The 72,089-nt window shown below is 38.2% G+C and overlaps 1 non-coding gene across 1 annotated transcript; it reads right to left on the bottom strand.

Moving 5' to 3' along the window:
* Nucleotides 1–30,632: 30,632 nt before the first annotated feature.
* LOC131822347 (U6 spliceosomal RNA) lies at nucleotides 30,633–30,739 on the bottom strand. Its single transcript, XR_009350222.1, has one exon. It is a non-coding gene; the product is annotated as a U6 spliceosomal RNA (small nuclear RNA).
* Between the last annotated feature and the right edge of the window lie 41,350 nt (nucleotides 30,740–72,089).

Here is a 72,089-nt window from a genome sequence, read left to right as displayed (position 1 = left end):
GAAAATTTTTCCATTTCTTTGTGTCTTCTTCAATTTCGTTCATGAGTGCTTAGAGTTTTCTGAGTATAGATTCTTTGTCTCTTTGGTTAGGTTTATACCTAGGTATCTTAGGGTTTTGGGTGCAACTGTAAATGGGATTCACTCCTTAATTTCTATTTCTTCTGTATTATTGGTATAAAAAAATGCAACCAATTTCTGTGCATTGATTTTATATCCTGACACTTTACAGAATTCCTATACAAGTTAGAGTAGATTTGGAGTGGAGTCCTTTAAGTTTTCCACATACAGTATCATATCATCTGCAAACAGTGATAGTTTGAATTCTCTTTTGCCAATTTGGCAAAATTTCCATGCCTTTAATTTCTTTTTGTTGTCTGATTGCTGAGGCTAGGACTTCTAGTACGATGTTGAATAGCAGTGTCATGATAACGGACATCCCTGCTATGTTCCTGACCACAGTGGAAAAGTATTCAGTTTTTCTCCATTGAGAATGGTATTTACAGTGGGTTTTTCATAGATGGCTTTGATAATATTAATAATATGTGCCCTCTACCCCTACACTTTGAAGAGTTTTAATCAGGAAGGGATACTGCACTTTGTCAAATGCTTTTTCAGCATCTATGGAGAGTATCAGATGGCTCTTGTTCTTTCTTTTATTAATGTGTTGTATCACATTAATTGATTTGCAGAAGTTGAACCAACCCTGTAGCCCTGGAATAAATCCCACTTGGTCGTGGTGAATAATCCTTTTATTGTACTATTGAATCCGATTGGCTAGTATTTTGGTGAGAATTTTCGCATCTGTGTTCATCAAGGATATTGGTATGTAGTTCTCTTTTTTCATGGGATCCTTGCCTGGTTTTGGGATCAAGGTGATGCTGGCCTCAGAAAAAAAGAGTTTGGAAGTTTTCCTTCCATTTCTATTTTTTGGGAACCGTTTCAGGAGAATAGGAATTAATTCTTCTTTAAATGTTTGGTAGAATTCCCCTGGGAAGCCATCTGGCCCGGGGCTTTTGTTTGTTTGGAGATTTTTGATGACTGTTTCAATCTCCGTACTGGTTATGGGTCTGTTCAGGTTTTCTATTTCTTCCTGGTTCAGTTGTGGTAATTTATATGTCTCTAGGAATGTATCCATTTCTTCCAGATTGTTGAATTTCTTGGTGTAGAGTTGCTCATAGTATGTTCTTATAATTGTTTGTATTTCTTTGATGTTGGTTCTGATCTATTTTTTTTCAATCATGATTTTATTTATTTGAGACCTTTCTCTTTTCTTTTTGATAAGTCTGGAAAGGGGTTTATCAATCTTATTAATTCTTTCAAAGAACCACCTCCTAGTTTCGTTGATTTGTTCTATTGGTTTTTTTTTTTTTTTTGATGGTTATGGGTATTTTTTTGTTTTGTTTCTATTTCATTGATTTCTACCATGATCTTTATTATTCCTCTTCTCCTGCTGGGTTTAGGCTTTCTTTGTTGTTCTTTCTCCAACTCCTTTAGGAGTAGGGTTATGTTGTGTATTTGAGATCTTTCTTGTTTCTTGAGAAAGGCTTGTACAGCTTTATATTTTCCTCTCAGGACTGCCTTTGCTGTATCCCACAGATTTTGAACACTTTTGTTTTCATTATCATTTGTTTCCATGAATTTTTTCAATTCTTCTTTAATTTCCTAGTTGACCAATTCATTTTTTAGAAGGATGCTATTAGTCTCCATGTATTTGTGTTCTTTACAAATTTCCTCTTGTGATTGGGTTCTAGTTTCAGAGCATTGTGGTCTGAGAATATGCAGGGGATGATCCCAATCTTTTGATAATGGTTGAGATCTGATTCATGACCCAGGATGTGGTCTATTCTGGAGAATGTTCCATGTGCACTAGAGAAGAATGTGTATCTGTTATTTTGGGATGAAATGTGTTGAATATACCTGTGATGTCCATCTTGTCCAGTGTGTCATTTATGGCCTTTTTCCTTGTTGATCTGTTGCTTGGATGATCTGTCCATTCAATGAGGGGAGTGTTAAATTACCCTACTATTATTTTATTATTGTCGATGTGTTTCTTTGATTTTGTTATCAATTGATTTATTTAGTTGGCTGCTCCCATGTTAAGGACATAGATATTTAAAATTGTTAGGTCTTCTTGTTGGACAGACCCTTTGAGTATGATATAGTGTCCTTCCTCATCTCTTATTATAGTCTTTGGCTTAAAATCTAATTGATCTGATATAAGGATTGCCACCCCAGCTTTCTTCTGATGTCCATTAGCATGGTACATTGTTTTCTACCTCCTCTCTTTAAATCTGGGGGTGTCTTCGGGTCTATGATGAGTTTCTTGGGCAGCATATTGACGGGTTTTGATTTTTATCCATTCTGATACCCTGTGTCTTTTGATTGGTGCATTTAGGCCATTTACATTCAGGGTAACTATTGAGAGATATGAATTTAGTGGCATTGTATTGCCTATAATGTGACTGTTACTGTATATTGTTTCTGTTCCTTTCTGATCTACTACTTTTAGGCTCTCTCTTTGCTTAGAGGACCCCTTTGAATATTTCCTGGAGAGTTGGTTTGGCGTTTGCAAATTCTTTCAGCTTTTGTTTGTCCTGGTAGCTTTTTAATCTCTCCTTGTATTTTCAATGATAGCCTAGCTGGATATAGTATTCTTGGCTGCATGTTTTTCTCACTTAACACTCTGAATATATCATGCCAGTTCTTTCTGGCCTGCCAGGTCTCTGTGGATAAGTCTGCTGCCAATCAAATGTTTTTACTGTTGTACAATACAGACTTCTTCTCCCAGGCTGCTTTCAGGATTTTCTCTTTGTCGTTAACAGTTGTAAATTTTACTATCAGGTTGTGGGGTGTGGACCTATTTTTATTGATTTTGAGGGTCATTCTTTGCATCTCCTGGATTTTGATGTTTGTTCCCTTTGCCATATTAGGGAAATTCTCTACAAAAATTCTCTCCAATATACCTTCTGCTCCCCTCTCTCTTTCTTCTTCTTCTGGCATCCCAATTATTCTAATGTTTTGTCGTCTTATGGTCTCACTTATCTCTCAAATTCTCTCCTCATGGTCCAGTATTTGTTTGTCTCTCTTTTGCTCAGCTTTTTATTCTCCACCATTTGGTCTTCTGTATCACTAATTCTTTTGCCTCATTTATCCTAGCAGTAAGAACTTCCATTTTTTATTGCACCTCATTAATAGCTCTTTTGATTTCAACTTGGTTAGATTTTAGTTCTTTTATTTCTCTAGGAAGGGCTTTTATCTCTCTGGAGAGGGTTTCTCTAATATCTTCCCTGCCTTTTTCGAGCGCAGCTAGAACCCTGAGAGTTGTCATTCTGAACTCTAGTTCTGTAATATTACCTATGTCTGTTTTGATTAGGTCCCTAGCCTTTGGCCACTTGTCCTTTTTCTTGTGATGAGTTTTTCCACCTTGACATTTTGAGAAGATGAGAATATATAAAGGAGCAAATGAAATGCTAAAAGGGTGGTAAAGACCCCAGGAAAATGTGCTTTAACTAAATCAGAAGAGACCCCAAGTTGTGGGAGAACGAAAGGGGATAAAAAAAAGTTCTAGGGGAAAAAAAAGGTTTAAAAAAAGAAAACAAGGAAAAATTATTACAAAAGAAAAAACATTATATATATACTAGACTTGTGACTAGAACAGGGTCACTCACTTAATTTTGGGAGTATTTTGGTCTCTTAGAAGAAACTACCTCCCAGGATTTTAAAGGATGAAAAACATATAAGGGTAGGCACAATGACGGGATGGAATAACCCTATAAAAATGAGTTAAAAAATTTAATTTCTAAAAAATAAGTTGATAGAGCAAGTTGGTTGGGACAATAAAGAAAAATAAACTGGAGAGAATTTGCTCAGGCTGGACACTGGAACAATCTTGGAGCTAGATTTAGGGTATATTTTGGTCTATTAGGAAATGTTAAACCCCAAATTATTTAGAAGAAAAAACCCTATGTGTAAATAAATATATAGTTAGATACAATGGAGGATAAAATATGACTATAAAAAATTTAAAAAAAAAATATGACTATAATAATGAAGGTTCAAAATAGATTATTATTTTTTGTAAGGTATTTTAAAAATAATCTCATTAAAAAACATTAAAAGATGAATGGTTAAAAGTTAAAAAAATGAGCAGAAGAAAAAAGAAAAAATATATAACTGCAAGACTAAAGAATCATTGGGAGAAAGCCATGAATTTCTTGTTTTGCTTTCTCCTCCTCTGGAATTCCACTGTTCTCTTTAGTAAGTGAAGTTGATCTTGGCTGGGTTTCTTGTTGGTCTTCTGGGGAAGGAGCCTTTTGTATTGATTCTCAAGTGTCTTTGCCCGAGATGGATTTATCCTGCCCTTAACTAGAGTAGGGCAAAGTAATCCGCGAGCTTTTGTTCCCTGAAGGCTTTCCATAGAGTTCTGGATGATGGAATGATAATGGCGGTCTTACAATCCGGCCCAGAGGAGTGGAGAACTCAGGGCCCTGCTCCTCAGTGCACCCTCAGAGAAAAGTGCTTAATCACTCCCATCTTCCCGGCCTCTAGCCGTGCTTGGAGAAAAGCACTCTGTCATTCGCACTTGGAGAAAAGTCCTTGGTCATTCTCATCTCCCTGGCCTCTGGCCGTGCTTGGAGAAAAGAGCTCAATTACTCCTGTCTCCCTGGCCCTTGGCCATGCTCCAAGCTCACCCTGCCTATGCCTGGTTCAATGTAACCCTGGGTTGAGAGCTCACTCCTCAGCTTTGTCTCTGTAGCTGGCTTCCCCACTCTAATACCTGTGAGTTCTGTGACACTCAGATACCCCTGGTCCTTCTGTGACCCTGAGGGACCTGGGGCTATGCTGACCCCACTTGGGCTTCACTCTGATTTAGCCTCTGGGGTGATATCCCTCAGTGGATCAAACATAAAAAGTCCTGATTTTGTGCTCCTTTGATCCACAGCTTGCCGGGAGCTGGCCCCTCCCCCCGTTGTCTACCTTCCCTTTCTTTGGGTTCACTTTTCCGCCGTTCTACCTTTCAGAAAGTGATCAATTTTCTGTTTCTAGAATTGTTGCTCTCCTTCTCTTTGATCTCCCATTGGACTTGTAGGTGTTTGCAATGGTTAGATAAGCTATCTAGCTGATCTCCTGCTACCTGAAGTCGTCTCAGCCTGCTACTTCTCTGCCATCTTGAATCCTTCCACAGAATATGTGGTTTTTATTGTGTTGATGTGTATTCTTTCTGTACCCAGTTTGGTGAGTATTTTTATTATGAAAGGGTGTTGAATTTTGTCAAATGCCTTTTCTGCATATATTGAATTGATCATATGAGATTTTATTGATCATTCTATTAATATAATGCATCACATTTACTCATATGTGCTGGTGAATTCAGTTTTGTAGCATTTTGTAGAGAATTTTTACATTTTTTATTTATCAGGGATATGATCCAGTAGTTCTTTTTGTTGATGATTTGAAATGTGCCTCTGAGTATTTCAACCACTTCAACTTTTGGGGAAGGGTTTTAAAAGTGTTTGTATTATTTCTTCTTAAAATGTTTGGTAGAATTCACTGTGGACATCATCTGAGTCTGGACTTTTATTTGTTAGAAGGTTTTTATTACGGATTCAATCTCCTTACTCCTTATTGGTCTGTTCACATTTTTTATGTCCTTATGATTCAGTCTTGATGGGTTGTATGTGCCTAGGAATTTGTCCATTTCCTCTAGACTTTTGATTTGCTGGCCTTTAACTGTCTGTTATCTTTTATATTTCTGTGGTATCTCTTATAATGTCTCCTTTTACATTTCTGATTTTATTGAGTCTTCTCTCTTTTTTCTGACTTAGTCTAGCTGTCTTTTTTATTTATCATTACCAAGTCCAATTTTATTTACCATTTTAAAAAACTTTCTAATTTTTTAATTCTATATTTCATTTATTTCTGCCCTAATTATTTTTCCTTCCTTTTGCTACTTTTAAGTTTACTTTGTTCTTTCTGTACTTTTTTTGAGCTGTTATATTGTTCTTTATTTGAAATCTTTTTTTATATACATTTATAGCTATAAAATTTCCTTTTATAACTGCTTTGCTGTTTCTCATAATATTTTCGTATATATTTTTTTTATTTTCCTCAAGATGTATTTTTATTCCCACTTTGTCTTCTTTTTTTGATTTTTTGTTTGTTTAAAAATGTGTATGTCTGTGTATTTTTAAATTTTCCAAATTTCCTTCTGTATTGATTTCTCGTTTCATATTATTTTGTCTGGAAATATACTCGATATGCTTTCTATATTATTGATTTTGGGGGGACTCTTGTTTTCTGGTTTAAAATGTGATCTATCCTAGAAAATTTTCCACGTGTGTTTGAGAAGAATATTTATTATGATACTATTGGATGGAATATCCTGTATATATGTTAGGTTCATTTGACATAGTTCTTGTTTGTTTGTTTGTTTGTTTGTTTTGTTTTGTTTGTTTGTTTGAGAGAGAGCAGGGCAGAGAGAATGAGCAAGGGGTAATGGCAGAGACAGAGGGAGAAGATCCCCTCCTGAGCAGGGAGCCCAATGTGGGACTCTATCTCAGGACCCTGGGATCACGACCTGAGCCAAAGGCAAAGGCTTAACTGACTGAGCCACCCAGTTGTCCATGCGTAGTGTTAAATTCACTATTTTCTTATTGATTTTCTGTCTGGATGATCTATCCATATGTAAGAGTGGGGTATTATTGTCCCCAGATACTATTGTATTGCTATTTATTTCTCCTTTTTGTTTTGTTAGTATTTGTTTTATATATTTATGTGGCTCAATATTAGGTACATGATATTTACAGTTACTGTATGGATGAATTGATGACACTTTTCTTATTGTATAATGACTGTGGTGATTTTTAGCTTATATAAACCCTATTTTGTCTGTTATAGTTATTGCTACCCTTGTTTTCGTTTGTTATCATTAGCTTGGAATATCTTTTTCCCTCCCTTTACTCTCTGCCCATGTGTGTCCTTAAAGCTATAGTGATTCTTTTATATGCAACATATTGTTGGATCTTGTGTTTTTTGTTTGTTTTTTAAATCTATTCTAGCCTTTCTATGTCTTCCAACTGGATGATTCCATTCACTTACAGTTAAAGTAATTATTGATAGGTAAAGACTTAACTATTGCCTTTTATTCTTTTTATATTTCCTGATTTATTTAAATTTTAGGTAATATAGAGTGTAATATTAGATTCAGGAGTAGAATTTAGTAATTTGCCATTTACATATAACATTCAATGCTCATCACAAGTGACCTCCTAATAATTATTACTGACTTAGCCCATTCCCCTGCCCATCTCCCCTCCAGAAACAGTTTGTTACTTATAGTTAAGTGTATTATGGCTTGCTTCCCCTCCCTTTTTTTTAAAATTTTTTTCTTTCCCCAGTGTTTATCTGTTTTGTTTCTCTGTTAATTGTTTGCTCTTTTGTAGATGCTCTGCTCTTTATTTCCTGTATTGTTCTCTTTGTAATCTGATGACTTTTTGTGGCAGTATGTTTTAACTTCTTTATCAAAATCTTTTGTGTATGTACTACATATTTTTTTATATTTACCATTAAGGTTATATAAATTATGTTAGTTATAACATTCCATTTTATGTTGAAAACAACTGAACTTCAATAGTGTACAGAAAATTTATACTTCTATAACAAGAGGTTATTGATGTTTTTACATTTCGATCATTTTTATATTGTACTTTTAATAACAAATGATTGCAGTTATAGTTATTTTTAATAAGCTTGTTTTTTAACTTTTAAACTAGACTAGTAAATGATTTATATATCACCATTACAATATTGGAGAATCTGGTTTTACTATACATTTACCTTTAGCAATAAATAAGGAGCCATCCATGCATCCATGTTGCCATCTTGATGACATCACTGTCCCCAAATCTTCAGTAAGTGTTACTTTATATTTATATTTTTTTTAAGATTTTGTTTATTTGACAGAGAGAGAGAGAGCTCAAGTTGGCAGAGTGGCCGGCAGGCTTATTACCCAGCAGTGAGCCCGATGCAGGTCTTAATCCCAGGACCCTGGGATCACGACCTGAGCCAAAGGCAGCTGCTTAACCGATTGAGTCACCCAGGGACCCCTAAATTTTACTTTAGTTAATATATGACCATTTTTTATTTCTACTAATAGACACATCAATTTTATTGCTTTTAATATTAAGGTCTTCTCCTTAACATCATTATCATCTATTTCTTTTTCAATTTTATAAGTGTTGTTTACATTTGTGGTGGTAAGTATGTAATTCATGTATGTGGTGGTATGTAAGTAATTCAAATATAATTTTAAACTCTAGATCATATGCTCCATTGTGGAAGATATTTGTCTTATTCATTCCACCCACAAAAAATTAGTACTCAATAGGTCTTTGTTGATTGACTGAATGAATTAAGTGTTCTGACACTAGCATAGCTAACCAAACCAGAGATCAAGGAGAAAATATAATGATTGTCAAATGGGTGAACCTGAGATAAAAAGACATTTTAGCTTCGTTAGTTTGATATACACTCCTGATAACATTCCAACTTTGCATGGATTTTTGGAAAGCAAACAACTCCTCTCCTAAATAATAAATGTATTAATTGCCTTCCTTATGAGTCCTGACAGCAGTCAGCTTTGTGGGTTTCTGATTCCATTCCAAGAGGTTGAATGTCTGTTTGATTTATGTCATAGGCAACAGTGTCATGAGGAAAGACTTGTAGGATAAAATTTCTTAAAGATGGGAACACAGATGGCTGCCTATGGACTGTGAGGTGGGTGTTAATGAAAATGCATTGAGCAGTAAGGGAAGGGCAGCTCACAACCATAGGAAAGGTGCCCTGTGTCTTTGTTTTGTTTTGTTTTACAAACAGATACCATTTCCCCTCCCCATGGAAATTTTCAAATATACTTTTCTCTAACAACCACAAATACTTGGGACATTATGAACACAATATGGGCATTGAAGGATAAAAATAAACAAAAATTTAAGTAAATGTTAAGTGTTTATCATTATTTCAGCCATGTTTTTCTATGTTTAACTTCTCAAAGAAATTACACAGTCTGGTTTCTAAATATTATACCAGGCTGTATTAAACCAATGCAAAGGGTTTTATGGAATTTTCTATAACGCCATCTAGATTTTCTACATTGGCTGTCACTCCTGAAAATTCTCAGTTTATAAATGTGCATGCATTGAAGCAGCATATATTTACATTATAGTAAATATTCACTGGTTATTTACCTGGTTTATTACTGTATTTTGATCCTTTCTAATTGTTCACTTTCTTCCATGTTTCCCCCTTATTTCTACAAATGTCAATCCATCACATGTTATGTAAAGTGAAACAAAGAGGAACAGCTGTTACTAGAAAGGATTAATAGGTGGTTTGATGTTACTCTGTGAGATATTAAGTAATAGGCAAGGTATTTCCATATCATTTTTTAAATATATTTCAGTAATACAGCATAGTTGTTATGCTTTAATTAAACCTTCCTTAAGTCTTTATATATATATATATATATTTCCTAACTCACAAGTCCGCCCTTCATGTCCCATTCAAAACCCACTCATTTTATGGAATAACTGCTTTATCTTCCCAGTACAATCTTCATTTAACTTATTGCTCTGGTGTGCTCCTTTGGCAGCACAAATATTTACTTATTGTTCTGGGTATACAAAAGGATAGGAATAGAATATTTTGTAATATGATATTTTGTCCTTTCTGCACTACAGAGTCTGTGTAAGCATTCTTAGATCAGAGACCTAGGAGGAGGTCCAAATTGAAGAAAAACAAACAGAAAAAAAGAAAATGTTCTCAGCCCTTTCTTGTAGTTTCATTTGCAGGAACCACAAAAGCAAAGATATTAAAAAATTTTTTTCTTATATTTTAAAATTAAGTTTAAATTTTTTATTGGATTATGCTCCCTTAAACTCATCTGATACCATGAATAGAAAACCCAAGCAATCCACCATTCATTCATGATGTTGCCTTTAAACATGTTGCCTTTAAAATTTTTGCAGAGTAGTCTCATCTGTAGAGTAGATGAGCCTTGACTCAAAAGTGTCATCAAAGACTGTGGAGACAATTGTCTTGCCACCCGCCTGCTGTTCCTGCCATGGCAGGCTCTCCTGCTTCACGACCGTTTCCCGACAGCAAGGCCACGGGCTTCTTCTCTCCTCCCAGGGCGGTGTGCTGTGCCTTCCCCAGATATGCTTCTGGGGAGTGCAGTCACAGACGTGTCCCTTTCCTTAAGGCTGTTTCCACGGGCTTAACCACGCTTCTCTCCCAGGCAGAGGGGATGCCCGGGATAAGAGGATTTCGCTCCATACGGGTTTCTCCCATGACTATGTTCAGGCAAGCAGCATCAGCATCCCACAGAACCGACACTTATTTCCCAGCGAATGCTGTGCTTTCCCAGAGGGGATGCAGGAACAAAGAGGCTTTTGCTGTATGCGGGTTTCTCCCACTGTGCTGTGAATACAAGCTTAAGGCAAGCAGCAACAGCAGCTCGCAGAACCGACTCTCATTTCGCAGAGCCTGCTAATGCAGGCGCCCAGGCTTTGGGCTTGGCGCGAACCGCACTTCGCCGCTGCTTTCTCAGGAAGGCTTTGGGCGTTCGCTCTGTCACATCAGGGAAGAAGAGCTGCGGGAGAGCTGGTGCCTCTTGGGCCTTGCTTTCCCGGGCTCTATGTTCGCGCCCTGGGTTCAACCTGTCAGGCCGAACTAAGCAGACACAGCCACAACCCGCAACAGCGTGTGTGGCCTAGGATGGCACTCTATGCACACTACCATCTCCCGGTGTAGGCAACGCTTGGCCTTTTGCTCTGGTGCTGAGGTGGACTCTGGGACTAGCCAGTGCCTTCCCCACAGGAGAGGAGAGGCGACAGGATCCCTGCACACCGCCAGTGCACTGGGATGGGGAGCTGAGGGGGACTTACCTCACTCTTTCCCCGGATACCCCGTGCCCCCGCGAACGCTTCCACATCCTGGAGGAAGATGGCATCTGAAGGCCCGTTCCTTCAGGGAGCTACTTCTGCGAGTTCAGGGTAGGGGCCTGGTGGCAAGCACATGTCTGAACCAGGGACAGATGGCCAAGGAGCGGCTTGCCCCTTGGGCCCGAGGCTCAGGACAGGCATGCCTTCTGCCCAGACTCCTTCCTCAGAGTGGAGCATGCGCCCCTGCCCTAGTCATCCCCTCCTGTCTCCTTAGCAGCCAGGCTTCTGTCACTCCGCACATGGCGCGGGTGACACTTGTCTTGCCACCGCCCGATGTTCCTGACAGGACCTGCTCTCCTGCCTGGAGACCGTTTCCAAAACAAGGCCAACGTGATGCACCTCCCCAGTCATGCTCCTGGGGAGTGCAGTGACAGACGTGTCCCTTTTCTTAAGGGTCTTTCCACAGGAGCAAGCACGCTTTTCTCTCAGGCAGAGGGGATACCCGGGCAAAGAAGATTTCGCTCCATGCGGGTTTATTACACGGTGCTGTGGAGACTAGTTCAGGCAAGCAGCAGCAGCATCTCACAGACCCGACTCTGATTTCCCAAAGAATGCTGTGCTCAGGAGGACTCACGGACTAGGCCAGTGCTTTCTCCACAGGAGAGGAGAGTCGACAGGATCTGGACACACCGCCCGTGCACTCGGTTGAGGAGCAGTGACGGACTGACCCCACTCCTTCCACGGACACCGCGTGTTCCGTGAATGCTTCCACTTCCTGGAGGAAGACGACATCTGACTGCCCGTTCTTTCAGGGAGCTACTTCTGCGAGTTCAAGGTACGTGCCTGGTGTCAAGCACATGTCTGCACCAGGGACAGGTGGCCAAGGAGCTGCTTTCCCCTTGGGCTCAGGGGCCAAGGACAGGCATGCCTTCTGCCCAGACTTTTGCCTCACAGTGGAGCACGCGCCCCTTCCCTAGTCGTCCCCTCATATCTCCTTAGCAGCCACGTCTCTCTGCACAGGGAGCGGGTGACACTCGTCTTGCCACCGGCTCGCTTTTCTTACCAGGGCAGACTCTCCTGCTTCGCGACTGTTTCCCGACAACAAGGCCAACAGCACCTTCTCTTCTCCCAGGGCGGCGTGCTGCGCCTTCCCCAGAATTGTTCCTGGGGAGCTCAGTGACAGACGTGTCCCTTTCCTTAAGGTCCATTGCAGATGTGCAACCACTCTTCTCTCTCAGGCACATGGGGGATGCTAGGGAAAGGAGAATTTCGCTCCATGTGGGTTTTATCCAACGTGCTGCGGAGACTAGCTCAGGCAAGCCTCAGCAGCATCCCACAAACACGACTCTGATTTCCCAACGAATGCTGTTCTTTCCCTGGGGAGATGCCCAGGCAAAGAGGATTTGGCTGTATGCAGGTTTCTCCCACCGTGAGACTGGGCTCAGGCAAGTAGCAGCAGCAGCCCGCAGAACCGACTCTGATTTCTCAGCAAATGCTGTGCTTTCGCAGAGGCTTTAGGCTTGGAGCGAAACGCACTTCGCCGCTGCTTCCTCAGCAAGAATTCAGTCGCGTCAGGGAAGAAGAGCAGCAGGAGAGCTGGTGCCTCTTAAGCCTTGCTTTCCCGGGCTCCATGTTCACGTCCTGGGTTCACCCTGCCAAGCCGAAATAAGCAGACACAGCCTCGACCCTGCAGCAGCATGTGTGGCCTAGGATGGCACACTGCTCACAATGCCATCTCCTGGTGTAGGCAAGGTCTGCCCTTTTGCTCTGGCGTTCATGTGGACAGGGGACTAGGCCAGTGCCTTCCCCAGCTGAGAAGAGACGCGAGAGGATCAATGTACACCGCCCGCGTCCTGGGATGGTGAGTAATGGGTAACTGTCCCTCCTTCCCGGGACACCTGCTGCCTCCGCCAACGCTGCCACATCCTGAAGGAAGACGGCTTCTGACTCTCCGTTCCTCCAGGAGCTGTTTCTGCGAGTTCAGGACCAGGCGCCTGGTTGCAAGCCCACTTCTGCCTTATGGACAGGTGGCCAATTTGGGCCCAGAGGCACAGGACAGGCCTGCCTTCTGCCAGACTTCTTCCTCAGAGTGGAGCACACACATCTGCTCTAGTCGTTCACTCGTGTCTTCTTAGCAGCCAGGCTTCCTTCTCTCCATACAGGGAGCGGGTGATACCTGTTTTGCCACCCGCCTGCTGATCCTGACAGTGCCGACTCTCTCCTGCTTCGCGATCTTTTCCCGACAATAAGGCCAACGGCTCCTTCTCTTCTCCCGAGGCGTCGTGCTGCACCTTCCACAGACAAGCTCCTGGGGAGTGCAGTGACAGATGTGTCCCTTTCCTTAAGGCTGTTTCCTCAGGCGCGACCAGGCTTCTCTTTCAGGGATGCCCAAGCAAAGAGGATTTCGCTCCATGAGGGTTTATTACAACGTGCTGTGGGAATGCTGTGCTTTTCGCAGCACGGTGGGAGAAACCTGCATAGAGTGAAAGCCTCTTTGCCCGGGCATCCCCTCTGGGAAAGCACAGCATTCTTTGGGAAATCAGAGTCGGGTCTGTGGGATGCTGCTGCGGCTTGCCTGAGCTGGTCTCGACAGCACGGTGTAATAAACCCGCGTGGAGCGAAATCCTCTTTGCCCTAGCATCCCCTCTGCCTGAGAGAGAAGCGTGGTTGCGCCTTTGGAAAGTGTCTTAAGGAAAGGACACGTCTGTCACTGCGCTCCCCAGGAGCATGTCTGAGGAAGGTGCAGAAGGCCGCCCCGGGACAAGAGAAGGAGCCGTTGGTGATATTGTCCGGAAACGGTCGAGAAGCAGGAGAGCCGGACCTGTGAGGAACAGCGTGTCGGTGGAAAGACAAGTTTCACCCACTACCTGTGCGGAGAGATGTGAGCCTGGCTGCTAAGGAGACACGAGAGGACGACTAGGGCAGGAGCGCGTGCTCCACTCTGAAGAAGGAGTCTCAGCAGAAGGCAGGCCTGTCCTGGGCCCCTGGGCCCAAGGGGACAGCAGCTCCTTGGCCACCTGTCCCTGGTGCAGACATGTGCTTGCCACCAGGCGCCTATGCTGAACTCGCAGAGGTAGCTCCCTGAAAGAACGGACCATCAGAAGCCGTTCTCTTCCATGATGTGGAAGCGTTCGTGGAGGCACGGGATGTCCGGAGAAGGAGTGAGGACAGTCCACCACTGCTCCCCATCCCAGGGCACAGCGGTGTGTAGGGATCCTGTGGCTTCTCCTCTCCTGTGAGGAAGGCACTGGACTAGTCCCCGAGTCCGCCTGAGCACCAGAGCAAATTGCCAAGCCTCGCCTACGCCAGGAGATAGTAGTGGGCATAGAGTGCCATGCTAGGCCACGCACGCTGCTGCAGTGTTGTGACTCTGTCTGCTTAGTTCGGCTTGGCAGTTTGAACCGACGACGCAAAAATGGAGCCCTGGAAAGCAAAGCCAAAGAGGAATTAGCTCTCCTGCAGCACTTCTTCCCTGACGCGACAGAGGGAAAACCCAAAGCCTTGCTGAGGAAGCAGCGGCGAAGTGCTGTTGGCTCCAAGCCTAAATCCTCTGCGAAAGCACAGCATTTGCTGAGAAATCAGAGTCGGTTCTGCTGGCTGCTGTTGCTGCTTGCCTTAGCCTAGTATTCGCAGCACGGTGGGAGAAACCCTCGTAGATCGAAAGCCTCTTTGCCCGGGCATCCCTTCTCGGAAAGCACAGCATTCTTTGGGAAATCAGATTCGGGGCTGTGGGATGCGGCTGCTGCTTGCCTGAGCTAGTCTCCACAGCACGCTGTAATAAACCCGCATGGAGCGAAATCCTCGTTGCCCGTGCATTCTCTCTGCCTGAGAGAGATGCTTGGTTGCGCCTGTGGGAAGACCCTTAAGGAAAGGGACACGTCTGTCACTGCGCTCCCCAGGAGCATGACTGGGGAGGAGCAGCACACTGCCCAGGGAGAAGAGAAGGAGCCGTTGGCCTTTTTTACGGAAACGATCTCCAAGCAGGAGAGCCGGTCCTGTCAGGAACAGCGGGCCGTTGGCATGACAAGTGTCACCCGCTCCCTGTGGGGAGAGATGGAAGCCTGGCTGCGAAGGAGACATGAGGGAACGAGTAGGGCAGGGGCGCGTGCTCCACTCTGAAGGAGCCTGGGCAGAAGACATGCCTGTCCTGGGCCCCTGGGCCAAAGGGGACAGCAGTTCTTTGGCCACCTGACGATAGGGCAGACGTGGGCTTGCCACCAGGCGCCCAGCCCGAAACTCGCAGAAACAGCTCCTGGAGGAACGGGCAGTCAGATGCCGTCTTCCTCCAGGATGTAGCAGCATTGGCGGAGGCAGCGAGTGTCCCGGGGAAGGAGGGACAGTTACCCATTACTCCCCATTCCAGGGCGCGTTGGTGTGCAGTGATGGTGTCGCATGTCCTCTCAGCTGGAAAGGCACTGGCCTAGTCCCTGTCCACCTGAACACCACAGCAAAAGGGCTGGCCTTGCCTACGCCGGGAGATGAAATTGTGAGCAGAGTGCCATCCTAGGCCACACACGCTGCTGCAGGGTTGAGGCTGTGTTTGCTTATTTCAGCTTGGCAGGGTGAACCCTGGACGCGAACATGGAGCCCGGAAAAGCAAGGCCCAAGAGGCACCAGCTCTGCTGCAGTTCTTTATCCCTGACGCGACAGAGCGAACGACCAAAGCCTTGCTGAGGAAGCCGCAGAGAAGTGCCATTCTCGCCAAGCTGAAAACCTCTGCAATAGCATAGCAGTCACTGGGAAATCAGAGTCGGTTCTTTGGGCTGCTCTTCCTGGGTGCCTTAGCCTAGTATTGGCATCAAGGTGGGAGAAACCGGCATAGAGCGAAAGCCTCTTTGCCGGGTATCTCCTCAGGGAAAGCACAACATTAGTTGGGAAATCAGAATCGTGTTTGTGGGATGCTGCTGCTGCCTGTCTCCGCAGCTAGTCTCCGCAAAACGGTGGATGAAACCCGCATGGAGCGAAATTCTCCTTGCCCTAGCATCCCCTCTGCCTGAGAGAGAATCATGGTTGCACATCTGGAAAGGACCTTAAGGAACACGTCTGTCACTGCGCTCCCCAAGAGCATGTCTGGGGAAGGTGCAGTATGCTTCCCGGGAGAAGAGAAGGAGCCGTTGGCCTTGTTGTTGGGAAACAGTAGCGAAGCAGGAAAGCCGGCCCTGGCAGGAACAGCGGGCCGGTGGCAAGACAAGTGTCACCCGCTCCCTGTGTGGAGAGACGAAGCCTGGCTGCTGAGGAGACACGAGGGCACGACTAGAGCAGGCGCGCGTACTCCACTCTGAGGAAGGATTCTGGGCAGAAGGCAGGCCTGTCCTGTGCCTTGGTCCCAAGGGGACAGCATCTCCTTGGCCACCTGTCCCTAAGGCAGACTTGGGCTTTCCACCAGGCGCCATACCCCGAACTCGCCAAAACAACTCGCTGGAGAAACGGACAGTCAGATGTCGTCCTCCAAGATGTGGCAGCGTTGTTGGTGGCAAGGGGTGTGCCAGAGAAGGAGTGGGACATTCCCCCACAGCTCCCCATCCCTGTGCATGTTCCGTGTGCAGGGATCCTGTCGCCTCTCCTCACCTATGCGGAAGGCACTGGCCTAGTCTTCAAATCCGACTGTGCGACAGAGCAAAAGACCAAGCCTTGCCTATGCCAGAAGATGGTAGTGTGCATAGAGTGCCATCCAAGGCCACGCACGCTACTGCAGAGTTGTGGCTGTGTCTGCTTAATTCGGCCTGGCAGGGTGAACCCAGGGTGTGAACATAGAGCCCGGGGAAAGCAAGGCCCAAGAGGCACCAGCTCTGCCGCAGCTCTTCATCCCTGACGTGACAGAGTGAACGACCAAAGCCTTGCTAGGGAAGCCGCAGAGAAGTGCCATTCTCGCCAAGCTAAAACCCTCTGTGATAACGTAGCAGTCACTGGGAAATCAGAGACGGTTCTGTGGGCTGCTCTTGCTGGGTGCCTTAGCCTAGTATTGGCAGCAAGGTGGGAGAAACCGGCATAGAGCGAAAGCCTCTTTGCCCCGGCATACCCTCTGGGAAAGCACAGCATTCTTGGGGAAATCAGAGTCGGGTCTGTGGGATGCGGCTGCTCCTTGCCTGAGCTGGTCTCCACAGCACGGTGTAATAAACCCGCATTGAGTGAAATCCTCATTGCCCGGGCATTCCCTTGGCCTGAGAGAGATGCTTGGTTGCGCCTGTGGGAAGAGCCTTAAGGAAAGGGACACGTCTGTCACTATGCTCCCTAGGAGCATGTCTGGGGAAGGTGCAGCACGCTGCCCCGGAGAAGAGAAGGAGTCCTTGGCCTTGTTGTCTGAAATGGTCGCAAGCAGGAGACCCGGCCCTGTCTGGAACAGCGGGTCGGTGGTAAGAAAAGTGTCACCAGCGCCGTGTGCGGAGAGACGTATGCCTGGCTGCTAAGGAGACACGAGGGGACGACTAGAGCAGGGGCGCATGTTCCACTCTGAGGAAGGAGTCTGGGCAGAATCCATTCCTGTCCTGAGCCCCGGGGCCGAAGGGGCAAGTTGCTCCTTGGCCACCTGTCCCTGGTTCAGACATGTGCTTGCCACCAGGCCCCTACCCTGAACTCGCAGAAGTAGCTCCCTGAAGGAACGGGCCGTCAGATGCCATCTTCCTCCAGGATGTGGAAGCGTTCGCGGAGGCACGGGGTGTCCGGGGAAAGAGTGAGGTAAGTCCCCCACAGCTCCCCTCCCAGTGCACGAGCGGTGTGCAGAGATCCTGTTGCATCTCCTCTCCTGTGGGGAAGGCACTGGCCTAGTCCCCTGAGCACCAGAGCAAAAGGCCAAGCGTTATCTACACCGGGAGATGGTAGTGTGCATAGAGTGCCATCCTAGGCCACGCACGCTGCTGCGGGTTGTGGCTGTGCCTGCTTAGTTCGGCCTGGCAGGTTGAACCCAGGGCACGAACATAGAGCCCGGGAAAGCAAGGCCCAAGAGGCACCAGCTCTCCCGCAGCTCTTCTTCCCTGATGCGACAGAGCGAACGCCCAAAGCCTTCCTGAGAAAGCAGCGGCGAAGTGCGGTTCACGCCAAGCCCAAAGCCTCGGTGCATGCAAGGCAGGCTCTGTGAAATCAGAGTCGGTTCTGCGGGCTGCTGTTGCTGCTTGCCTTAACCTTGTATTCACAGCACAGTGGGAGAAACCCACATAGTGCAAAAGCCTCTTTGTTCCTGCATCCCCTCTGGGAAAGCACAGCATTCGCTGGGAAATCAGTGTCGGTTCTGTGGGATGCTGATGCTGCTTGCCTGAACATAGTCTCCGAAGCATCGTGGGAGAAACGCGTATGGAGCGAAATCCTCTTAGCCCGGGCATCCCCTCTGCCTGGGAGAGAAGCGTGGTTAAGCCCGTGGAAACAGCCTTAAGGAAAGGGACACGTCTGTGACTGCACTCCCCAGAAGCATATCTGGGGAAGGCACAGCACACCGCCCTGGGAGGAGAGAAGAAGCCCTTGGCCTTGCTGTCGGGAAACGGTCGTGAAGCAGGAGAGCCTGCCATGGCAGGAACAGCAGGCGGGTGGCAAGACAAGTGTCACCACAGTCTTTGATGACACTTTTGAGTCAAGGCTCATCTACTCTACAGATGAGACTACTCTGCAAAAATTTTAAAGGTAACATGTTTAAAGGCAACATCATGAATGAATGTTTGGTGGATTGCTTGGGTTTTCTATTCATGGTATCAGATGAGTTTAAGGGAGCATAATCCAATAAAAAATTTAAACTTAATTTTAAAATATAAGAAAAAAATTTTTTAATATCTTTGCTTTTGTGGTTCCTGCAAATGAAACTACAAGAAAGGGCTGAGAACATTTTCTTTTTTTTCTGTTTGTTTTTCTTCAATTTGGACCTCCTCCTAGGTCTCTGATCTAAGAATGCTTACACAGACTCTGTAGTGCAGAAAGGACAAAATATCATATTACAAAATATTCTATTCCTATCCTTTTGTATACCCAGAACAATAAGTTAATATTTGTGCTGCCAAAGGAGCACACCAGAGCAATAAGTTAAATGAAGATTGTACTGGGAAGATAAAGCAGTTATTCCATAAAATGAGTGGGTTTTGAATGGGACATGAAGGGCGGACTTGTGAGTTAGGAAATATATATATATATATATATATATATATATATATATATATATATAAAGACTTAAGGAAGGTTTAATTAAAGCATAACAACTATGCTGTATTACTGAAATATATTTAAAAAATGATATGGAAATACCTTGCCTATTACTTAATATCTCACAGAGTAACATCAAATCACCTATTAATCCTTTCTAGTAACAGCTGTTCCTCTTTGTTTCACTTTACATAACATGTGATGGATTGACATTTGTAGAAATAAGGGGGAAACATGGAAGAAAGTGAACAATTAGAAAGGATCAAAATACAGTAATAAACCAGGTAAATAACCAGTGAATATTTACTATAATGTAAATATATGCTGCTTCAATGCATGCACATTTATAAACTGAGAATTTTCAGGAGTGACAGCCAATGTAGAAAATCTAGATGGCGTTATAGAAAATTCCATAAAACCCTTTGCATTGGTTTAATACAGCCTGGTATAATATTTAGAAACCAGACTGTGTAATTTCTTTGAGAAGTTAAACATAGAAAAACATGGCTGAAATAATGATAAACACTTAACATTTACTTAAATTTTTGTTTATTTTTATCCTTCAATGCCCATATTGTGTTCATAATGTCCCAAGTATTTGTGGTTGTTAGAGAAAAGTATATTTGAAAATTTCCATGGGGAGGGGAAATGGTATCTGTTTGTAAAACAAAACAAAACAAAGACACAGGGCACCTTTCCTATGGTTGTGAGCTGCCCTTCCCTTACTGCTCAATGCATTTTCATTAACACCCACCTCACAGTCCATAGGCAGCCATCTGTGTTCCCATCTTTAAGAAATTTTATCCTACAAGTCTTTCCTCATGACACTGTTGCCTATGACATAAATCAAACAGACATTCAACCTCTTGGAATGGAATCAGAAACCCACAAAGCTGACTGCTGTCAGGACTCATAAGGAAGGCAATTAATACATTTATTATTTAGGAGAGGAGTTGTTTGCTTTCCAAAAATCCATGCAAAGTTGGAATGTTATCAGGAGTGTATATCAAACTAACGAAGCTAAAATGTCTTTTTATCTCAGGTTCACCCATTTGACAATCATTATATTTTCTCCTTGATCTCTGGTTTGGTCAGCTATGCTAGTGTCAGAACACTTAATTCATTCAGTCAATCAACAAAGATCTATTGAGTACTAATTTGTTGTGGGTGGGATGAATAAGACAAATATCTGCCACAATGGAGCATATGATCTGGAGTTTAAAATTCATATTTGAATTACTTACATACCACCACATACATGAATTACATACTTACCACCACAAATGTAAACAACACTTTTAAAATGAAAAAGAAATAGATGAATAGATGATAATGATGTTAAGGAGAAGACCTTAATATTAAAAGCAATAAAATTGATGTGTCTATTAGTAGAAATAAAAAATGGTCATATATTAACTAAAGTAAAATTTAGGGGTCCCTGGGTGACTCAATCAGTTAAGCAGCTGCCTTTGGCTCAGGTCGTGATCCCAGGGTCCTGGGATTAAGACCTGCATCGGGCTCACTGCTGGGTAATAAGCCTGCCTCTAGATCTTCCTCTGCCTGCCATTCTGCCAACTTGAGCTCTCTCTCTCTCTCTCTCTGTCAAATAAACCAAATCTTAAAAAAATATATAAATATAAAGTAACACTTACTGAAGATTTGGGGACAGTGATGTCATCAAGATGGCAACGTGGATGCATGGATGGCTCCTTATTTATTGCTAAAGGTAAATGTATAGTCAAAACCAGAATCTCCAATATTGTAATGGTGATATATAAATCATTTACTAGTCTAGTTTAAAAGTTAAAAAAACAAGCTTATTAAAAATAACTATAACTGCAATCATTTGTTATTAAAAGTACAATATAAAAATGATCGAAATGTAAAAACATCAATAACCTCTTGTTATAGAAGTATAAATTTTCTGTACACTATTGAAGTTCAGTTGTTTTCAACATAAAATGGAATGTTATAACTAACATATTTTATATAACCTTAATGGTAAATATAAAAAAATATGTAGTAGATACACAAAAGATTTTGATAAAGAAGTTAAAACATACTGCCACAAAAAGTCATCAGATTACAAAGAGAACAATACAGGAAATAAAGAGCAGAGCATCTACAAAAGAGCAAACAATTAACAGAGAAACAAAACAGATAAACACTGGGGAAAGAAAAAAATTTTAAAGAAAAGGGAGGGGAAGGCAAGCCATAATACACTTAACTATAAGTAACAAACTGATTGTTTCTGGAGGGGAGATGGGCAGGGGAATGGGCTAAGTCAGTAATAATTATTAGGAGGTCACTTGTGATGAGCATTGAATGTTATATGTAAATGGCAAATTACTAAATTCTACTCCTGAATCTAATATTACACTCTATATTACCTAAAATTTAAATAAATCAGGAAATATAAAAAGAATGAAAGGCAATAGTTAAGTCTTTACCTATCAATAATTACTTTAACTGTAAGTGAATGGAATCATCCAGTTGGAAGACATAGAAAGGCTAGAATAGATTTAAAAAACAAACAAAAAACACAAGATCCAACAATATGTTGCATATAAAAGAATCAATATAGCTGTAAGGACACACATGGGCAGAGAGTAAAGGGATGGAAAAAGATATTCCAAGCTAATGATAACAAACGAAAACAAGGGTAGCAATAACTATAACAGACAAAATAGGGTTTATATAAGCTAAAAATCACCACAGTCATTATACAATAAGAAAAGTGTCATCAATTCATCCATACAGTAACTGTAAATATCATGTACCTAATATTGAGCCACATAAATATATAAAACAAATACTAACAAAACAAAAAGGAGAAATAAATAGCAATACAATAGTATCTGGGGACAATAATACCCCACTGTTACATATGGATAGATCATCCAGACAGAAAATCAATAAGAAAATAGTGAATTTAAACACTATGCCTGGACAACTGGGTGGCTCAGTCAGTTAAGCCTTTGCCTTTGGCTCAGGTCGTGATCCCAGGGTCCTGAGATAGAGTCCCACATTGGGCTCCCTGCTCAGGAGGAGATATTCTCCCTCTGTCTCTGCCCTTACCCCTTGCTCATTCTCTCTGCCCTGCTCTCTCTCAAACAAACAAACAAACAAACTAAACAAAACAAACAAACAAGAACTATATCAAATGAACCTAACATATTTACAGGATATTCCATCCAATAGTATCATAATAAATATTCTTCTCAAACACACGTGGAAAATTTTCTAGGATAGATCACATTTTAAATCACAAAACAAGAGTCCCCCCAAAATCAATAATATCGAAAGCATATCAAGTATATTTCCAGCCAAAAATAATATGAAACTAGAAATCATTACAGAAGGAAATTTGGAAAATTTAAAAATACACAGACATACACATTTTTAAACAAACAAAAAATCAAAAAAAGAAGACAAAGTGGGATTAAAAATACATCTTGAGGAAAATAAAAAAACTTTATACCAAAAAATTATGAGAAGCAGCAAAGCAGTTATAAAAGGAAATTTTATAGCTATAAATGTATATAAAAAAAGATTTCAAATAAAGAACAATATAACAGCTCAAAAAAAGTACAGAAAGAACAAAGTAAATTTAAAAGTAGCAAAAGGAAGGAAAAAAATAAAAATTAGGGCAGAAATAAATGAAATATAGAATTAAAAAATTTAAAAAATTAAAAATTTTTTAAATGGTAAATAAAATTAGACTTGGTAATGATAAATAAAAAAGACAGCTAGACTAACTCAGAAAAAAGAGAGAAGACTCAATAAAATCAGAAATGTAAAAGGAGACATTATAACAGATACCACAGAAATATAAAAGATAACAGACAGTTAAAGGCCAGCAAATCAAAAGCCTAGAGGAAATGGACAAATTCCTAGGCACATACAAACCATCAAGACTGAATCATAAGGACATAAAAAATGTGAACAGACCAATAAGGGGTAAGGAGATTGAATCCGTAATAAAAACCTTCTAACAAATAAAAGTCCAGAATCAGATGATGTCCACAGTGAATTCTACCAAACATTTTAAGAAGAAATAATACAAACACTTTTAAACCCTTCCCAAAAGTTGAAGTGGTTAAAATACTCCAAGGCACTTTTCAAATCAGCAACAAAAAGAACTACTGGATCATATCCCTGATAAATAAAAAATGTAAAAATTCTCTACAAAATGCTACAAAACTGAATTCACCAGCGCATATCAGTAAATGTGATGCATTATATTAATAGAATGATCAATAAAAACTCATATGATCAATTCAATATAATCAGAAAAGGCCTTTGACAAAATTCAACACCCTTTCATAATAAAAATACTCACCAAACTGGGTACAGAAAGAATAAACATCAACACAATAAAAACCACATATTCCGTGGAAGGATTCAAGATGGCAGAGAAGTAGCAGGTTGAGACGACATCAGGTTGCAGGAGATCAGCTAGATAGCTTATCTAACCATTGCAAACACCTACAAGTCCAATGGGAGATCAAAGAGAAGGAGAGCAACAATTCTAGAAACAGAAAATTGATCACTTTCTGAAAGGTAGAACCGGCGGAAAAGTGAACCCAAAGAACGGGAAGGTAGACCGCGGGGGGAGTGGCCAGCTCCCGGCAAGCTGTGGAGCAACGGAGCACAAAATCAGGACTTTTTAAGTTTGATCCACTGAAGGATATCACCCCAGAGGCTAAACCAGAGTGAAGCCCAAGTGGGTTCAGCATAGCCCCAGGTCCCTCAGGGTCACAGAAGGACCAGGGGTATCTGAGTGTCACAGAACTCACAGGTATTAGAGAGGGGAAGCCGGCTACAGAGACAAAGCTGAGGAGTGAGCTCTCAACCCAGGGTTACTTTGAACCAGGCATAGGCAGGGTGAGCTTGGAGCACGGCCAAGGGCCAGGGAGACAGGAGTAATTGAGCTCTTTTCTCCAAGCACGGCCAGAGGCCAGGGAGATGAGAATGACCAAAGACTTTTCTCCAAGTGCGAATGACAGAGTGCTTTTCTCCAAGCATGGCCAGAGGCCGGGAAGATGGGAATGATTAAGCACTTTTCTCTGAGGGTGCACTGAGGAGCGGGGCCCTGAGCTCTCCACTCCTCTGGGCCGGATTGTGAGACCGCCATTATCATTTCATCATCCAGAACTCTACTGAAAGCCTTCAGGGATCAAAAGTTCCCGGATTACTTAGCCTTACCCTAGGTAAGGGCAGGGCAAATCCATCTCGGGCAAAGAAACTTGAGAATCAATACAAAAGGCCCCTTCCTCAGAAGACCAACAAGAAACCCAGCCAAGATCAACTTCACTTACTAAAGAGAACAGTGGAGTTCCAGAGGAGGAGAAATCAAAACAAGGAATTCATGGCTTTCTCCCAATGATTCTTTAGTTTTGCAGTTATATATTTTTTCTTTATTCTTCTGCTACTTTTTTTTAACTTTTACCCATTCGTCTTTCAATGATTTTTAACGAGTTTATTTTTAAAATACCTTACAAAAAATAAAAATCTATTTTGAACCTTCATTACTATAGTCATATTTTATCCTCCATTGTATCTAACTATATATTTATTTACACATAGGGTTTTTTCTTCTAAATAATTTGGGGTATAGCTTCTCCTAATAGACCAAAATATACCCTAAATCTAGCTCCAAGATTGTTCCAGTGTCCAGCCTGAGCAAATTCTCTCCAGTTTATTTTTATTTATTGTCCCAACCAACTTGCTCTATCAACTTATTTTTTAGAAATTAAATTTTTTATCTCATTTATATAGGTTTATTCCATCCCGTCATTGTGCCTACCCTTATATGTTTTTCATCCTTTAAAATCCTGGGAGGTGGTTTCTTCTAAGAGACCAAAATACTCCCAAAATTAAGTGAGTGACCCTGTTCTAGTCACAAATCTAGTATATATATAATTTTTTTCTTTTGTAATATTTTTTCCTCGTTTTCGTTTTTTTAAACCTTTTTATCACTTAGAACTTTTTTTTTTATCCCCTTTCGTTCTCCCACAACTTGGGGTCTCTTCTGATTTGGTTAAAGCACATTTTCCTGGGGTCTTTACCACGCTTTTAGCATTTTATGTACTCCTTTATATATTCTTATCTTCTCAAAATGACAAGGTGGAAAAACTCATCACAAGAAAAAGAACAAGAGGCAGTACCAAAGGCTAGGGACCTAATCTAAACAGACATAGGTAATATGACAGAACTAGAGTTCAGAATGACAACTCTCAGTGTTCTAGCTGGGCTCGAAAAAGGCATGGAAGATATTAGAGAAACCCTCTCCAGAGAGATAAAAGCCCTTTCTAGAGAAATAAAAGAACTAAAATCTAACCAAGGTGAAATCAAAAGAGCTATTAATGAGGTGCAATAAAAAATGGAAGTTCTTACTGCTCGGATAAAGAATTAGTGATACAGAAGACCAAATGATGGAGAATAAAAAGCTAAGCAAAAGAGAGACAAACAAATACTGGACCATGAGGAGAGAATTTGAGAGATAAGTGAGACCATAAGACGACAAACATTAGAATAATTGGGATGCCAGAAGAAGAAGAAAGAGAGAGGGGAGCAGAAGGTATATTGGAGAGAATTTTTGTAGAGAATTTCCCTAATATGGCAAAGGGAACAAACATCAAAATCCAGGAGATGCAAAGAATGACCCTCAAAATCAATAAAAATAGGTCCACACCCCACAACCTGATAGTAAAATTTACAACTGTTAACGACAAAGAGAAAATCCTGAAAGCAGCCTGGGAGAAGAAGTCTGTATTGTACAACAGTAAAAACATTTGATTGGCAGCAGACTTATCCACAGAGACCTGGCAGGCCAGAAAGAACTGGCATGATATATTCAGAGTGTTAAGTGAGAAAAACATGCAGCCAAGAATACTATATCCAGCTAGGCTATCATTGAAAATATAAGGAGAGATTAAAAAGCTACCAGGACAAACAAAAGCTGAAAGAATTTGCAAACGCCAAACCAACTCTCCAGGAAATATTCAAAGGGGTCCTCTAAGCAAAGAGAGAGCCTAAAAGTAGTAGATCAGAAAGGAACAGAAACAATATACAGTAACAGTCACATTATAGGCAATACAATGCCACTAAATTCATATCTCTCAATAGTTACCCTGAATGTAAATGGCCTAAATGCACCAATCAAAAGACACAGGGTATCAGAATGGATAAAAATCAAAACCCGTCAATATGCTGCCCAAGAAACTCATCATAGACCCGAAGACACCCCCAGATTTAAAGAGAGGAGGTAGAAAACAATGTACCATGCTAATGGACATCAGAAGAAAGCTGGGGTGGCAATCCTTATATCAGATCAATTAGATTTTAAGCCAAAGACTATAATAAGAGATGAGGAAGGACACTATATCATACTCAAAGGGTCTGTCCAACAAGAAGACCTAACAATTTTAAATATCTATGTCCTTAACATGGGAGTAGCCAACTATATAAACCAATTAATAACAAAATCAAAGAAACACATCGACAATAATAAAATAATAGTAGGGGAATTTAACACTCCCCTCATTGAAATGGACAGATCATCCAAGCAACAGATCAACAAGGAAAAAGGCCTTAAATGACACACTGGACAAGATGGACATCACAGGTATAGTCAACACATTCCATCCCAAAATAACAGATACACATTCTTCTCTAGTGCACATGGAACATTCTCCAGAATAGACCACATCCTGGGTCATAAATCAGATCTCAACCATTATCAAAAGATTGGGATCATCCCCTGCATATTCTCAGACCACAATGCTCTGAAACTAGAACTCAATCACAAGAGGAAATTTGGAAAGAACACAAATACATGGAGACTAATAGCATTCTTCTAAAAAATGAATTGGTCAACCAGGAAATTAAAGAAGAACTGAAAAAATTCATGGAAACAAATGATAATGAAAACAAAAGTGTTCAAAATCTGTGGGATACAGCAAAGGCAGTCCTGAGAGGACAATATAAAGCTGTACAAGCCTTTCTCAAGAAACAAGAAAGATCTCAAATATACAACATAACCCTACACCTTAAGGTGTTGCGTAAAGAACAACAAAGAATGCCTAAACCCAGCAGGAGAAGAGGAATAATAAAGATCATGGCAGAAATCAATGAAATAGAAACAAAAAAAAATCCCACCACCAACAAAAAAAACAATAGAACAAATCAATGAAACTAGGAGGTGGTTCTTTGAAAGAATTAATAAGATTGATAAACCCCTTTCCAGACTTATCAAAAAGAACAGAGAAAGGACTCAAATAAATAAAATCATGATTGAAAGAAGATAGATCACAACCAAATTCAAAGAAATACAAACAAATATAAGAACATACTATGAGCAACTCTACGCCAACAAATTCAACAATTTGGAAGAAATGGATACATTCGTAGAGACATATAAACTACCACAACTGAACCAGGAAGAAATAGAAAACCTGAACAGACCCATAACCAGTACGGAGATTGAAACAGTCATCAAAAATCTCCAAATAAACAAAAGCCCCGGGCCAGATGGCTTCCCAGGGGAATTCTACCAAACATTTAAAGAAGAATTAATTCCTATTCTCCTGAAACGGTTCCCAAAAAATAGAAATGGAAGGAAAACTTCCAAACTCTTTTTTTCTGAGGCCAGCATCACCTTGATCCCCAAACCAGACAAGGATCCCATGAAAAAAGAGAACTACAGACCAATATCCTTGATGAACACAGATGCGAAAATTCTCACCAAAATACTAGCCAATCGGGTTCAATAGTACATTAAATGGATTATTCACCACGACCAAGTGGGAATTATTCCAGGGCTACAAGGTTGGTTCACCTTCTGCAAATCAATCAATGTGATACAACACATTAATAAAAGAAAGAACAAGAGCCATCTGATACTCTCCATAGATGCTGAAAAAGCATTTGACAAAGTGCAGTATCCCTTCCTGATTAAAACTCTTCAAAGTCTAGGGATAGAGGGCACATATTATTAATATTATCAAAGCCATCTATGAAAAACCCACTGTAAATACCATTCTCAATGGAGAAAAACTGAATACTTTGCGGCGTAGGTCAGGAGCACAGCAGGGATGTCTGTTATCATGACACTGCTATTCAACATCGTACTAGAAGTCCTAGCCTCAGCAATCAGACAACAAAAAGAAATTAAAGGCATCGAAATTTTGCCAAATTGGCAAAAGAGAATTAAAACTATCACTGTTTGCAGATGATATGATACTGTATGTGGAAAACTTAAAGGACTCCACTCCAAATCTGCTCTAACTTGTATAGGAATTCTGTAAAGTGTCAGGATATAAAATCAATGCACAGAAATTGGTTGCATTTTTTTTATACCAATAAGACAGAAGAAATAGAGATTAAGGGGTGAATCCCCTTTACAGTTGCACCCAAAACCCTAAGATACCTAGGTATAAACCTAACCAAAGAGACAAAGAATCTATACTCAGAAAACTCTAAAGCACTCATGAAAGAAATTGAAGAAGACACAAAGAAATGGAAAAATGTTCCATGCTCCTGTATTGGAAGAACAAATATTGTGAAAATGTCTATGCTCCCTAAGGAAATCTACACATTTAATGCAATTCCTATCAAAATCCCATCCATTTTTTTCAAAGAAATGGGACAAATAATCCTAAAATTTATATGGAACCAGAAAAGACCTTGAGTAGCCAGAGGAATATTGAAAAAGAAAGCCAAAGTTGTTGGCATCACAATTCCAGACTTCAAGCTCTATTACAAAGTTGTCATCATCAAGATAGTAGGGAACTGTCACAAAAACAGACATAGATCAATGGAACAGACTAGAGAGCCCAGAAATACACCCTCAACTCTATGGTCAACTAATCTTCAACAAAACAGGAAGGAATGTCCAATGGAAAAAAGACAGCCTATTCAACAAAAGGTGTTGGGAAAATGGAACAGCCACATGCAGAAAAATGAAATTGGACCATTTCCTTACACCATACGTGAAAATAGACTGGTAATGGATGAAGAAGCATAATGTGAGAAAGGAATCCATCAAAATCCTTGAGGAGAGAACAGGTAGCAACCTCTTTGACCTCAGCAGCAGCAACTTCTTCCTAGGAACATCGCCAAAGGCAAGGGTAGAAAGGGCAAAAATGAACTATTGGGATTTCATCAGATCAAAAAGCTTTTGCACAGCAAAGGAAACAGTTAACAAAGCCAAAAGATAACTGTCTGAATGGGAGAAGATATTTACAAATGACATACCAGATAAAGGGCCAGTATCCCAAATCTATAAAGAGCTTATCAAACTCAACACCCTCAGAACAAATAATCCAATGAAGAAATGGACAGAAGACATGAACAGACATTTCTGCAAAGAATACATCCAAATGGCCAACAGACACATGAAAAAATGCTCCACATCACTCGGCATCAGGGAAATACAAATCAAAACCAGAATGAGATACCACCTCACACCTTTCAGAATGGCTAAAATGAACAAGTCAGTCAATGGCAGATGCTGGCGAGGATGTGGAGAAAGGGGAACCCTCTCACACTGTACGTGGGAATGCAAGCTGGTGCAACCACTCTGGAAAACAGCGTGGAGGTTCCTCAAAAAGCTGAAAATAGAACTACCCTATGACCCAGTGATTGTATTACTGGGTATATACCCTAAAGATACAAACGTGGCATTCTGAAGGGGCACATGCACCCAAATGTTTATAGCAGCAATGTCCACAATAGTTAAACTATGGAAAGAACCTAAATGTCCTACAACAGATGAATCAATAAATAAGATGTGGTATATATATACAATGGAATACTATGCAGCCATCAAAAGTAATGAAATCCTGCTATTTGTGATGACGTGGATGGAACTAGAGGGTATAATGCTTGGCGAAATAAACCAATCTGAGAAAGACAACTATCATATGATCTCCCTGATATGATGAAGTGGAGATGCAACATAGGCAGTTTGGGGGGTACGAAAAGAAAAATAAAAGAAGATGGGATTGGGAGGGACACAAACCATAAAACACTGAATCTCACAAAACAGACTGAGTGTTGCTGGGGGGAGGTGTGTTGGGAGAGGATGGTGGGGGTATGGACATTGGGGAGGGTATGTGCTATGGTGAGTGCTGTGAAATGTGTAAACCTGGTGATTCACAGACCTGTACTCCTAGGGATAAAAACACATTATATGTTTATAAAAAATTTAAAAAAATCCATTAAGAAACACATTTTGCAAGCCCAGAGCTAATCTCATATTCAATCAAAAATGTTTGAAAGTTTTCACCTTAAAGATCAGAAACAAGACAAGTGTGTCCACTTTCACTACTCTCATTTGACATAGTACTGGATGTCCTAGCCAGAGAAACAAGGAGCACAAAGAAATAAAAGACTCCCCCCCAAAAAAAGGAGAAATAAAATTTTCCTTTTTTGGATAACATGAACTTACATGTAAAAATATCCTAAAAACGTCACAAAAAAATTTTGAATAAACAAATTTAGTAAAGCTGCCAAATACAAGATCAATATATAAAAGACAAGAATTTTGTTTTGTTTTGTTTTGGTTTTAATGTGGAATGCTTCCCAGTTTTTCATGTCATCCATGTTCAGTGATCACGCTAATCTTCTCTGCATCATTCCAATTTTAGTATATGTGCTGCCAAAGTAAGCACAAGACAGGAGCATTTTTACACTCTAATGATGAAAAACAATCTAATTCACAATAGCATCAAAAATAATAAAATACTTGGGAAAAGTTTTAACTAAGAAGATGAAAGATCTGTACCCCATAAACTATGACATTGATAAAGAAAAGAAATTGAAGGAGACACAAATGGAAAGATAACCCATATTTATGAATGGTAAGAATTAACATTGTTAAAATGTCCATACTACCGGAAACCATCTGTAAATTCAATTCCTATCAAAAATCCAATGTTAGGGGCGCCTGGGTGGCTCAGTGGGTTAAGCCACTGCCTTCGGCTCAGGTCATGTTCCCAGGGTCCTGGGATCGAGCCCTGCATCAGGCTCTCTGCTCAGAAGGGAGCCTGCTTCCTCCTCTCTCTCTGCCTGCCTCTCTGCCTGCTTGTCATCTCTCTCTGTCAAATAAATAAATAAAAAATCTTTTAAAAAAATCCAATATTGGGCGCCTGGGTGGCTCAGTGGGTTAAGCCGCTGCCTTCGGCTCAGGTCATGATCTCAGGGTCCTGGGATCGAGTCCCGCATTGGGCTCTCTGCTCAGCAGGGAGCCTGCTTCCTCCTCTCTCTATGCCTACTTGTGATCTCTCTCTGTCAAATAAATAAAATCTTTTAAAAAAAAAGAAGTGTTAAAAAAAAAAATCCAATATTATTTTTTGACAGAAGTAAGTAAAGAATCCTAAAATTTATATGAGACCATAAAAGACAACAAATAATCAAAGCAGTTCTGAGAAAGAATGAAGAAGAGAAATTACACTTCTTGATTTGAAATTATACTACAAAGCCCTCATGCTCAAAACAATAAAGTACACTGGCATAAAAACAGACCAATAAACAAGTAGAACAGAATTGAGAGTCCAGAAATAAATCCTTTCCTACAGTCACCTAATATTTGACAGGGGCCAACATATGTAATGGGTAAAGATAGTCTGTTCAATAAATGATATTTAAAACTGAAGAGTGACATAAAACAGTATGTAACTGGAGCCTTATATCACTCATAAATCTTAACTTGAAATAGATTAAAGACTTAAATGTGATGCATGAAACTAAATTTCCTAAAGGAAAACATAGGAAAAATTCTCCTTGACATTGTTCTTGCCAATAGTTTTTTGGATACCAGACCAAAAACACAAGCAAAAAAACCAAAAATAAATAAATGGTATTACATCAAACTAAAGTTTCTGCATTGCCAAAAAAAAAAAGAGAGAGAGAGAGAGAGAGAGAATAAAAACACAATCCACAGAATGGAAGAAAATACTTACAAAATACTTACAAATCTTATATCTGAAAAGAGGTTAATAACCAACAGGTACACATAGAAAAAAATATATAATTTTAAAAATAGCAAAAGGATCTCAATAGACTTTTTTTCAAAAAAGTTATATAAATGACCAACAGGAGCATTAAAAAGTGCTCAACGTAAAAACTCAGGCCAAAGTCATTATGTTGTTGTTGTTGTTGTTTACTTCTGGAAAACACAGCAAGATATTACTACCTATTAGAATATATACTACCAAAAACTTAAAACTAAAAATTTTGGTAAATATTGGGGAAAATGGGGAACTTATGCACTGTGATAGGGATATAAATTTGTATGGAAAACATTATGGAGATGATTCATATTATTAAAAGTAAAATTACCATATGATTCAGTAATCCCACTTCTAGGTATATATCTAAAGGAAACGGAGTCACTATTCGAAGACATATCTGCACTGTTATGTTCATTATAAAATTATTAACTCTAAGTAAGAGATGGAAATAGCGTCAGTATCCATTAATGGATGAATGAATAAAATAAGTATGGTAAATATATACTATGGAATATGACTTAACCATGAAAAATTAAGAAATACTGCCATTTACAACAGCATGGATGGATCTTGAAGGTATTATACTAAGTGAAATATTTCAAAGTTTTTATATAATTTTTCAATTTATGTATTATGATATCCCTTACATACAGAATCTGAAGAAAAGGCAAACTAATAGAAAGTTAGAGTTGAGTTGACAAGGGGTGAACCTGGGGTGGAGTAAGGTGGTCAAAGGGTACAAACTTGCAACTATAATATGAAAAAGTTCTGGGGATCTAATGTACAGCATGATGATCATAGTTAATAATATATACATACTTTTTTATTGTGCTTCCCTTTATTAAACTTTGCATATATCACACTCTTACAAGTTGAAAGTTTATAGCAATCTTGTATAAAATAGGTCTGCTGCTACCATTTTTCTAACAACATTTGTTCATTTTGTGTCTCTCTGTCACATGTTGGTAATTCTTGCAATATTTCAAGTTTTTTCATTATTATTGTATTTGTTATGGTGATCTGTGATCAGTAATTATGACCCACAGAAAACTCAGAACTAGTTTACTTAAGGTATATACATTGTTTTTCTTTAAAGACATAATGCTTTTGAACAGTACAGTATAGTGTTTATTTTTTATATGCACTGGGCAACATAATTTTTTATATGCACTGAGAAACCAAAAATAATAATAATAATTTGACTTTGTTTATTGAGATAATCTCTTTATTGAGGTGGTCTGGAACAAAACCCACAAGTCCTCTGAAGTTTATCTCTACTGTACTATATACATAAAAGTTGCTAAGAGAGTAGATCGTAAAATTCCTTACGATACATGCATAAAAACAGTGGCAACTATATGAGATAGTAGATGTATTAACATTTTTATGTAGATTATATTGCAATACAGATGTATACCAATTTATCAAATTGTACAAAATTTACACAATGTTAAAAGTTTGCAATGTTATAAGAAATCATTTCTTAAATTTACAAATTATAATATGTCGATTATTTTTCAATAAAGCTGGAAAAAACTTTTTGTAGAACTAATCTGTTTTTCAAAAAAGGAAGTAAGGAAGTAGAAACTGCAACTAACTCTGAAATAATAGAATATAAAATCCATTTTAGTTATATACAGTGTGACAAAAACTATTACTTAGTTTACAATGAAGGAATACTTATGAAGCATGAAGGATGGTCTATAAATAAGGCTGAAAGAGCTCATTTTTAAGGTTTAAATTTAAAATCTTCTATTGAAATACTGAACTGACCACCCAGTTTTCCAAACATAAATGTCTTAACTGCATGAATTTATTTCATACAGCTCTATAATCTAGTTTCATAAGAAAGCAGCATGCAAATTTTGAATAAGACAGACTTGCTCAAGTTTCTTTATGTTCAACAGTAAAGGATACTTCCTTAAAAATAAATAGAAGAAAAATCAGCATATTTATCATGATAATTATTATTCATAATGAGATTCATATTGAATTAGGGAATATATATCCTCGGGGGGGTAAAGTAAAATGAAATTTATCTTGGTAAATGTGTCTATGAATAGTCAATACAATGCCTCAATATAAATGAATATTATCATTTTGAACAATTTAATTACTACTATTAGAATTATTATAAGTATAAAAATAGCTATCATTTTAGCATGGAATATGAGACTCTCATGCTCCATGCTCCATGCTTCATTACAGCCACACAACAACTCTGCATAATAAGTATTATCATCACCATTTCATGGGTGAAAAAACTGAGGCTAACACAATTTAAATAACTGGTTTATGATTACATGGCTAGTAAAGATGGATCACACTAATTTAGGCTTTATGATTTCAGAATTGTACTCTTTCCACTGCACATTCTATAACTCTGTAAATACTTGGCTTGTTTTCATTTAGTTCTTCAATTTTATTCATGTGGTGATGGCTTAAAGCTTCATTTAAAGGAAGCTTAAAAAATTCATTTAACCAAAAGCTCCCAAGAATTAAAAATGTCATGGATCTAATGTAGACATGGATATCATTAGTTAATGGGTAACTATATATTTTCCACTCTAGTGAGATAACAGAGTAATTTTCTAAGTTTTAGTCTCTGAGTGTTAAAAAGGACTTTGTTAAAATAGAAATATTTAGACAAAGGTGATCAAAAGTCTAGATCAGGTCACCTTAAGAGAAATATTAGGAAACTGAGGAAACAAATGGAGATTTGAACACTGAGCTATGATATAATGAATGGTTTAAAGTATTTAGTAGAGTATAGAAAAGCCATTTAAAGCCTGGTCTTAGCCTAGCATTGCAGCTTCTGGGATATCTTTCTATCTATCATCTATCTATCTATCACTCTATCTATCTAGATATAAACTGGAAAACTTTTTTAACTTAAAGATTTTGAGAAATAGAACATAATCAGCACCATAGAAGATCTCTTTATGATAACAACCTAGCCCCTCCTCCCAGTTTGTTAATATTCTCTCTTATTTAATGTAACATTGTGCAAATATACCACTACTGATCTGCCGTTATGAATGAAATAACTATAATCATCTGTTTGCATATCCTGGTGAAAATATTCATTTAGTTCCATGTTGTATTTCTAGGAATGGACCAATTTTTTTTTATTTTTATTGTTAAGTTTTCTAAATATTGTCCAACTTACCTCAAATGTTTTTATTATGGGCACTGTCATTCTTTCACATTGTTGCCCAATACGGTAAGTGTGTAATAGTATGCCATTCTAGGTTTTAATTTAATTTAATTTAATTCCAGATTCATAATAAAGATAAACAGTTTTTATATATGAGTGGCCATTTGGATTACCCTTTCTGTAAAGTACATGCTCAAATCTTTTGATATCTTAACATTGCGTCATACTGACTTCTTTAATAGTAGATTTTCTGAATGAACGTTTAGCTGTGTAGGTCTTCTCTATTTTATTTTGAACTTGTTTTCATTTCAAAATCTTTATATTTATTTCCATAATCTGCTTTTATTTTGCTTTGTCTATTATCTATATATTTATTTATTTATTTATTTTTTAGCAAGCAAGAGAGAGCAAGCAAGCAAGAGTGCAGGGAGGGATAGAAAAAGAAGAGAAAAGAATCTTAAGCAGGCTCCAGGCTCAGCACAGAGCCCAACTCTGGGCTCTATTTCACAGGCCTGACATCATGACCTGAGCCAAAATGAAAGAAATAAAATAAAATTAAGGTGTTAAAAAAAAGGAAAAAGAATTGGAGGTTTAATTAAGTGAGCCACCCAGGCACCCCTGTGGTATCTTAAATTAGCTGTCATATCTTTAAAGTTCTAGAGTATCCATTTGGTTCATTTATAAAATCTTTCTCAATATCATTTTTAGTTTCAGTTTTTTGTTCAATTTGCTTCCCCTCTCATTTGCTTGAGCAGAGTAATCAAGCCATTTTACAATCTTTATTGATCATTTTAATATCATACTTAATCCCATTTTGTCTCTCAAATCTTGTTAATGGTTTTTCTTTGCGTGCTTTGTTACATTTTGCTATGTTCAAGACATTATATTTGAAACTCTTATTGAGTAGGGATAATTAAGAGCTATAATAATGGTATGGTCCTCCTTGGCAGGATTTTCTCTTATATCTGAGACTCTACAAGACAATCATGCTCCAAATTCAGTGACTGACTTCCCAGTTTACACAGAAGGCAAGGTAGGCCCTAGTCTTATTTCTGCTTCTCTTTGTGCTTTGGGGATCTCAATTTAAATTTGGGTTGTACCAAAGTCCTCAAACTTGATTGCTGCTGGATTTTGAATTTTGTTTTTCTAGTATCAAGAGTCTATGAAAAACACAGCTCAGTGTGTTTTAGCAGTTTCAAATGCTCTCATAGCTAAAATGGCTTCAGGGCATATATCTCTAGGCTCTCATTGTATTTCGTATTTTGGCCCAGTAATCCCTCACTTATTTTTATAATCATTCTGATATTTTTAACTTTAAAAGCTGTTTTGTCTGGATTTTTAGTTGTCTTAAGTAGGAGTTTTTAGATCACCATTACTAGAAGCAACAACAAATATACATGAAAATATCTGCAGTAGTTTATCACATCTTTATGGCTTCGAAGTTCCATAAGCTGAGGCATCCTTCTCTAATCACTTAGACAAACTCCAATTTACCTTTTAAAACAACACAAGAATTGCTTCATTTAAGAACATGTTCAGGGATGACTCTTCCCCACTGTTCTTACCAACATTCCCACACACTCTTTGCTACCCACACCTTGTTTATGATCTTTCATTAGGTATATCAGCGTCACCAGGATTTTGCTCTAGTGTATTTTTGTCCTTTAGAGCTTTAATTAAATATTAATTCCATAGAAAGTCTGTCCCTTTTCTTTCAAACCTGGGTTAGTTATTTCTTCTCATCCTTTGTCAGAAGTTACTTTATTAGAGAAACTTACAGCTGTATTGTGACTTTGGAGCCTTTACAGTTTTTTGACTGGAAAAATCACCCACCCCTGAGATCTTTATGCAGCTTCATAGCTGATATTATTCAGAAATCTGTTCTAAACAGACTTTTTAAGGGATTCCTTTTTGGACCACTCAGTTAAAAAACCTCTTCTCAATCACTGCTCTTTTTAAAATGTGCTTATTTAGTTCAAATATGCATCACTAGTAAAGAAAAACCAGTACAATTTTTTTTTAAGTTGGCTTACCTATTATCTATCTCTCCCATTAAAATGATTCCTCTGGGCTGGGGTTTTGTTGTGCTCATCTTAGGCCAGGCACTCAATAAAGCTCTTAATGAGTTGCAATCAAAAATGGAGGCTCTCACTGCTAGGATAAATGAGGCAGAAGAAAGAATTAGTGATATAGAAGACCAAATGACAGAGAATAAAGAAGCTGAGCAAAAGAGAGACAGACAGCTACTGGACCACGAGGGGAGAATTCGAGAGATAAGTGACACCATAAGACGAAACAACATTAGAATAATTGGGATTCCAGAAGAAGAAGAAAGAGGGGAGCAGAAGGTATACTAGAGAGAATTATTGGGGAGAATTTCCCCAATATGACAAAGGGAATGACATCAAAATTCAGGAGATTCAGAGAACGCCCCTCAAAATCAATAAGAATAGGCCCACACCCCGTCACCTATTAGTAAAATTTATAAGTCTCAGTGACAAAGAGAAAATCCTGAAAGCAGCCCAGGAAAAGAAGTCTGTAACATACAATGGTAAAAATATTAGATTGGCAGCTGACTTGTCCACAGAGACCTGGCAGGCCAGAAAGAGCTGGCATGATATTTTCAGAGCACTAAATGAGAAAAACATGCAGCCCAGAATACTATATCCAGCTAGGCTATCATTGAAAATAGAAGGAGTGATTAAAAGCTTCCAGGACAAACAACAACTGAAAGAATTTGCAAACACCAAACCAGCTCTACAGGAAATATTGAAAGGGGTCCTGTAAGCAAAGAGAGAGCCTACAAGTGGTAGATCAGAAAGGAACAGAGACCATATACAGTAACAGTCACCTTTCAGGCAATACAATGGCACTAAATTCATATTTCTCAATAGCTACCCTGAATGTTAATGGGCTAAATGCCCCTGTCAAAAGACACAAGGTATCAGAATGGATAAAAAAACAAAACCCATCTATATGTTGCCTCCAAGAAACTCATTTTAAGCCCGAAGACAGCTCCAGATTTAAAGTGAGGGGGTGGCTGGGGCGCCTGGGTGGCTCAGTGGGTTAAGCTGCTGCCTTCAGCTCAGGTCATGATCTCAGAGTCCTGGGATCGAGTCCCGCATCGGGCTGTCTGCTCAGCAGAGAGCCTGCTTCCCTCTCTCTCTCTGCCTGCCTCTCCATCTACTTGTGATTTCTCTCTGTCAAATAAATAAATAAAATCTTTAAAAAAAAATAAATAAAAAAATAAAGTGAGGGGGTGGAAAAGAATTTACCATGCTAATGGACATCAGAAGAAAGCAGGAGTGGCAATCCTTATATCAGATCAATTAGATTTTAAGCCAAAGACTATAATAAGAGATGAGGAAGGACACTATATCATACTCAAAGGGTCTGTCCAACAAGAAGATTTAACAATTTTAAATATCTATGCCCCCAACGTGGGAGCAGCCAACTATATAAACCAATTAATAACAAAATCAAAGAAACACATCAACAATAATACAATAATAGTAGGGGACTTTAACACTCCCCTCACTGAAATGGACAGATCATCCAAGCAAAAGATCAGCAAGGATATAAAGGCCTTAAACGACACACTGGACCAGATGGACATCACAGATATATTCAGAACATTTCATCCCAAAGGAACAGAATACACATTCTTCTCTAGTGCACATGGAACATTCTCCAGAATAGATCACATCCTCGGTCCTAAATCAGGACTCAACCGGTATCAAAAGATTGGGATCATTCCCTGCATATTTTCAGACCACAATGCTCTAAAGCTAGAACTCAACCACAAAAGGAAGTTTGAAAAGAACCAAAATACATGGAGACTAAACAGCATCCTTCTAAAGAATGAATGGGTCAACTGGGAAATTAAAGATTAATTGAAAAAAATCATGGAAACAAATGATAATGAAAATACAACGGTTCAAAATCTGTGGGACACAACAAAGGCAGTCCTGAGAGGAAAATATATAGCGGTACAAGCCTTTCTCAAGAAACTAGAAAGGTCTCAGGTACACAATTTAACCCTACAACTAAAGGAGCTAAAGAAAGAACAAGAAAGAAACCCTAAGCCCAGCAGGATAAGAGAAATCATAAAGATCAGAGCAGAAATCAATGAAATAGAAACCAAAAAAACAATAGAACAAATCAACGAAAGTAAGAGTTGGTTCTTTGAAAGAACTAATAAAATTGATAAACCCCTGGCCCGACTTATCAAAAAGAAAAGAGAAAGGACCCAAATAAATAAAATCATGAATGAAAGAGGAGAGATCACAACTAACATCAAAGAAATACAAACTATTATAAGAACATACTGTGAGCAACCCTACGCCAACAAATTTGACAATCTGGAAGAAATGGATGCAGTCCTAGAAACATATAAACTACCACAACTGAACCCGGAAGAAATAGAAAGCCTGAACAGACCCATAACCAGTAAGGAGATTGAAACAGTCATTAAAAATCTCCAAACAAACAAAAGCCCAGGGCCAGACGGCTTCCCAGAGGAATTCTACCAAACATTTAAAGAAGAACTAATTCCTATTCTCCTGAAACTGTTCCAAAAAATAGAAATGGAAGGAAAACTTCCAACGTCATTTTATGAGGCCAGCATCACCTTGATCCCAAAACCAGACAAGGATCCCATCAAAAAAGAGAGCTATAGACCAATATCCTTGATGGACACAGATGTGAAAATACTCAACAAAATACTTGCCAATAGGTTTCAACAGTACATTAAAAAGATTATACACCACGACCAAGTAGGATTTATTCCAGGTCTGCAAGTTTGGTTCAACATCCACAAATCAGTCAATGTGATACAACACATCAATAAAAGAATGAACAAGAACCATATGATACTCTCAATAGATGCTGAAAAAGCATTTGGCAAAGTGCAGCATCCCTTCCTGATCAAAACTCTTCAAAGTGTAGGGATAGAGGGCACATACCTCAATATCATCAAAGCCATCTATTAAAAACCCACCGCAAATATCATTCTCAATGGAGAAAATGTGAAAGCTTTTCCACTAAGGTCAGGAACACACCAGGGATGTCCATTATCACCACTGCTATTCAACATAATACTAGAGGTCCTAGCTTCAGCAATCAGACAACAAAAGGAAATTAAAGGCATCCAAATCAGCAAAGAAGAAGTTAAATTATCACTTTTCGCAGATGATATGATACTATATGTGGAAAACCCAAAAGACTCCACTCCAAAACTGCTAGAACTTATACAGGAATTCAGTAAAATGTCAGGATATAAAATCAATGCACAGAAATCAGTTGCATTTCTCTACACCAACAGCAAGACAGAAGAAAGGGCAATTAAGGAGTCCATCCCATTTACAATTTCACCCAAAACCATAAGATACCTAGGAATAAATTGTCTCTGAATGATTGAATTGTTTGACTCCCTTGCTAGATTCTCAAATTCATGAGGCCAAGGATTGTTCTATTCAGACCTTCTTTATCCTCAATGTCTGTTATATTGCAGTCACTTACGTGACTAATGGGAAAAATCACAGAAAGAAAGAGTTAAAACTACAGAAAAACCCTGTAGGTTCAATAACACAAAGCTTTCTAAAATTATTTAGCCCAGGAATTGAATACTGGCTGCACTTTTGATTGTTTTTTAAATGATATTGAATTTAATTTAAATGGAAATACTTGAATGGTAGAATAATTTAAAAATTATAAAAGCAACTTGTTCCTTAAAGTAAGAATTATATAGGGCTTGCTTTAGGTAGCACAGACAGTTTCACAATATTTATTCTTCCAATCCTGTAGCATGGAACATTTTTCCATTTCTTTGTGTCTTCCTCAATTTCTTTCATGAGTACTTTATAGTTTTCTGAGTATAGATTCTGTGCCTCTTTGGTTAGGTTTATTTCTAGGTATCTTATGGTTTGGAGTGCAATTGTAAATGGGATGGTCTTCTTAATTTCTCTTGCTGTTGGTGTAGAGAAATGCAACTGATTTTTGTGCATTGATTTTATATCCTGACACTTTACTGAATTCCTGTACATGTTCTAGCAGTTTTGGAGTGGAGTCTCTTGGGTTGTCCACATATAGTATCATATCATCTGCAAAGAGTGATAATTTGACTTCTTCTTTGCTGATTTGAATGGCTTTAATTTCCTTTTGTTGTCTGATTGCTGAGGCTAGGACTTCTAGTACTATGTTGAATAGCAGTGGTGATAATGGACATCCCTGGTGTGTTCCTGACCTTAGTGGAAAAGCTTTCACTTTTTCTCCATTGAGAATGATATTTGCAGTGGGTTTTTCATAGATGGCTTTGATGATATTGAGGTATGTGCCCTCTATCCCTACACTTTGAAGAGTTTTGATCAGGAAGGGGTGCTGTACTTTGTCAAATGCTTTTCCAGAATCTATTGAGAGTATCATATGGTTCTGGTTCTTTCTTTTATTGATGTGTTGTATCACATTGACTGATTTGCGGATGTTGAACCAACCTTGCAGCCCTGGAATAAATCCCACTTGGTCGTGGTGAATAATCCTTTTAATGTACTGTTGAATCCGATTGGCTAGTATTTTGGTGAGAATTTTCGCATCTGTGTCCATCAAGGATATTGGTCTATAGCTCTCTTTTTTGATGGGATCCTTGTCTGGTTTTGGGATCAAGGTGATGCTGGCCTCATAAAATGAGGTTGGAAGTTTTCCTTCCATTTCTATTTTTTGGAACAGTTTCAGGAGAATAGGAATTAGTTCTTCTTCAAATGTTTGGTAGAATTCCCCTGGGAAGCCGTCTGGCCCTGGGCTTTTGTTTGTTTGGAGATTTTTAACGACTGTTTTAATCTCCGTACTGGTTATGGGTCAGTTCAGGCTTTCTATTTCTTCCTGGTTCAGTTGTGGTAGTTTATATGTTTCTAGGAATGCATCCATTTCTTCCAGTTTGTCAAATTTGTTGGCATAGAGTTGCTCATAGTGTGTTCTTATAATAGTTTGTATTTCTTTGGTGTTAGTTGTGATCTATCCTCTTTCATTCATGATTTTATTTATTCGAGTCCTTTCTCTTTTCTTTTTGATAAGTCTGGCCAGGGGCTTATCAACTTTATTAATTCTTTCAAAGAACCAGCTCCTCGTTTCGTTGATTTGCTCTATTGTTTTTTTGGTTTCTATTTCATTGATTTCTGCTCTGATCATTACGATTTCTCTTCTCCTGCTGGGCTTAGGGTTTCTTTCTTGTTCTTTCTCCAGCTCCTTTAGGTGTAGGGTTAGGTTGTGTACCTGAGACCTTTCTTGTTTCTTGAGAAAGGCTTGAACCGCTATATATTTTCCTCTCAGGACTGCCTTTGTTGTGTCCCACAGATTTTGAACCATTGTATTTTCATTATCATTTGTTTCCATGATTTTTTTCAATTCTTCTTTAATTTCCCGGTTGACCCATTCATTCTTTAGAAGGATGCTGTTTAGTCTCCATGTATTTGGGTTCTTTCCAAACTTCCTTTTGTGGTTGAGTTCTAGCTTTAGAGCATTGTGGTCTGAAAATACGCAGGGAATGATCCCAATCTTTTGATACCGGTTGAGTCCTGATTTAGGACCGAGGATGTGATCTATTCTGGAGAATGTTCCATGTGCACTAGAGAAGAATGTGTATTCTCTTGCTTTGGGATAAAATGTTCTGAATATATCTGTGATGTCCATCTGGTCCAGTGTGTCGTTTAAGGCCTTTATTTCCTTGCTGATCTTTTGCTTGGATGATCTGTCCATTTCAGTGAGGGGAGTGTTAAAGTCCCCTACTATTATTGTATTATTGTTGATGTGTTTCTTTGATTCTGTTATTAATTGGTTTATATAGTTGGCTGCTCCCACGTTGGGGGCATAGATATTTAAAATTGTTATATCTTCTTGTTGGGCAGACCCTTTGAGTATGATTTAGTGTCCTTCCTCATCTCTTATTATCGTCTTTGGCTTAAAATCAAATTGATCTGATATAAGGATTGCCACTCCTGCTTTCTTCTGATGTCCATTAGCATGGTAAATTCTTTTCCACCCCCTCACTTTAAATCTGGAGGTGTCTTCGGACTTAAAATGAGTTTCTTGGAGGCATCATATAGATGGGTTTTTTTTTTTTATCCATTCTGATACCCTGTGTCTTTTGACAGGGGCATTTAGCCCATTCACATTCAGGGTAACTATTGAGAGATATGAATTTAGTGCCATTGTATTGCCTGTAAGGTGACTGTTACTGTATAGGTCTCTGTTCCTTTCTGATCTACCACTTGTAGGCTCTCTCTTTGCTTAGAGGACCCCTTTCAATATTTCCTGTAGAGCTGGTTTGGTATTTGCAAATTCATTCAGTTGTTGTTTGTCCTGGAAGCTTTTAATCTCTCCTTCTATTTTCAATGATAGCCTAGCTGGATATAGTATTCTTGGCTGCATGTTTTTCTCGTTTAGTGCTCTGAAAATATCATGCCAGCTCTTTCTGGCCTGCCAGGTCTCTGTGGATAAGTCAGCTGCCAATCTAATATTTTTACCATTGTATGTTACAGACTTCTTTTCCCGGGCTGCTTTCAGGATTTTCTCTTTGTCATTGAGACTTGTAAATTTTACTATTAGGTGACGGGGTGTGGGCCTATTCTTATTGATTTTGAGGGGCATTCTCTGAACCTCCTGAATTTTGATGCTCGTTCCCTTTGCCATATTGGGGAAATTCTCCCCAATAATTCTCTCCAGTATACCTTCTGCTCCCCTCTCACTTTCTTCTTCTTCTGGAATCCCAATTATTCTAATGTTGTTTCGTCTTATGGTGTCACTTATCTCTCGAATTCTCCCCTCGTGGTCCAGTAGCTGTTTGTCCCTCTTTTGCTCAGCTTCTTTATTCTCTGTCATTTGGTCTTCTATATCACTAATTCTTTCTTCTGCCTCATTTATCCTAGCAGTGAGAGCCTCCATTTTTGATTGCACCTCATTAATAGCTTTTTTGATTTCACCTTGGTTAGATTTTAGTTCTTTTATTTCTCCAGAAAGGGCTTTTATATCTCTCGAGAGGGTTTCTCTCATGTCTTCCATGCCTTTTTCGAGCCCGGCTAGAACCTTGAGAATTGTCATTCTGAACTCTAGATCTGACATATTACCGATGTCTGTATTGATTAGGTCCCTAGCCTTCGGTACTGCCTCTTGTTCTTTTTTTTGTGTTGAATTTTTCCGTCTTGTCATTTTGTCCAGATAAGAGTAAATGAAGGGGCAAGTAAAATACTAAAAGGGTGGCAACAACCCCAGGAAAATATGCTTTAACCAAATTAGAAGAGATCCAAAATCGTGAGTGGGGAGAAAGGGGATAAAAAGAGGTTCAAAAAGGAAGAAAGAAAAAAGAAAAAAAAAAAAAGAAAAGAAAAGAATATTTTTAAAGAAAGAAAACACCTAAGAAAAATGTAAAAAAATATATATATATATATTAGATAAACTAGTAAAAAATCGTTAAAAAAGAAAAAGGTAACAGTTAAAAAAAAATTTTACCCGAGGGCGAGAAAAAAAAAAAATGAAAAAGAAAAAATTAAATTAACTGCAAGACTAAAAAAAATCACAGGAAAAAAGCCATGAGTTCCGTGCTTGGCTTTCTCCTCCTCTGGAATTCTGCTGCTCTCCTTGGTATTGAAACCGCACTCCTTGGTAGGTGAACTTGGTCTCGGCTGGATTTCTTGTTGATCTTCTGGGGGAGGGGCCTGTTGTAGTGATTCTCAAGTGTCTTTGCCCCAGGCGGAATTACACCGCCCTTACCCGGGGCCGGGGTGAGTAATCCGCTCGGGTTTGCTTTCAGGAGCTTTTGTTCCCTGAGCGCTTTCCGTAGAGTTCCAGAGGACGGGAATACAAATGGCGGCCTCCTGGTCTCCGGCCCGGAGGAGCCGAGAGCCCAGGGCCCCACTCCTCAGTGCGCCCTCAGAGAACAGCGCCCAGTTACTCCCGTCTGCCTGACCTCCGGCCGCGCTCCGAGCTCACCGAGCCTGCGACCGGTTCAAGGTAACACGGAGCTGCGAGCTTACTGTCGGCTCTGTCTCTGTAGCCGGCTTTCCCGTTCCAATACCCGCAAGCTCTGCGACACTCAGACACCCCCGATCCTTCTGTGACCCTGCGGGACCTGAGGCCACGCTGACCCCGCGTGGGCTTCGCCCCGGTTTAGCCTCTGGAGCGATGTCCCTCAGCGGAACAGACTTTTAAAAGTCCTGATTTTGTGCGCGGTTGCTCCGCCGCTTGCCGGGAGCCGGCCCCTCCCCCCGGGGTCTATCTTCCCGTCGCTTTGGATTCACTTCTCCGCCGGTCCTACCTTTCAGAAAGTGCTTGTTTTTCTGTTTCCAGAATTGCTGTTCTTCTTCTCTTCGATCTGCTGATGGATTTTCAGGTGTTTGCAATCTTTAGATAAGCTATCTAGCTGATCTCCGGCTAGCTGAAGCAGTCTCAGCTTGCTACTTCTCCGCCATCTTGACTCCTCCCCTGAAGAGACATTTCTAAATTTCTTTTTTCTCATCTGCAAAATGCTGATTATGATCCTACAATAAAATACACTTACAATTTTTTATGAGAATTTATTTATTTATTTATTAATTTATTTTAAGATTTAATTTATTTATCAGAGAGAGTGGGCGAGAGAGCAAGCACAGGCAGACAGAATGGCAGGCAGAGGCAGAGGGAGAAGCAGGCTCCCGGCCGAGCAAGGAGCCCGATGCGGGACTCAGTCCCAGGACGCTGGGATCATGACCTGAGCCAAAGGCAGCTGCTTAACCAACTGAGCCACCCAGGAATCCCTTTTGATGAAAATTTAATCTCTATAAACAATATATTTGCTGTAATGCGTGGTTCATGGAAAACATCTTATTTAATTATAAGCAACAACAGTATTAGAAATTAAGTAAATGTGTCTATAATATTTCAAGTTTTAACACATGATTCCAGTGCTTTGCCTTATTTTCTCAAACCCCTTTACCATTTTCACTGACAGAGTCAAATGTACTTTTTCTACTAGTAGCCAGCACTTTGTCTTTTGTCAGATAGATGCCCTTGTGAATTATTTATAATAGAGATATTAGCAATCATAATAATAATAAATAGCAATGAAAATGTTAAAAAAAGTATTCTTAACTAATTAGGGTTCTTAGACATCAATTAGAGGAACCACCTCTGGCAAGCAAATTAATCTGCAAAACATTCCCAGAATTAACAAGTCAATCAGATACAGGGTTGTCCGCAGACTGAAAGGTGAAGCAAAAGGACTAGGTTTGGAAAATAGGTAAGGACAGTTGAAAAAATGATCAAATTTTGGGGCTAAATTAATTCTTAGGTGTCCTTTCAATGGGGTCCTGGGCATTACGTAGCAGAAACTCTGGAGATTATCTCAATCCTTTGGAGTCACACCGTTTATTAGCTTGCTATTGACAAAGTTATTTACAAACTGTAGAGCAAGAGGTTATAATGTAGAAAACTGATGGTAATGCACAAGATTCTTGTTAACAATAATGCAAGTTAATGATATTTCATTAGAAAACATAAATTCTATAACCCAAATTATGGGCCCAGAGCACTTCTGCTGCACAACTCTGCTTATATCCCAAAGTACCATGTGAACTAGTTTTAATATCTGCTTCTCTTATTAATTTTTGAATAAAAATTCTTGACACAAGTATTTTATAATTGTGTGATAATCATGCATTTAATTTCTTGGAGAACAAAACACACTTTAGCATAACTATGTTCATTCACAGAACCAGCCTTGATAACACACTTCTATATGTTAGAAATGATATAATAAATGTAGAATATTGGGCACTTGTTTGGAATTCTTTGCCATGTTTTGCAGTATCTGAAAAGAGTTCAGTGAACTTGGACTGGAGTTAGTAGACATGGAAGAAAATTAAATATCACAGAGAAGAATACTCTGTGGTCCACAACCTAAACGGGCTGGGATTCCCATCATTTGGATCCCTGTAGCTTTACAAAAGTCAATTAAATTTTTCTATCTCTGATTAAAGTTGATTCCCCAGTACTTTTTCAAACATCTCTTGTAAAGTATTGTTTCCCAGAAAAAAGGGATTTTGCACATGTACCTGCCTTTGTCTCTGGTCATGATCTCAATCAGGATCCTGGGATCGAGCCCCATATTGGGCTTCCTGCTCATTAGGGAGTATACTTCTCAGTCTCTCTATGCAGCTACCTCCCCCTGCCCCACTCATGCTCTCTCTCTCTCAAATAAATAAATACAATCTTTAATTTTTTAATTAAAAATAAGATAAATAAAATAAAAAGTCTGGTCTTACTGCCCCATTTAGCTCCCTTTTTTTGAGTTGTATTTAAAGCAGCATGAGAGAACATGAGGCTCTCAAACTTAAGAAAAAAGGAAAAAATTGAGTTTTGTTAGGATTTAAGATCTTGTCTGCTAGACAAAAACGTTGGCTTTGTTAACATGTGAAAATTAACAAAAGAGTATAAGGTAGAATTCTAATAATTTTTGTAGAAATTAAAAATTTCCTCCAACCCAATTACATACAGACCCATTAAGTAAATTCATTCCAATGTCCCAAACCAACCTTTTCTAATAGTAATGCATCTGTGTAAACAGGGTCAACCCAAAGAATGTATAAATATTATTATTTTTTTCCTGTCTCTTCCACAGTCACATCTGGGTATATTGGTAGCAATATCCATCTTATAAGACATGATATCATAAGGAAGGGTATTCTGTCCATTTGGAATGACTGAAAATCATTGTAATTTTAGCTTGGTGCAGTAACTTGAGATGGCACAGTGTGGGTTATGAACATATATATATATTTTTACTGGGAAGAAGAGATTATAGAGATATTGGTTACCCAAGAGAGACTGACAGGTGTTGATAGTTGCCAGGTCAATATCCATCTACTTTTTCCTTTAATATCAGAAAGCACTGAGGGAATGACAACAAGGAAACTTAAAACAACATCAAATATTTTATTGTTTCTTTTCTAGTTACATTGTAACCATATGACAAAGTATCAGTCTTACAAGATATCATTCTCTTTTAACTCTATCTTTCTGCCAGAAATGTGGGCTTAATAGTGAGAACTCCAACAGCAATTTTTGCAACCGTGAATAAAAAGCCATGAAAACCTCTAAGATAGTTCACTGGACTTTCTTAAGACTCTGAACCAACACCAGAAAACACTCTCTGTAGTCTTCTTGTTAAATGAAAAACTATGGTTAAACCACTTTTGACAGTCTACTACATACAGCAAAATGTAAATCTTAATTGAAATATGTTCTCTCAGCTGTGCTTAAGCAACTGAATCCTAAGCTTTTCAGGTTTTCAGTCTGAAAGAGTACACCTCTGGTGCTCTGAAAGGGAAGAGAAAGGACGCCCTGTTCTCCATATAAATTAAAGCCTTCCTATCCAAATTACCTGATATGCTCTCCCTACTCCTTTATTCCACGTTACTGCCTTTTCCAGGATTCTGTATCACATCACAACATGTCTTCTGTTATTTCCTTCTTGCAAGCTAGATTTGTTTTCTCCATCTGAAAAAATCAACAATCACTGTGTATTTCAATTCCCATTTTCCTCAAATGCATTGATTCTTCTTATCTATTACTCGTTTCTCATACTCTGTGTCTTTGTCTTTATGGGGTTTGTACTTTGCTTTTCCCCATCCTTTACTGCCATTATATAATCAAATCTAATAACTTCTTAGAGAAAGTTAAAAATTCCTGCATAGCCACAAGTGAACACAAAGTCACTGATTTTTAGCAAACCTATAAGATAGTCAGACATCCATTCAATTTCTTTTTTTTTTTTAAGATTTTTTTAAATTTATTTGACAGAGAGAGATGACAAATAAATAGAGAGTCAGGCAGAGAGAGAGAGGAGGAAGCAGGCTCCCTGCTGAGCAGAGAGCCCGATTTGGGGCTCGATCCCAGGACCCTGGGATCATGACCTGAGTGGAAGACCACAGCTTAACCCACTGAGCCACCCAGGCGTCCCTCCATTCAATTTCTTAACTGAGTCTCAAATGCATCCTGAGTTCTAACCTAAACCTAAGTTCTACTTCTTACACGTTGTTATATGACCAAATTCTTTCAGTTCAGTATTTTGTAACATTTAAATATTAATCAATTGATGCTTTGTCTGTGAATTTCTATGAAAATAATTTGAATACAGTAGATTTATTGTTATATTTATAGATTTTTTTTATTTACTTGAGAGAGAGACAGTGAGAGAGAGCATGAACGAGGAGAAGGTCAGAGAGAGAAGCAGACTCCCCATGGAGCTGGGAGCCTGATGCGGGACTCGATCCTGGGACTCCAGGATCATGACCTGAGCCGAAGGCAGTCGTCCAACCAACTGAGCCACCCAGGCGTCCCTATATTTATAGATTTATAATCAAAGTTTCATCAGTTGAAGTTTTTGGAAATTTCAGATATAGTGATTAACCTAAAATGATACTGCCTCAAATACCTCTGATATCAAGGCCCAACACCTGATTATAGCCACACCTGTGGTGGATAGTTCCATGGGAAATCACAGTTACTTAACACTGATAGCATCTCATGTTCTATCTCTCATTTTAGAATGTCTCCAACACAACCCAAAAGTGTAGGAGAGTTAATGTCCTCTGAGGACAGCTCTCAGTGAAGTGGAATTAAGAACCATAGATAAAATTGTCAGTTTTCAGGTCTTCATGAGGACAACTTAAAGAAGTTTCTCAGGAACTTTCAGTAAAAGCAAGCCTTCATTTTCTGTCCACAACAATTATATCAACAATGTATCTTTTTGACAAAGTTGGTTCTTCACTATCTCACTTTCCCATTCTTTTCTACCTTGGATAATCTCCCAGATAAACTAACAGTACTCAAATCCTTTGTCCTACTCTTTGCTCTCAGGATAAATGGAGCCAAAAACTTAGATTAATATCAAGTTCTGAATGGGATCTTAGAGCTATTTCTGTCCAGATTTTCATAAACATAGGGACCTTTGAATTATCAGGTTATAAATAAGTTCCAAATGGAGGGGCAAAAGCAAAAAGTAGAAATTTTTATGTTTGATTTTTAATCATGATTAATTGACTTTATTGATTATTAAAAATATTAACATTATAAAAGTGTGGATCTTTGTAAAACAATGTCATAATGTAAGAAATAAGTTGCATAGTCCTTTAGAGAATATTAAACCAAGTGTTCAGGTGCCATCTAATTTCTTGTTTAATCCAGAACTTTGGTGTGCTTTATCTTGAGGAATAGGATTTGAAGTCCAGACTAACAGAAAACTGATCCAAATGTGTGTGTTTATATTTCTGCTTTTGTTGTAAAAATCAAAGTGTGATTGCTGGTTTAAAATGGCAAAACTAATAACGTTCATGGACTCTATTATAAATTTTCTAATTATATGGGAAGAATCCAAGAAACATACAATTAGTTGATTTGCAAATCCTCAAAGAGCTACAGGATCAGGTAGTGGTATGTTCTGATTCAACAGCACCATAATGCAGCATTTTATATGTGTGGCTAATGGATATTTTCATGAATGTTTGCTAGCTAGTCAGCCAATACAGAGAAATATTAGGTAGGGTAATTACTCACAGATGTGTTTAATAAAATGAGAGAAAATTATCAAATGACACTAATAATAATAATCCTAGAGCAGGGTAAATAATTCAATGATAATTACAAGTATTAATCTAGCTTTCTTCCATGATTATGACTCTTCTCTCCTTTATCATAATGGGAGTAGCAGATTGTCTGCAATGAATTGTGAAAAGCCAGCAGTGACTTTGGCAGTGAAGGCCTCCCATCAATTTTGATAGGTTAAAATGATTCTGGTTGGTCTTGAGTAAACGTGTCAATTTTTTTTTCTGTGTGTGTCATAAAAGAAAGAAGCAATAGTAAATTCTTGCTGTTATTCCATGGAGCCAATAAAATAATACTGCCAACAAGAGGCTGTTGACACCATAAGTGTAGTTAACTCTCTTGAAATACTAGGCCTGGGAAAATTGGACAGCCACATGCAGAAAAATGAAATTGGACCATTTCCTTACACCACACACAAAAATAGACTCAAAATGGATGAAGGACCTCAATGTGCGAAAGGAATCCATCAAAATCCTTGAGGAGAACACAGGCAGCAACCTCTTCGACCTCTGCCGCAGCAACATCTTCCTAGGAACAATGCAAAAGGCAAGGAAAGCAAGGGCAAAAATGAACTATTGGGATTTCATCAAGATCAAAAGCTTTTGCACAGCAAAGGAAACAGTTAACAAAATCAAAAGACAACTGAAAGAATGGGAGAAGATATTTGCAAACGACATATCAGATAAAGGACTAGTGTCCAGAATCTATAAAGAACTTAGCAAACTCAACACCCAAAGAACAAATAAATATAGATTTATGAATATTGTATAAGATTAGGCCAACATGTGGTTTTGATATAAATAATCTGTTCTTAAATTAGAATTACAATTGTTGAGTACAGTGTTGAAAATGGCAGATAGATTTTAGCACTCTTTGCTCACTAAGGAAAATGGGAAAATGTTTAGTTTGGTCAGATTTTCACTTAACTTCTGAAAAGAGAGAACCCTTCTGAAATCAGAATCCTTAAAGATATAACCCCATTGGCACAAGTTTTCAAGAAACTTGTTTGATGTTGTAGACAATTATATGGCACACGTACTGTTCTAGATGTTTCATGCCAATAATATGTAAGCCCTACCAAGGCTACATATTCATATAGAGATGTTCCTCACCTTACAAGGGGGCTATGTACAGAGAAGCACATAAAAAATTGAAAATGCATTTAATACCCCTAAACTATCAAATATCATAGCTTACCTTAACCTTATTTAACATACTCAGAACACTTACATTTGGCTGCATTTGGGCAAAATCATCTTAAGCAAAGCCTATTTTATAACAAAGTATCAAATATCACATGCAATTTATTAAATATTACACTTAAAAAAAAGAAGAATGGTTATATATAGAATGGTTGTAAGTATATCAGGTGTTCACCCCTGTAATCTTCTAGCTGACTGGGAGCTGTGGCTCACTGCCCCTGCCCAGCATCACAAGACAGCACCATACCACATGTCACTGGCCCATATAAAGACCCAAATTCAAAATTCAAAGTACAGTTTCTACTGAATCACTTTCACTTTCACATCATTGCAAAATATATCATAAATTGAATCATTGTAAATCAGGAGCCATCTTATTTGAAAGTTAAATCACAGTCACCCATATACACACAAAAAAAGGCCTTCATGTAGGGCCATCTATGGATCTCTAAACAACAGAGCATGACATATCAACAGCAAAAAATGGATGTGAAGGGGACAATTGCTTTGCGTCAGTACTCTGAGCAGTAACATACATGGCCTTACTCACCTAGCAGAACTCCAGAGCTAGCTGTCGGCAAGGAATTTTACAAATGTTTGCTGAACAGATTAAGCACTATTATTTTTAAATTAGTGTGCATGTCTGTTTTCTAAAGATATGTTACTTTATTTTATTGACTTATTACAAAACCCAATAATTTCCTCTTATTTAAGTGGCAGGTAAATAGAATTCTTTTTAATTTAAATCAAATGGCTTTTTAGGGAAAATATACTGAAAATTCTGAAACTTGTATTGCTTATGAATCTTTCATCGGAATCCTTATCAAGTTGTATTTTTCAAGTTTGTCCTAAATAATCTTCAATGAATTGAAAATATTTTTTGGATTTTATTCAAGGCTATTAACACACAATTTCACTTTGTTAAATATAGTGCTAAAGTTTCAACCAAAATGTTGTGTCTTTTTTTTTTTCCACTACCACATCCTCCATCTACTGACTGGATTCTCTCCCCAACTAGCACATATATACCATTGTCTATCTTTAGGATAAGTAAGGGTCATCTTTTGTCTTTATTCTATTCGTTGTATGCTTCTGAACTTGTTGAATTTTAATATAGTCACACCATAAGCATCACATATTTCGTTCCCCTTTAAATAGTAAACAGTGCCCAACCAGAGCATAGCTTCAAACTATCAATATACTTACTCTGATATATTATTTTTGTATTTTTGTAAATTAAAATAATTAAACTACAGAACAAGATTTTCAAGTGGTAGCTGTTGTAAATTTTACCCAAACTGACTTTGTCAAACTCGTTTTCGTCATCATATATGTCAAGTAGTTTTCTCAGGTTTATTTTTAGAATATCCTTGTATAATGAATATTTACACTGATATCTAGTATAAAAATCTTGCAATTTATTTTAGAAACATTAAGAGATTGAAAATCAATCTATTTCTTTAATTCATTGAAGACATTTTTGGCTTGTTGCCAGTACTTTCTTACTGATTAAAAAATGAATTTGAAGTAGTCTGAATTTCATTATTATATGGCACTTTCCCTTTGATGAATACAAAGACGATATTCTATATTAGCTATCTGAGAAGAATTCATTTTTAAAATTTTATTTATTTGTAAGAGAGAGAGTGAGAGAGAGCACAAGCAGGGGGAGCAGCAGGGGGAGGGAGAAGCAAACTCCCGGCTAAGCAGGGAATCTGTTGCAGAACTCAGTCCCAGGACCCTAAGACCATGACCTGAGCTAAAGGCTCAGGCGTTTAACTGACTGAGCCACCCAGGTGTCCCAATCTGAGAAGAGTTCTGTATGTTATTCCTATCAATATGCAGTTTAAAGTCTAGGTAATTAACTTAATATTTTAGTGGCTATTACATAGATAGCACTATGTTCCAGGCAGAGAGTAAGATAGAAATATTAAATCAACCATATTCTATGCATTCTAAATGAAAATAATTAATCAATCATAATAAATCCTTCCATTTATGGAATATCAACTTATAAGCTTTCCTCCATATGAACAATGCCAAATACCAGAATAAAGGGTCATCTAATACAAATAAAGGATAGAATTAAAGAATTCTGGTAAGCCATTTATTATTTTGAAAAATGGTGTTATATTGTTGCTGAGTTGTGGTTTTCAGTTACATAATATCTGATAAGTGCAGAAGTAACATGAGTGTTACGTGAGATGAGAAATGGTATATAATTAAGATATTCTTAAAAGTACAGATAAATACAAATTTGTAACCATAGCATTATGGAGGAATAAAAATAAACGATAGCTACACACTCTAAAGTGAATAAATCTTGGAAAGTTAATAGAGAAGTAAAACAAGGACAGTGCAAAAAGTATGGTACATTTTTATGAAGTTCAAACAAATTCTGTTAAACCATAGATGGACATAAAGATACTATTATGTATCAAATATTGTAAAAATTAAGCAAGGAAATAGCAAACATAAAATAACCAAAGCATACAAACTTGGGTCGATACAATAGGTGTGATCATGTTCTACTTCATAAAGAGATGAGTTAATAGATAAATAAAAGTAACTAGACTTTTTAGAAGTTAATAAAACTTCGCCTGTTATTTCTTAGTAATATAAAATATATGGTTTTCTAACAAAAACGTTTATCTTAAAAATATTTAAAAATAAATTTCAGGCTACTCATAAGGTTATATTTACTTTTCCACTGAAGGAAAAGCTGGTTGTTGTAGTTGTAGTTGTTTGTTTGTTTTAGTCTCCTCCTAGTTTTTATTATTATAATGTGGAATGAGGAATGTTAGATTGAAAAGTGTATTATTTTATAGACAAAAATCATTACCTGATTCACCTCCTGGTACAGCAGATGGAACTCCTGAAAACATGCCCTTTTGCCTTACGGAAGAGTAACAGTTATGCTTACTTCTGAAACTTGGTGGTGGCCCTAAGTAGTGACACCATAGTAAACATTTTGAATATTTGCAATTAATTTGTATAGTCATAGGGCTCCAAAAGGTACTGCTGGTATCTTAGCAGGTATTTCAATAAAGCTAAAACTTGCCTGACTGTTTAAAAATATTAACAAGGCACAAAACATGGCAGAAGTATTGTCCTCAGATATTATTTTTTTTCCATATGTTCCTGATTCCAGACATGACAAGTTATTTTTTTTTATTTTTTTAATAAAAGATTTTATTTATTTATTTGATAGAGATCACAAGTAGGCAGAGTCAGGCAGAAAGAGAGGAGGAAGCAGGCTCCCTGCTGATCTGAGAGCCTGATGTGGGCCTTGATCCCAGGATCGTGGGATCATGATCTGAGCCGAAGGCAGAGGCTTTAACCCACTGAGCCACCCAGGCGCCCCCATGCCAAGTTATTTTTGATAGATATATATATACAATGTATTTTCCAGTTATAAGAAAAATGGTTCTGCTGTTTTTAACCTTTTTTTAAAATTACATAATTTTTTTAAATTAAAATTTTATTTTTTAATGTTTTACTTTTCAATATACTTCTTAGAATATAAAACCTATTCCATGTTGTAAGAAGTTTACCACTTAAAAATGGTAATTTTGTCAGTGTATCTTCCCCTCACATTGCTTTATTTTGAATAAAAAATTCACAATAAACATAACTGATGCTTTCCTTCTGATGGTCCCTCGGTTGGTCATATTGTATATGAGCCATGACAATTAGTTTTTCAAAATTTATTGATGTTTCTGATATGTTTTATCATAACTTATTTTCCCTCCCTTAGCTAGATTCCCCAGCTTTCAGACAGGTGGACACTTCAATAAACCATATCCAAGGGATGTATCAAGTACTTCTTAGACATTCTCTCAGATCCTTGAGGTCTTATTTTGCCTAGGGATTTGCAATAGGTTCTGCTAGAGGCACCACTGTGACGACTGATTTCCATGGTCTATCTCCTGCTAAGCTCAAGAGGTCACTGGTTTCCAAGTTTATCTATACAATTAATGCATTCCAGCAAGTTCTTTTTTTTTTTAATATTAACAAACTTATTTTAAAGTTTATATGAAGAGGCAAAGACTCACAATAGTCAACATAGTGTTGAAGGAGAACAAAGTCTGAGGACTGACTTCAAAGTTTACCATAACAATGGGGCACCTAGGTGGCTCAGTGGGTTAAGCCTCTGCCTTTGGCTCAGGTCATGATCCCAGGGGCCTGCGATTGAGTCCCGCATTGGGCTCTCTGCTCAGCAGGGAGCCTGCTTCTCCTCATCTCTCTCTCTGTCTGTCTCTCTGCCTATTTGTGATCTCTCTCTGTGAAATAAATAAATAAAATCTTTTTAAAAAAGTTTACTATAACGATAGTTGTAAGCAAGATATTGTAATTCCACAGAAAGACTAGATGAAAGGAACAGAATATATATTATCAATTATGTTTTATATTAAATATAAAAACAAAAGCAATACAAGAGAGAAAAATACAATCTTTTAAACAAATGGTTCTGGAGTAATGGTGAAGCTAAAGGTAAAAATATAAAATAAAATAAAATAATAAAATAAAATAAATCCAGGCAGGTATCATACACTCTTCACAAAAATTAACACAGATTGGATTATAAACCTAAACATGAAACATGTAGAAGGTAATATAGAAGAAAATTTAAATGACCTTGGTTTTGGCAATAACTTTAGCTACAAAAGCACAAGCACTGAATTTAAAAATGTCTACTCTGTGAAACACAATGCCAAGAGAATGAAAAGGCAAAGCACAGACTATGAGAAAAATTTGCAAAATACACATCTGTCAAAGGACTGTTAATCAAAAATACACAAAGACCCCTTAAAACTCAACAATGGGGGAAAAAACCTGATTAAAAATGAGCCAAAAAGCTTTTTTTTTTTTTTTAGATTTTATTTATTTATTTGACAGAGAGAGATCACAAGTAGGCAGAGAGGCAGGCAGAGAGAGAGAGAGGAGGAAGCAGGCTCCCCGCTGAGCAGAGAGCCCGATGCGGGACTCTATCCCAGGACCCTGAGATCATGACCTGAGCCGAAAGCAGTGGCTTAACCCACTGAGCCACCCAGGCGCCCCAAGCCAAAAAGCTTTTGATCTTGATGAAATCCCAATAGTTCATTTTTTCCCTTGCTTCCCTTGCCTTTTGCGTTGTTCCTAGGAAGATGTTGCTGCGGCAGAGGTCGAAGAGGTTGCTGCCTGTGTTCTCCTCAAGGATTTTGATGGATTCCTTTCGCACATTGAGGTCCTTCATCCATTTTGAGTCTATTTTTGTGTGTGGTGTAAGGAAATGGTCAAATTTCATTTTTCTGCATGTGGCTGACCAATTTTCCCAGCACCATTTATTGAAGAGGCTGTCTTTTTTCCATTGGACATTCTTTCCTGCTTTGTCAAAGTTTAGTTGACCATAGAGTTGAGGGTCTATTTCTGGGCTCTCTATTCTGTTCCATTGGTCTATGTGTCTGTTTTTGTGCCAGTACCATGCTGTCTTGATGATGACAGCTTTGTAATAGAGCTTAAAGTCTGGAATTGTGATGCCACCAACGTTGGCTTTCTTTTTCAATATCCCTTTGGCTATTCGAGGTCTTTACTGGTTCCATATAAATTTTAGCATTATTTGTTCCATTTCTTTGAAAAAGATGGATGGTACTTTGATAGGAATTGCATTAAATGTGTAGATTGCTTTAGGTAGCATAGACATTTTCACAATGTTTATTCTTCCAATCCAGGAGCATGGAACATTTTTCCATTTCTTTGTGTCTTCCTGAGTACTTTATAGTTTTCTGAGTATAGATTCTGTGTCTCTTTGGTTAGGTTTATTCCTAGGTATCTTATGGTTTTGGATGCAATAGTAAATGGGATTGACTCCTTAATTTCTCTTTCTTCTGTCTTGCTGTTGGTGTAGAGAAATGCAACTGATTTCTGTGCATTGATTTTATATCCTGACACTTTACTGAATTCCTGTATAAGTTTTAGCAGTTTTGGAGTGGAGTCTTTTGGGTTTTCCACATATAGTATCATATCATCTGCGAAGAGTGATAATTTGCCTTCTTCTTTGCCGATTTGGATGCCTTTAATTTCCTTTTGTTGTCTGATTGCTGAGGCTAGGACTTCTAGTACTATGTTGAATAGCAGTGGTGATAAGGGACATCCCTGCCGTGTTCCTGACCTTAGTGGAAAAGCTTTCAGTTTTTCTCCATTGAGAATGATATCTGCGGTGGGTTTTTCATAGAAGATCAAAAGCTTTTGCACAGCAAAGGAAACAGTTAACAAAATCAAAAGACAACTGACAGAATGGGAGAAGATATTTGCAAACGACATGTCAGATAAAGGACTAGTGTCCAGAATCTATAAAGAACTTAGCAAACTCAACACCCAAAGAACAAATAATCCAATCAAGAAATGGGCAGAGGACATGAACAGGTATTTCTGCAAAGAAGACATCCAGATGGCCAACAGACACATGAAAAAGTGTTCCATATCACTCGGCATCAGGGAAATACAAATTAAAACCACAATGAGATATCACCTCACACCAGTCAGAATGGCTAAAATCAACAAGTCAGGAAATGACAGATGCTGGCGAGGATGCGGAGAAAGGGGAACCCTCCTACATTGTTGGTGGTAATGCAAGCTGGTGCAGCCACTCTGGAAAACAGCATGGAGGTTCCTCAAAATGTTGAAAATAGAACTGCCCTATGACCCAGCAATTGCACTATTGGGTATTTACCCTAAAGATACAAATGTAGTGATCCAAAGGGGCACGTGCACCAGAATGTTTATAGCAGCAATGTCCACAATAGCCAAACTATGGAAAGAACCTAGATGTCCATCAACAGATGAATGGATCGAGAAGATGTGGTATATATACACAATGGAATATTATGCAGCCATCAAAAGAAATGAAATCTTGCCATTTGTGACAACATGGATGGAACTAGAGCGTATCATGCTTAGTGAAATAAGACAAGCAGAGAAAGACAACTATCATATGATCTCCCTGATATGAAAAAGGGGTGACGCAACATGGGGGCTTAAGTGGGTAGGAGAAGAATAAATGAAACAAGATGGGATTGGGAGGGAGACAAACCATAAGTGACTCTTAATCTTACAAAACAAACTGAGGGTTGCTGGGGGGAGGGGGTTTGGGAGAAGGGGGTGGGATTATGGACATTGGGGAGGGAATGTGCTTTGGTGAATGCTGTGAAGTGTGTAAACCTGGTGATTCACAGACCTGTGCCCCTGGGGATAAAAATATATGTTTATTAAAAATAAAAATAAAAAAATAATTAGAAAAAATGAGCCAAAAACCTTAGCAGATACCTCACAAAAGAAAATATTACAGATGGCAAATAAGCATATAAAAAGATGCTTCACATCATATGTCATCAGGAAAATGCAAATTAAAACAAAAAAAGAGACACAAATACATACCCAGAATCCAGAACACTGACAACAGAACACTAAATGTTGGTGAGGATGTGGAGCAACAGGAATGTTCTTCTATATCTATTGAGAATAAAGAATAGAAAACAACTTGGCAGTTTCTTACAAAACTAAACATATTCTTGCCAGATGATTCAGCAGTAGCAGTTCTTGCTATTTATCCAAAGAAGATGAAAACTATACCCACAAAGATGTCTATAATAGTTTTATTCATAACTGACAAAAGCTTGGAAGCAACCAAGATATCCTTCCATAGGTGAAAGGTCAAATAAAGTATAGTACATGCAAACAATGGAATATTATTTAATGCTAGAGAAATGAATTATCAAGCCATGAAAATATATGGATATAAATATTTAATAAATATTTGATTTTAGGCTTCTACCAGTCTATCAATAGTATTAGTATATTTTAACAGTGAATGCTCAGCATTCATAATTTACCTAATAAAATATTTTGGGGTCAATATTTTAAATACTTCAACCTCTATGATTATATTCCTAATAATTTTGAATTGGGGTAAATAAATCTTAATTTTTGTAACTTGTTTCTTATTACAAAAGAGCTCAATGAGATTTTAGAAAATAAAAATTTACAAAAAAAAAGTTTAGTTTACAATTGCCAAATAATTTAAAACTTTATCTTATATTCAAATACATATATTTTTCTAAATTGATTTATATGCTACTAAAACCAAAAACTTTTATTTATACTAGATTTCATATCATGCAATTAATGCCAGAAAGCCAACTGGCAATGATTTGTCTTAAATAGAGTTAAGATGGGTGTTATTACAATGCAAGATGGAAACATAGATAGTATAACAATTGAGTGTTACATAACTTTTCTGTTTTGTATCAAGTTACTAATCTACAAAAGGCTTTTATCGGTGACAGACTTGGGAATTTAACAAAACTTTTAAACTAGCGTGTGTGACTCACTCCTAGAAAACAACACAATCAATAACACTTTATTTAGATTAAATCATGACTATTTCTCCATTTGAATAAAAAAGGTAGCAACCCCAATAAGTTTATTGAACATGAAAAGTTGAAATGCTATAATGCTCCTAAGGAATTAAATGATCCAGTCATGAATTACAAAAAAAGGATATAAATTACCAAAGTGTTTGTATAATTGTAATGTACAACTGCCCATTATCGTACAATAGTGTAGGCTTGTACAAGAACTCTATAAAAGAACTCCACTTCTAAACTGTGGAAAATATGTTCCTTTCCCCCTATATACAACTATTAAGCCATTAATTTAGCTTTTAAAATATCCACTTAATACAGGCTTTTTACTCATTTGAACAGGCAGCAGGGCTCTATTCTTATTGCTTACATCTGAAGGATAGACTTCTAGCGTAAGAGGTAAAGCCCATAAAGGAGCCCAATAATAACAACAAAATACAGTTTAGTGAGCCCTTACAATCTGCCAGCTACCTTTCTGAGAATACTTCAATTAATAAAACATATAAAATACCTGACCAAAAAGAGCTTACAATCTTTTGAAATATAATAGTGAAATAAACCATTAATAGAGGGGTACGTCGGAGCTCAGTCCATTGAGTGACTGCCTTTGGCTTGGGTCATGATCTCAGGGTCCTGGTATGTAACTCCCCAGCAGGCTTTCTAGGCAGTGGGGTGTTTTCTTCTTCCTCTGTGCCCCCTCCCAATTCTCTCTCTCTCTGTCTCAAATAAGAAAATAAACCAGTAATAGAATAATGATTGATGGTTGATGGTGATAAGTGTTACAGAGAAATACAGGAAAGATAAAAGCCATTGGAGAATGCTGGGATGAAAGTTAATTTTATTTTGTGTTGGGAGGTTATATCTCATTTATGGATGTTCTTTGCACAAAGACCCAGGAAGTGAAGGAGGGTGTTATACAAATATTAAAGGAAAAGATTGCTGTAGGCAGAGCAAGTAAGTATATAGACTTTGTGTGAACAGCTTGTCTGTTCCTTTTGAGGAAAAGCAAGGAGGCCAATGAGGAGTTCATAGTGGTGGAGAGAGGAAGAAAGTATTGATGTATGACCTTCTAGTACAGTGAAATGCCTTCAGTTTTTATTTAATATGAAAGGGGAAGATGCCAAAATATTTTCAACAGCAGAATAAAATTATCTGACTTGATTTTTTGGTTAAGTTGCTGTACCAAAATAAATTTGCAGGGAGAAAGGAATGCAGTATGTGTGGAAGTGGGGTTATCAATCAAGTCAATAATTCAGGAACATATGATGGTGATTTTAGCATCATTGCTCACCAATAGAAGTGGTGAGGTATGGTTTTTATTTTGTGTATATTGATGGTGAATATTCTGGTGAACAGGATGGGGTATGTGCAGGACAGACAATATTAACATTTATTTTACCTGTACAAACAGAAGGGTGAAGTCTTCATTCTCTTATATGGAGAGAACTCTGAGTTCAAATGTTCTTTCTGATTAAATGGCATAGTGATGATGAGGATTTAGTCAGACAGTGAAAGAGAACAGTAAGCATAGTGTTAAGCGGTAACACTTAACATAGTGTTAAGCGGTACATTTGAACATCAAAAAACATTGTGTTGGATCACCTATTTATGTGAGTAAATAAATAAATAAAGCTTCCTGGGGTTCTGATAGAGGTAAAGAAAACTACTATATGATCCAAAGGGGCACGTGCACCGAATGTTTATAGCAGCAATGTCCACAATAGCCAAACTATGGAAAGAATCTAAATGTCCATCAACAAATGAATGGTATATATATGTACAATGGAATACTATGCAGCCATCAAAAGAAATGAAATCTTGCCATTTGCGATGACATGGATGGAACTAGAGGGTATTATGCTTAGCAAAATAAGTCAATCAGAGAAAGACACTATCATATGATCTCCCCGATATGAGGAAATGGAGGTGCAATGTGGGGGGTTTGGGGGAAAGGAAAAGAGTAAATGAAACAAGATGGGATCAGGAGGGAGACACACCATAAGAGACTCTTAATCTCACAAAACAAACTGGGAGTTGCTGGGGTGGTGAGGAGGGTAGGGAGAGGGTGGTGGGGTTATGAACACTGAGGAGGGTATGTGCTGTGGTGAGTGTTGTGAAGTGTGTAAACCTGGCGATTCACAGACCTGTACCCCTGGGGCTAATAATACATTATATGTTAATTTAAAAAAAAAAGAAGAAGAAGACTACTATAAATCCAATGATTTTCAGCGAAGAGTGTGTAATCAGGCATATTTTATTAAAGTAACCAAGTAAAATGATGGTCGAAAATTGGAATAACAGAAAACATAAAAATCAGAGATTTTAAAAAGAGATATGGGACAGTATAGAAAATATAGTCAATGATATTATAATAGTGTTATATGGTGACAGATCGTGGCTATGTAGTGATCATAGAATAATGTATGGAGATATTGAAAACCTGAAACCAATGTAACACTGAATATCAACTATACTCAAATAAAAAAAAATAGTAAAAATAAAACATTTTAATTTAAAAAGATAAAAAGAGGGACAAGAATTTGAAAAGTGAATTTCAAGAAGAGTAAAGATGAGGCTAAGACATACTCTGAACCTTGAGGAAAACACCATTTTGAAAATTCTTCCCATTTTGAGAAAACTCAAATGAATCAATACCATAAAAGAACCCATTTTTAACTGAGAGATGTAATGAATTCTCAAGAAATAATTTTATTGCAGGATAATTCTTCCCTATGAAACAGCATACAGAAAACAGGGGAAACACCTGGAAGCAAAATAAACTATACTGAAAATAAGAATTAGGAAAAAGATAAATGATGAAAGATGAGAAAATTAGACCTGTGACGGAGACCTAGTGAAGAGAATTTTTAGCTTGTGGTTTAATGTTTTTGAGGATAATCTAGAGTTCATAACTGCCTTTAGACAGGCTGGTTGTAGGCAGTTTAGGCAGACCCCTAAGAAAGGCAGGTGGTGTTGGAGGAGGCCATTGGGCTGGACAAAGACAAAGCCAACCATTTGACTAAAGTATCTGTGAAGATGTTGAAGTCAGATGCAACAGAGAAAGACCTGTCAAACCTAATCTCAGAAATGGAGATGATGAAGATGATTGGAAAGCACAAGGACACCATCAACCTGCTGGGTCCTGCACACAGGACGGTCCTTTGTACACTATCATGGAGTATGCCTCCAAAGACAACATACAGGACTACCTGCAGGCCCAGAGGCCTCCTGACCTGGAGTACTGTTACAATATCAGCCACAATGCAGCAGAGCAACTCTCCTCCAAGGACCTGGTATCCTGTGCCTATCAGGTAGCCTGAGGCATGGAGTACCTTGCCTCCAAGAAGTGCATACACCAAGACCTGGCCACCAGGGAAGTGCTGGTGACAAAGGACAACATGATGACCTCAGACTTCAGCCTTGCCAGAGATATCACCACATCAATTACTATAAAAAGACAACCAACAGTGGACTGCCTGTGAAGTGGATGGTCCCTAAGGCCATGTTTTATTTTTTATATATAGGATATATTTTTATTTTTAATATTCTAGTATTGCTGTCACGAAAAAATAAATCTTTAGAATGGTGGGGAGGACATAGATTGAAAAAATAAAGAAAACCAATTATGGTTAGAGAGCTTTAAAATGTATCAGGGCTATAGAGTCACAGAGAATTTCTAAAAGCTGAAGAACTTGGGGAAGACTTCATGAAGACAGTACCTTATAAGTTGTACTTACATGAAGGAAAGTATTTTAATTGACAAGGAAGTCGTTTGCCAAAACAATTCTTCTATTTTTTACAGGATAACAGAAAATGTATGATACTTGGACTTCATGAAATTGTATTTATAACTGAGAACATTTGTTCATATTATATATAAAATATACTATATTTTACTTTAAATATTTATATTAGATATGCATTTCATTTTATTGTATAAGTATCTATTACATGTCATTTATTCTAGTACATATTGTGTTGCATTTTTATTATTCAAGTGGCATTATACTAGCATATTATGGTAAAAAATAAAGCTGCCACCTGATTTCCTGAATAAATAAAATAAGCCAAATAAAACATAACACTTTAATGCTATCCAAAAAACTTATATTTGAATTCTTGCTATTCTATTTTTTTCTATTCCTTTGTTCTTCTTGTCTGGGAGCTGGTAATTTAGGTGCTGCACTCAGAAGCTAGGGAGATTGGGAGAGAAACAGACATTTCTGTTATCACAATCACAACTCTGGGTGACAACAAAATTGATTTGACCATTATCCCTTCCTCCACACCCAAAAATCATTGCAATAAATGACAGCTCTCTATCAAGTAGCAGCTTTAGTGTAGTTTCATTAATTTATCATTTTATTTTATTTTTATGAAGTTTTTTCTTTTACTTTTAGTATAGCTCATAGACAGTGTTCTAGTAGTTTCAGGTGTACAATATAGTGATTCAACAATTCTATATCTCATTAGTCAATCTCATCATGATAAATGTACTCAATCTCTTTCACCTGTTACACCCATCCTCCCACCGACCTTCCCTCCTATATGCTCTATTTTAAATGAGTAACTTCAGTTAAAGGTTTTTTGTTTTGTTTTGTTTTTCAGTCACAGGAACATTTTTTACTTGAAGCATGCTTCAGGACACATGGTTCTCAAAAAGATATGTAAAACGTTCCATCTAAGAAAAATAGGATACACATTTTCTTCAAGCATGCACAGAAGAATCCCCTAGCTAAATTACATAAAAAGAGATATAACTGGGACACCTGGGTGGCTCAGTTGGTTAAGCATCGGCCTTAGGCTCAGGTCATGATCCCAGGGTCCTGGAATTGAATCCCACTTTGGGCTCCTTGCTCAGTAGGGGACTAGCTCCCTCTTTCTGCTCTCTCTCTCTCTCTCTCTCTCTCTCTCTTTGACAAATTAAATAAAATCTTAAATAAAAAGAGGAACATAACACATACTACAAATGTAAGAAGATTGAAATCATATCAAGTATATTTTCTAGCTTCAAAGGTACAAAACTACAGATCAACTAGTGACAGAATTGAAATATGCACCAACGTAACTTGGTAACAGAAAAAAGCAATATATAAAAAGGAAATCAGGAGGATGGGGAGGTAAGTAACACAGGCAAAGGAGATGGTGAGAGAAATGCTACACTGACAAGAAACAAAGGACAATGCACATATTTTTATATTATTGGAACCTAAAGAGCAAGGCAGAGAGCCAGAAGCTGGGAAGCAAGAGCAGACCAAAATGGCATTTTTAATGGTTATAAAAACAGGAAGAGTTTATAGCTAGTAGTTATTTATGGAACAAATATGACTCATATATTACTGTATTATTAGATCCACATCAAATAGATTTCAGAAAGAGATTCAAATATCCTTAAATGATGAACCACTATTGTTTATGAAAATTTCCCCAATGGCAGGCCATACAAAGTAAATTCCACAGTAGATAAAGAAAACATGCTGCTTAGAATATTCTCATAGTCTCTTAATTTTTAAAGTACTTAATATTTCAGGTAATGTAAGAACAGACCAAAGAACAAATAATCCAATCAAGAAATGGGCAGAGGACATGAACAGACATTTCTGCAAAGAAGACATCCAGATGGCCAACAGACACATGAAAAAGTGCTCCATATCACTCGGCATCAGGGAAATACAAATCAAAACCACAATGAGATATCACCTCACACCAGTCAGAATGGCTAAATTCAACAAGTCAGGAAATGACAGATGCTGGCGAGGATGCGGAGAAAGGGGAACCCTCCTACACTGTTGGTGGGAATGCAAGCTGGTGCAGCCACTCTGGAAAACAGTATGGAGGTTCCTCAAAATGTTGAAAATAGAACTGCCGTATGACCCAGCAATTGCACTATTGGGTATTTACCCTAAAGATACAAACGTAGTGATCCAAAGGGGCACGTGCACCCGAATGTTTATAGCAGCAATGTCCACAATAGCCAAACTATGGAAAGAACCTAGATGGCCATCAACAGATGAATGGATCAAGAAGATGTGGTATATATACACAATGGAATACTATGCAGCCATCAAAAGAAATGAAATCTTGCCATTTGCGACAACATGGATGGAACTAGAGCGTATCATGCTTAGCGAAATAAGTCAAGCAGAGAAAGACAACTATCATATGATCTCCCTGATATGAGGAAGTGGTGATGCAACATGGGGGCTTAAGTGGGTAGGAGAAGAATCAATGAAACAAGATGGGATTGGGAGGGAGACAAACCATAAGTGACTCTTAATCTCACAAAACAAACTGAGGGTTGTTGGGGGGAGGGGGTTTGGGAGAAGGGGGCGGGATTATGGACATTGGGGAGGGTATGTGCTTTGGTGAGTGCTATGAAGTGTGTAAACCTGGTGATTCATAGACCTGTACCCCTGGGGATAAAAATATATGTTTATATTTCCCTGATGCCGAGTGATATGGAGCACTTTTTCATGTGTCTGTTGGCCATCTGGATGTCTTCTTTGCAGAAATGTCTGTTCATGTCCTCTGCCCATTTCTTGATTGGATTATTTGTTCTTTGGGTGTTGAGTTTGCTAAGTTCTTTATAGATTCTGGACACTAGTCCTTTATCTGATATGTCGTTTGCAAATATCTTCTCCCATTCTATCAGTTGTCTTTTGATTTTGTTAACTGTTTCCTTTGCTGTGCAAAAGCTTTTGATCTTGATGAAATCCCAACCACAATGAGATATCACCTCACACCAGTCAGAATGGCTAAAATCAACAAGTCAGGAAATGACAGATGCTGGCGAGGATGCGGAGAAAGGGGAACCCTCCTACACTGTTGGTGGGAATGCAAGCTGGTGCAACCTCTCTGGAAAACAGCATAGAGGTTCCTCAAAATGTTGAAAATAGAACTGCCCTATGACCCAGCAATTGCACTATTGGGTATTTACCCTAAAGATACAAACGTAGTGATCCAAAGGGGCACGTGCACCCGAATGTTTATAACAGCAATGTCCACAATAGCCAAACTATGGAAAGAACCTAGATGGCCATCAACAGATGAATGGATCAAGAAGATGTGGTATATATACACAATGGAATACTATGCAGCCATCAAAAGAAATGAAATCTTGCCATTTGAGACAACATGGATGGAACTAGAGCGTATCATGCTTAGCGAAATAAGTCAAGCAGAGAAAGACAACTATCATATGATCTCCCTGATATGAGGAAGTGGTGATGCAACATGGGGGCTTAAGTGGGTAGGAGAAGAATCAATGAAACAAGATGGGATTGGGAGGGAGACAAACCATAAGTGACTCTTAATCTCACAAAACAAACTGAGGGTTGCTGGGGGGAGGGGGTTTGGGAGAAGGGGGCGGGATTATGGACATTGGGGAGGGTATGTGTTTTGGTGAGTGCTGTGAAGTGTGTAAACCTGGTGATTCATAGACCTGTACCCCTGGGGATAAAAATATATGTTTATAAAAAATTAAAAAATATATATATGTTTATAAAAAAATAAAAAATTATAAAAAATAAAAAAATAAAAATAAATAAAAAAGAACAGAATAATGAGAGAGTACTAATATTTGTAAAACTAAAAAGTCTTCCTTTTTCTCCCAGTCAGTTTTACATCTCAATCATAGCGTTTTTAATTGAGACTTGACATTTTTCTGCTCTTGTTAGGACTGTTATTAAAATAACAAGGTAAATGGGCACCTGGGTGGCTCAGTAGGGTAAAGCCTCTGATGTTGGCTCAAGTCCTGCATCGGGCTCTCTGCTCAGCATGGAGCCTGCTTCCTCCTCTCTCTCTGCCTGCCTCTCTGCCTACTTGTGATCTGTCAAATATATAGCTAAAATCTTTAAAAAAGTTTAAAAATACACTTAAGATAACAAGGTAAAAAATGCTTCAATAATTTTCTATATTTAAGGTATCTTCTCCTAAACCCCTATGGTTCATTTTGTTTTCAATTTTATATCCATAATTTAAAACCGATTTCTAAAATAAAAATTCTGTATGTTTGCACTTGGGCTTCAAGTTTGTTTGCCTTTTGTTGAGTTTTTAAAATATACGTATGGTTTCAGAATATAGGGTGCCAGGAAGCAGTTACTGTATCTACATATAACTGTATATTTCCAGCTGTTTTATAAAGCTTATCTTTATTTTTCAATATGCACGCAAATGAATTCTTTATTCCAGTGAAATTCACATGCTTTCACAGAGCCACTACAAACTCTAAAATGAAAAGAGTTTCTTGCTGTGGAGTAGAGACATAAAAATATGTTAACTGGGAGTTATTGTAAAGCTATTTTTTTCTAAGCAATATATTCTTGGTATAATTACCTTTGCTACATCAACCAGACAAACTTGGAATTTCAATCTTTATGAGAAAAATAAAATAAAACATGAATCTGTGTAAACTGGAAATGATAATAAAGCCAATTTTACCCTTATAAAATTATACTACAATCTAATTTTCTCTAGTAGGAAGACCTGACTAGTATGAAGACACTGAAGATGAATATTATTAAACTGAAACCGGACATGGAAGTTTTGGAAAAAAAGTTATTGTATTTAATTATTTAGAAATATAATCAATATTAAAGAAAATCTGCTGCCAAAGGTGAAAATGTTGAGTTAGAGCTGTTATTATTTTACTTCCAATAAAATATCTTTGAAGCTGAAAATCAGATGGTAAATAGAAAAGACAAACTAAGACTCTGACAAAAGAATGGATCCATAACTTTTATAATGTGAATATCAAAAGTGGTTTGAACAGGAAATTGGGACTTCCACTTTCAGCTGCATGATGGACTTGCAATCCAGAATCCATGTCACTTACAGATCATATGCTGGATATCAGCTCCTAGAATTCTCTGCACAATAGCCAAGAGGCTGTCTTCAGTGCCTTTTGTAAGTCTCTTTCCTGATCCCACTCTCATAAGGCAGAGTAGCCATTGGTATATGTGCTCCTAGGCTTGAGACATGGCCAAAGGCAGCAGGATGGCAGGTAGGGCCGGAGCTTACTGATCTTAATACATACGTGCTGCACTGTTTTGTTGTACCAATGGTGGTGTCAGAGTCCTTGTTTGCATGGAACAACTGTAAAGTTGGAAAAGAAAAGTGGACTCCAAAGCAGAGACTTACACTTGAGCTCTTATACCAGCCACACAAATGGAAGAGATAACCTGATCTCGGGATTTATTTCACTTCCCAAAATAAGTATCTCCCTGAGTAATTTATAATCCAAAACCTATATACACTGTTACAAATTTGTACTATGTGAGTGGTCTGAAAATGGCCAAACTGAATGATAATCTTTAAGTGGATTGGAAATGACTATAGAAAACAAAAGTTACCCCTGAAAAAATTCAACCACCTCCATTCAAAAGGTGAGCATCTCTTTCTTCTCCCAAATCAGAAAAATTTTATGTCAGTTTCTAAAAAGGAAATTAAACTTAAAAAATATTGTTTTAATTTTCTATTCCATATATACCATACTCACTGTGACCCTCTAAATAAGAGTGAATTAGGGACTTCCATCCAGTTGCTTGTTGTATGGCCTGCAAGTTAAGAATTTTTTAAAATGTTTTTAAATGTTTTCAGATAACCAAAAGAAGAATAAAATTTTGTAACTTGAGGATTATAAAATATTCAAATTTTAGTTTCTATATTGTTTTATTATTACGGAATTCCTCTCATTTGATAATTCATTATCTGTGGCTGCTCTGTGCCCCACCTCAAGAGTTCTGAGAACCAATCTGTCTATCCCTCACCTAGCCTGGACACTAAGAATGCAAAAGATACCTTATTGTCTACAGTAATTAATATGTGTTGATATTCCACAATCTTTATTAGCATACTTTTGATTTTCTAGGGCCCTTACACCCAGGCAAATAGTTCTATTATTCATTACATGATCTGAAAGTCCCATCAACTCTTCAATGAAAAGCGTCAAACAACAGGTTGGACCCTAAGATTCTTTGAGTTATTCACTTCAGAACTCTACCTTCCTGTCTTTCCCAATACTGGATTGTTATATCATCATTACCAATCTTAATCCAATCAAGGTCTCACATTGAAAAATTTACCACAAACAGAATTTCCAATTCTCAACAAATTTACCTCCCTCCAACTGAGATGTTGCTAAAGCTTCACAGAAGTGTTCCCTCTCCTAGTGATAAGTAGTAAACTCAGCTTTGCCTTGTTAACACAATGTATTGGTAATATTTAGGGAGACAGTTTCAACAATTTACTAGATGCCATCTATATGATATCTATATGGACTTGGCATTAAGGACCATATAGTCCTCAAAGTCTAAAATATGTACTAGCATTCCTTTTACAGAAGAAAATTTGTCAACCTCTGTATTATATGAATCATATTTGTCCCATTAGAATAAAAATTCCCTACTGAATCTCTTTGCAAAGGTGCATTATTGTTTTATTTATGTCAGACTACAAGAGTTTATTTCGTTGTGGATTCCAAAACAATTTCTGGGAAGGTGCTGCAGGGTATGGGGCAGATCATGGATTATGTTCATCTATCCTCCAAATCTGATATTTTTAGGTACCGAGTAAGACACCTGCTTCTATCTGGTGGATGTCTCCCTCATTTTTTTCTATATGAAGAACTTTTAATCAGTGGAAAAGATCATATTTCTTAAAAAAAAATCTAAGTGTATGATACAGTTTCCTACAAAATTTGGTGCAATCTTAGCAAGATTTGAAGCAATACACATATCAAAAATAAGTGGAGAGGGCTACAGCACAAGGATGGAGTTTGCAAATTATCAAGGTCCTTGATTTCTTACCTTCATCTCCTTCTGTGGGAATATGTGAAGAACACTCCCAATGAGAACAAGCAGGCTATTTCTTCAGACATTCAGAGATAGCTATAGCAAGGGAGTCGGTCACCATCACTTGCATTTGGTAGAGACTCAAAGACTGTCAGGGGAATGGAAAACCTTATGGTAAGCAAATGGGGAGGCTTCAGGTATGCTCTGCTTGGAGATTGAACTGTTTCCATTTCTTCAGTTCTCAACATCTCAAGAGTGATCACAGACTATACCTGAGAGCTTGTTACTGAGATATTCTTAGTTTTCCCACTTTTTCAAAAAAATGCATTTTTCCTTTTTTCTTCATATTTTATTTACATTTTTGGACTAGACTGATTTTTTCCATTTTATTTTATCTTATTTTATTTTATTTCTCTTCAGTGTTCCAGAATTCACTATTAATGCACCACACCCAATACTCCATGCAATGCATGCCTTCCATAATATCCACCACCAGGCTCACCCAACCTCCCACCACCCCCCCTCCAAATCCCTCGGTTCATTCCTCAGAGTCCACAGTCTCTCATGATTTGTCTCCCCCTCTGTTTTCCCCCAACTCACTTCTCCTCTTCTTCTCCCAATGTCCTCCATATTATTCCTTATATGCCACAAGTATGTTTCACAAGTAAGTGAAACCATATGCTAAAATTGACTCTCTCTGCTTGACATTTCACTCAGCATAATTTCTTCCAGTCCTGTCCATGTTGATACAAAACTTGGATAATAATCCTTTCTGATGGAGGCATAATACTCCACTGTATATATGGACCATATCTTCTTTATCCATTTGTC

Source organism: Mustela lutreola, chromosome X, assembly GCF_030435805.1.
Source record: "Mustela lutreola isolate mMusLut2 chromosome X, mMusLut2.pri, whole genome shotgun sequence".
Classification (NCBI taxonomy): domain Eukaryota; kingdom Metazoa; phylum Chordata; class Mammalia; order Carnivora; family Mustelidae; genus Mustela; species Mustela lutreola.
Note: the sequence above shows the minus strand (reverse complement) of the source record. Positions and strands in the feature narration are given on the sequence as shown.